Source organism: Neovison vison, chromosome 4, assembly GCF_020171115.1.
Source record: "Neovison vison isolate M4711 chromosome 4, ASM_NN_V1, whole genome shotgun sequence".
Taxonomy (NCBI): Eukaryota; Metazoa; Chordata; class Mammalia; order Carnivora; family Mustelidae; genus Neogale; species Neogale vison.
The window spans coordinates 58,647,214-58,719,302 of NC_058094.1; the positions used below are offsets into that span (position 1 = coordinate 58,647,214).

The window sequence follows — 72,089 nt, forward strand, 5'->3', positions numbered from 1 at the left end:
AGGTCAGACATTTCAAAGGATTACACTATTGCAACAAAGGAAAGATATAGTGAAGAGCTGTCTTAGAATAATATGTGCCAGACATACATTAACTCCTAACTCTGTTGTATCTAACCTACACAAGTCTCCAAAACAGATGCACATACGTTTCTTTTTGACATTACAGACAAAGAAACCTGTCCAGGTGCTTAATCTCTTCTACATTCTTCTTGTTTTTATTTTTGTGTTTACCTAACTCTATTAATTTTGGGTATTTCAGACTCCCACCTAATTTAGCAATCACAAACTGATACCCTCCATTTTTTGATCTTCCAAATTTTGGATTCCCCCAAAGCCTAGAAATTATGAAAGAAAAACTTGACGACTCTTCGACTTTTGGTTCTAAGTATATGACCTCCTGGTGTGACTGTAACAGCCCTGTTTCAGTTTGGCATCAACCGAATGAATGGAGGATTATTCTTTAAGTATAGTTAGATATTTAAAATAGTCTTTACTATTTACAACAGTATGATGAATATTTGTAGCAGATAGAGAGCTAGGAACTAAGTGAGAATATTATATAAGTTCAGTTCACAACTCAATGTAGAAACACATATTTGCTAAGCTATTCTTTTTGGTACAGCTACAACTTGTTGCCCATTTATATCAAGTACTTCATGGTGATATAGTTTATACATTTATGTCACCAAAGTCCTATTTAGATGGACTATGCTTTATCTTATAACAGGAGATAGAAAAAGAAAAGGAGCTCTTAAAGAACTCTGCCTAAAGACATGTATGGGAGGGGTAAGGACATAGTAGAACATCACACAGTGCATACGACATATGATCTCAGGTCATAGGCCCTAGGAATACTATTGGTCCAGTTTAATAAAAAAGATAGAAATAATGGTAGCAGAAACTGCAATTTTGATCAAAAGCGAAAACATAGGGTATTCAACATTATATTTGTGTTTCTCAGCTTGGACTACTAAATTGACAAAAACTGATTTTTTACACTGAAAACATAAAGATCTGAGACTAATTGGAAAAATTTTAAAATATGAGTAGTAAAGCACACCAAACATTAAAATATATTATAAAACAAATAATAAAACATATTCGTATTGGCTAATAGCCAGATAATCAGAAGACAGCAATAGATCAGAAGACAGAAGCAATAGATGTATCAAATATTTATAGAAATATAGTTCAAATATAGCACCATTTTAAATTTATATAGAAAAGATTAATCAAAAAACAGTGTTACAAAAAATGGATAGCCATTTGGAAAAATGTAGCTGAATTTCTTCTTCCCTCAGTCCTCACATCAAAATAAATTTTAGACTGATTCAGCATTTTAACTTAATAAATGAAAACTTTCATGTGCTTGAAGAAAACACTAAAGATATTTTTAATACGTGCTTAGAGTAAAATGACCCTTCTAAGCAGATGACACAAAATTCAAAAATCATTAAGGAAAAGATCTGATAAATATAGCAACATACAAATACAAAGTTTAAAAATGACTGACAAAAGTGGTTTAAAGTAATAAGGAAGTAGCATGTTATGAGTTCACATGCAAATATGTACAAATTCATAAATACATACAAAGACATGTATATCTAGGATTGTAAATGCATAAAAACTTAGTTGAATTTATAAAGGGAAACTGGAGGCCAGAGTAATATATTTTTCATCATATATCTTTCAAACTTCTATACACTTTTTCATTATCATCATGGGTTACATTAACTCTTCTGAACAAAATACAATTTATAAAAATAAACGTGTGACCTTCTGGTTCCAGCCATACTAAAATAGCTTGTTTTGGACTAATCCTCCAGCACAAAACATCTATAAAAGCTGGAAAATTTTATAAAGCATGGATTTGAAGGTTTTGGAAAGCATCCAATGTAGAAAGGGCTTGAAGAGCTAATCTCCTTGAGAAAAGGGAATGTATAAAATGTGAGATTCATATTCTTTCTGGCATTCCTTGTTCACTAAAGTCATTTTCCATTATCAGACAAAGGAAATAGAACATAGGCAGGAAGTGCAAGTCTTGCTGCACTGAGCAGAATGACGGCAGATTTTGAGGCTCCCATACTGCCTGCTATTTAAAGGACAAACACCAGAGGAGAAGGGACCCCCCACAGATAGAGTTCAAAAATTAGTATACAAATCTCCCCTAAATCATTGGCTGACTTCTAAACTCAGAGAGTAAGCCTTAGAAAAATCTTTTTAAGTCTTAGTAGAGACAGCGTGTGGGACACTGAAATGCTAAAGCAGAGATCACAGCAGCCACATGGTATTGGGAGAATAGCTGGAGTTCAAACCATGCCAAGGTGGGTGGCTTTGGTTAAGACCCAAAGCTTTAATCTGAGACCCCAGAAAGGCAATGGTATAATATTAAGGGCTATACCTTAGGAATAAAGACAAAAATAAAAGAGCTCTAACAATGACTAAAACCAAGTTTTAATAAGACGAAGGGGATCCACTAGTCCTCTGGCTGTTTTTCAAAAGAAAATTTAGCCCATTTGGAGGAAGACAACATCATTTTGAATTTCTACAATTTTGATCCAGTTCAAAGTATGAGGCATGCAAAAGGAAAATAAACAAATGACCAAAAATCAAAGAAAAATAAAGAAAAAGAGAAATCTTTAGGTGATTTCAATATTTTAGTTACTCGTTATTAGCTAGGTTGCCAAAAAATAAAGAGAAAGAGAAAATTTTAAGAGCAGCCAAAGAAAATCACACCTTGCTTACAAAGGAGAACCAAAAGAAAAAAAAATTAAAACTTACAACTTAAGGATCATCATTAGTATGGGAGGTTGAAGACAATGGAGTATCTTTAAAGTGATCAAATAGGGGGGACAAGATGGCGGGGTACTAGGAAGAGGCGTCTTTTCAGCTGGTGCCCCAAAGTGAGCTGATTGCCTGCCGGGGAACTCTGATCACCCATGAAATCAGCCTGAGATCAGAATTGTACACGTCTGGATCTCTGCGGGGGCGGAGGACGCCAGTGAGCAGGTGGAGCGGAGTGGGAACAGCGGACTGATATCGGAGGATGAACGGGGGGGGGGGGGGGTGGGGGGAGCCACCAGAGGCGACCGGTGCAGGAGTAGTGCCCCGATACGGGCGAGAGTGCCCTGCGTCTGGGGACCAGCATTGACTCGGAGACTGGTTGAAGGCACTCCAAGGGAGCGGGGGATCGCAGGGGCAGACTGTGGGAATCGGGGCGGCTAGGGACAGGGGCTTGAGTCCCCGGTCCCGGACGGCCTCCCCGGCGCGGAGGCAGAGAGAGTGCGGCGGAGAGGCCGGCTCCTGGTCCCTAAGCCGCCAGCGTGCCCCAGAGCGCGGGGTTCCGGCTCCTGTGAGGGGATGGGAGCCGGTCTGCAGAACGCGCGCTAGCCCTACCACAAAGCTTGAGATGCGCGTGCACGTTGCTCCAGCTCTCCTGGGTTTCTAAGGCCCTGGGGCGCTTCTTGACCCGGGCCATTGTTTCAAAGTCTAAGCCTCGCGCCCGCGAAACTCTTCCCCAGACAGAGGCGCGCAAAAGCCCAGCCTGCGGCTTACGGACCAGCGCCCCGTTCTCAGTGCCCCAGACGCGCGCCCGACCCACAGCCGCCTCTGAAAAGAGGTGCGCGCAGGCCGGGCACTCCCAGCCCCGGCCAGCGGCAAAATCTCAGTGTGCGATCGCTGCTTGGAGCCTCTCTGGCGGTCAGGAGCTCCCAGACAGCCTCCACTGCCTTGGCTTTGGGGACGAGCAAAAGATCCTGCGCCCCCAGGGTCTTTGGCTTGGAACCTGCACTGCCAGCATCCAAGGGGGAATTTATTCAGCTTCTGCACCCAGACTGAGGCTTCTGAGACGGAGATCAGGAAGTGTTCCAGGGTGCACCTTGACTGCACCAGAGTTGATACATCCAGCTACATCTGTTCAGTCTTCTCCCACCAAAATGACTGGGAGGAGGAATGCCCAACAGAAGAAAAATACAGAGGATGGACCTTCCGCAACAGAGCTAACGGCTATCAACATAGACAATATGTCGGAAAGAGAATTCAGGCTGACAATTGTCCAGGCAATAGCTAGGTTGGAGAAAGCCATGGATGACCAAACAGAATTGATTAGAGCCGAACTGAAGGCGACCAGACAGGATGTTCACAATGTTAGGGCGGAGCTTAAAGCTACCAGGGAGGAGGTCCACAATGCTCTCAATGAGTTCCAATCCAATCTAAACTCTCTCAAAGCTAGGGTAACTGAGACAGAAGATAGAATTAGTGATCTGGAAGACAAACAGATAGAGAGAAAGGATCAGGAGGAAGCCTGGAACAAACAGCTTAGATCCCACGAAAGCAGAATTAGGGAAATAAGTGATGCCATGAAGCGTTCCAACGTCAGAATTATTGGAATTCCTGAAGGGGAGGAGAAAGAAAGAAGTCTAGAAGATGTCGTGGAACAAGTCCTCCATGAAAACTTTCCGAATCTCGCGAATGAAACCAGCGTTCATGTACTAGAGGCTGAGCGGTCTCCACCCAAGATTATACATTCCAAAGAAACATCACGACACCTGATAGTCAAATTGAGAAATTATAATTGTAGGTATAATCTCTTGAAAGCTGCCAGGGCAGGGAGGCTCCTTGCTTACAGAGGGAAGCCCATCAGAATAACGTCGGACCTGTCCACAGAGACCTGGCTAGCCAGAAGAGGCTGGCAAGATATATTCAGGGCACTAAATGAGAAGAACATGCAGCCAAGAATACTTTATCCAGCAAGACTGACATTCAAAATGGATGGAGAGATAAAGAGTTTCCAAGACCGGCAAGACTTAAAAGACTATGCAACCACCAAGCCGATACTGCAGGAAATATTAAGGGGGGTTCTATAAAAGAGGAAAAATCCCAGGAATAGCATTGAGCAGAAATATAGAGACAGTCTACAGAAAGAAAGACTTCAAAGGTAACTCGATGTCAATAAAAACGTATCTATCAATAATCACTCTCAATGTGAATGGCCTCAATGCACCCATAAAACGGCACAGGGTTGCAGATTGGATAAAACGACAGGACCCATCCATATGCTGTCTACAAGAGACCCATTTTGAACCTAAAGATACACGCAGACTGAAAGTGAAGGGGTGGAGAAGCATCTTTCATGCCAATGGGACTCAAAAGAAGGCTGGGGTAGCGATTCTCATATCAGATAAATTAGACTTCAAACTAAAGACTGTAGTCAGAGATACAGAAGGACACTACATAATCCTTAAAGGGACTATCCACCAAGATGATCTAACAATTGTAAATATCTATGCTCCCAATATGGGAGCAGCCAATTACTTAAGAAAACTGTTAATCAAGATAAAGAGTCATATTGATATGAATACACTAATCGTAGGTGATCTTAACACGCCTCTTTCAGAATTAGACAGATCATCGAAGCAGAAAATCAATAAAGAAACAAGAGCATTGAACGACACATTGGACCAGATGGACCTCATAGATATATACAGAACATTCCACCCTAAAACAGCAGAATACTCATTCTTCTCAAGTGCACACGGAACCTTCTCCAGAATAGACCACATACTGGGTCACAAATCAGGACTCAGCCGATACCAAAAGACTGAGATTATTCCCTGCATATTCTCAGATCACAATGCTTTGAAACTGGAGCTCAATCACAAGGAAAAGTTCCGAAGGAACTCAAACACCTGGAAGCTAAAGACCACCTTGCTTAAGAATGCTTGGATCAACCAGGAGATCAAAGAAGAACTGAAACAATTCATGGAAACCAATGAGAATGAAGACACTTCGGTCCAAAACCTATGGGATACAGCAAAGGCGGTCCTAAGGGGAAAATATATAGCCATCCAAGCCTTGCTCAAAAAAATTGAAAAATCCAGAACACACCAGCTGTCTCTACACCTTAAAGAACTGGAGGATCAACAACAAATCAAACCAACTCCACACATAAGAAGGGAAATCATCAAGATTAGAGCTGAGATCAATGAGGGAGAAACCAGAGATACAGTAGAACGTATCAATGAAACTAGAAGCTGGTTTTTTGAAAGAATCAATAAGATCGATAAGCCACTGGCTACACTAATCCAAAAGAAAAGAGAGAAATCCCAAATTCATAAAATTATGAATGAAAGGGGAGAGATCACAACTAACACCAAGGAAGTAGAAACAATCATCAGAAGTTACTACGAACAGTTATATGCCAATAAGCTTAGCAACCTTGATGAAATGGATGCATTCCTGGAAAAATATAAACTACCAAAATTGAACCAGGAAGAAATCGACAACCTGAATAGACCGATATCTAATAACGAGATTGAAGCAGTGATCAAAAATCTCCCAAAAAACAAGAGCCCAGGACCTGACGGATTCCCTGGGGAATTCTACCAAACCTTCCAAGAAGAAATAACACCTATTCTCCTGAAGCTGTTTCAAAAAATTGAAGCAGAAGGGAAACTTCCAGACTCTTTCTATGAAGCCAGCATTACCCTGATCCCCAAACCAGGCAAGGACCATACCAAAAAGGAGAATTTCAGACCAATATCACTGATGAATATGGATGCTAAGATTCTCAACAAGATCCTAGCCAACAGGATCCAACAACACATTAAAAAGATTATCCACCATGATCAGGTGGGATTCATCCCTGGGCTACAAGGATGGTTCAACATTCGTAAATCAATCAATGTGATACAACAAATTAATAGGAGAAGAGAGAAGAACCACATGGTCCTCTCAATTGATGCAGAAAAAGCATTTGACAAAATCCAACATCCATTCCTGATTAAAACGCTTCAAAGTATAGGGATAGAGGGAACATTCCTGAACCTCATCAAATCTATCTATGAAAGACCCACAGCAAATATCATCCTCAATGGGAAAAAGCTTGCAGCCTTCCCGTTGAGATCAGGAACAAGACAAGGATGCCCACTTTCACCACTCTTGTTCAACATAGTATTAGAAGTCCTAGCAACAGCAATCAGACAACAGAGAGAAATAAAAGGTATCCAAATTGGTAATGAAGAAGTCAAACTCTCTCTCTTAGCAGATGACATGATTCTTTATATGGAAAACCCAAAAGACTCCACCCCCAAACTACTAGAACTCATACAGCAATTCAGCAGCGTGGCAGGATACAAAGTCAATGTGCAGAAATCAGTGGCTTTCTTATACACTAACAAGGAAAATACAGAAAGGGAAATTAGAGAATCGATTCCATTTACTATAGCACCAAGAACCATAAGATACCTGGGAATAAACCTAACTAAAGAGGTAAAGGATCTATACTTGAGGAACTATAGAACACTCATGAAAGAAATTGAAGAAGACACAAAAAGATGGAAGACCATTCCATGCTCTTGGATCGGAAGAATAAACATCGTTAAAATGTCTATACTGCCTAGAGCAATCTATACTTTTAATGCCATTCCGATCAAAATTCCACCGGCATTCTTCAAAGAGCTGGAGCAAATAATCCAAAAATTTGTATGGAATCAGAAGAGACCCCGAATCGCTAAGGAAACGTTGAAAAACAAAAATAAAGCTGGCGGCATCACCTTACCTGATTTCAAGCTTTATTACAAAGCTGTGATCACCAAGACAGCATGGTACTGGCATAAAAACAGACACATAGACCAGTGGAACAGAGTAGAGAGCCCTGATATGGACCCTCAACTCTATGGTCAATTAATCTTCGACAAAACAGGAAAAAATATACAGTGGAAAAAAGACAGTCTCTTCAATAAATGGTGCTGGGAAAACTGGACAGCTATATGTAGAAGAATGAAACTCGACCATTCTCTTACACCGTACACAAAGATCAACTCAAAATGGATAAAAGACCTCAACGTGAGACAGGAATCTATCAGAATCTTAGAGGAGAACATAGGCAGTAATCTCTTCGATATCAGCCACAGCAACTTCTTTCAAGATACATCTCCAAAGGCAAAGGAAACAAAAGCGAAAATAGACTTCTGGGACTTCATCAAAATCAAAAGCTTCTGCACAGCAAAGGAAACAGTCAAAAAAACAAAGAGGCAACCCACGGAATGGGAGAAGATATTTGCAAATGACAGTACAGACAAAAGGTTGATATCCAGGATCTATAATGAACTCCTCAAACTCAACCCACACGAAACAGACAAACACATCAAAAAATGGGCAGAAGATATGAACAGACACTTCTCCAATCAAGAAATACAAATGGCTATCAGACACATGAAAAAATGCTCATCATCATTAGCCCTCAGGGAGATTCAAATTAAAACCACATTGAGATATCACCTTACACCAGTTAGAATGGCCAAAATTAACAAAACAGGAAACAACATGTGTTGGAGAGGATGTGGAGAAAGGGGAACCCTCTTACACTGTTGGTGGGAATGCAAGTTGGTGCAGCCTCTTTGGAGAACAGTGTGGAGATTCCTCAAGAAATTAAAAATAGAGCTTCCCTACGACCCTGCAATTGCACTCCTGGGTATTTACCCCAAAGATACAGATGTCGTGAAAAGAAGGGCCATCTGTACCCCAATGTTTATAGCAGCAATGGCCACAGTCGCCAAACTATGGAAAGAACCAAGATGCCCTTCAACGGATGAATGGATAAGGAAGATGTGGTCCATATACACTATGGAGTATTATGCCTCCATCAGAAAGGACGAATATCCAACTTTTGTAGCAACATGGACGGGACTGGAAGAGATTATGCTGAGTGAAATCAGTCAAGCAGAGAGAGTCAATTATCATATGGTTTCACTCATTAGTGGAGCATAACCAATAGCATGGAGGACAAGGGGCGTTAGAGAGTAGTAGGGAATTTGGGTAAATTGGAAGGGGAGGTGAACCATGAGAGACTATGGACTCTGAAAAACAGTCTGAGGGGTTTGAAGTGGCGGGGGGGTGGGAGGTTGGGGTACCAGGTGGTGGGTATTATAGAGGGCACGGCTTGCATGGAGCACTGGGTGTGGTGAAAAAATAATGAATACTGTTTTTCTGAAAATAAATAAATTGGGAAAAAAAAAAAAAGAATCCATGTGAGTAAAATAAAATGGCACAAAACCTGGAAGTAAAAAAAAAAAAAAAAAAAAAAAATAAAGTGATCAAATAGAAAAAGACAATTCACCTAGAATTCTAACTAAAATATCCTTCAAAAATGAGCAAATACACAACCAGTAGGCTTCACTACAGGATATGATAAGATAGTTCCTCATACCGAATAAATATAACACTATATGGAAACATAGAACATCAGAAGTAATGACAAACACTGGAAAAGGTAAATGCAAATGAATACTGACTACTTTAGTGAACAACAATAATGTCTTCTAAAGCAGATCACAAACATAGAAGTAAAATTTAGCACAACGGAAGAACAAAAGGCAGGAATGGGGTAAACAGCGTGAAATTGTTTGAAGGTGCTTGCTCTGAGAAGTGACAAAAGCGCTGATTTAAAGGTAGACAGTAATACATAAAAAATGCAAATTACATTCTCTAGAAACTACTTAATGGAAAAGGCAAAAACTGGAACAATGAAAATCAACTTTAAAAAAACATTTAGAAAAGAGTCCAGAGCCAGCTTGGCACTCTCCTGCCCTACTATTCAACTGCAAACCCAACAGGAAGTTGCAAGCCCATGTTATTTTAGCTACTTCTTCATTACACCAGCAGGAGGAAAAGATTCTTCTCTCCTCCTACCACAACCCTACTAATGACAGACAGTCCCGGCTCTGCCCATGAAAACCCCCTTCTGCATGAACTCCCCGTTTACTCCAATGGACCTTTTGTTTATAACAGTCCTCACAATTTCCCCCTTTCTTCTACAAAAAAGTTCCGCTTCTTCGTTCTGAGGACTTGTCTATGGTTTTCCTGTAGCTGGCTTGACCCATATTGCAGATCTCTGCTATTCCCAAAATAAACCTTTTTTTCTGGTAAAATAACTGGCAGTTTTATTTATTTATTTTGTCTCTTTTAAACATTTATCTTTATCTTTAATATTGATCTTTATCTTTATATAATTTAAGATAAATATTATAATTTATCTTTATATAATAAAGATATTTATCTTTATCCCATTTATTTATTTAGAGAGAGCTGTGGGGAGGGACTGAAGGAGAGGGAGAGAAAGTCTCAAGCAGGCACTCTGCTGAGTGTAGAACCCTACTTGGGCTCTACCTCACACCCTGAGATCACAACCTGGGCCAAAAAACAAGAAACAGAATCAATCAACTGTACCACTCAGGCACCCCAACTGGCAGTTTTATTATTAAGATTAACAGACTAATTAAATTAAACCTAATTCATCCAAAAGTAGACAAGAAAAGAGGAGTAAATGGATAAAAAACAGATGAGCAAATGGAAAATATATACTAACCATAGGGGTAAGTATATATCAGAGCTGATCAAGGAAAAAATATATAACCACAGATGGAAAGAGTACACACAAACTTTATTGGACAATGAACACTTTTGACTTGTTTGCATGTTGGGGGGACAGCCCTCTCACAACATGAGACTGATGAGAAGCAAATGGGGGAGGAGAAGACAAGGGAATATAAACAAGGGGCCAGGAGAAAAGGGTCAGGGGAAAGCACGAGGGATTTACATGCCTAAGTGATGTCCCTTAGGAGCCCAGTGGGGCATTTGTCTGGTTACTGGAAGCCTCCTCTGGAGTAGATGACTTCTTCAGGGCATGTGTTTATGACAAAAAATCTTCACACTTCGTACTTATTCTGAAAAAAAAAGATGTTTACATAAAGACATTAGACTGTCTATATACCTAACATAAAAGATGCTGGCTATGGGAGGGGAAATAATTATTTAGAGCACAGAATCCAGAACCTTTTTTTTTTTTTTTAATTTTCCAATTTATTTATTTTCAGAAAAACAGTATTCATTATTTTTTCACCACACCCAGTGCTCCATGCAAGCCGTGCCCTCTATAATACCCACCACCTGGTACCCCAACCTCCCACCCCCCCGCCACTTCAAACCCCTCAGATTGTTTTTCAGAGTCCATAGTCTCTCATGGTTCATTGGAAGGGGAGATGAATCCAGAACCATATTTAACAGTTTGAATCCTGGTTCCAATATTTATTTTCTGGGTGATTTTGAGGAAGTTACTGAACTCCTCTTCTCATCCACAAAATGAACATGATAGTAACACTACTCTCCTCACAGGATTATTGTGGAATGTGTGAATTTAGGTAAAAACTAGTTATGACAATGCTGGCACAAATAAGCACTATGTGAAAAGGGTTATTATTAGTACTATTTTTAAAAAGCATTTGATAGGCTTCCAGTTCTTACAGAAATACTCTTGCCTGGTTGCTTTGTAATGTCTTTGGGGAGAATATATGTGGTAAAAGATGTATTTTACTTTTTAAAAAATAAGTTCTCATGCAACAACTAAATATGCTCCTAAACTGACACATTTAAATGCCTAATTAGGTTTATTTCTTATTAGTGTGGCACTCACCCTTACATGTACAGTACTGGATTGCATTGCTATGACTTTTAATATTTTCTGAAGTTTGTAAGCACGTATTCGAAGTATTTAGGCATCAGGACTCTAACATTTGGTCTGTGCTCTTACTCCTGGCTGTATCTCAGGGAAATATAGAAAATATGATTGGAAATATAAAGAATTTATTTGAAATTAGTCACAGCTCTATGTGACTTTGGCCAAGGTAGTGCATATTCCATTTTTTTCCATCAGCAAACTGAGAGAATAAATGGTAATTAGATGAATTCTAAGTAATTCATCTAACACAGCAACAATCTGTAACAAATGTAAATATTTACACACACATAAACTCAACAAACAAATTGGGCCAGAGGTATTCCAACTATAGTTTTCAATGAAACCTAAGATTTTTTTCTTTTGTTTTGTCGATTAAAACCATATCAAAGTTATAGGACAATTTCTAGCACATCTGTTCTGGATTATATTGAAAGATCCCCCCCGGGGCTCCAAGCACCCCGGAATGGACCCCGTTTTAGGAGGAGACCCCCGGACCCAAAAACCAAGCCGAGTCCGCTGATCAGATGCAAACAGCACGAGGTTTATTGAGTAGACACAGGTACCTGCGGGCGGTCAAGTCTTAGGAGGACTCTCGCGCGCCAGCCCTTTGTTCAGGGCCTTTTTATGGGGTACGGGGAAGCGAAAACATACGTACAGAAGCAGAAACATAGTTACAAAGTTTTCATTGGCTGGTTTGAATATAAGGCATACTCGGTGTTTGTAGATTGGCTTTGAAGGACCCCAGCGAGCGAAGAGAAAGGTGGGGAGGGGGAGTGAGGAGGGGGAGTTGGATCTTATTACTCAGCAGAGAAACATCCTGCCTACGTGACTAGGTCCACATACTTAGGCGACCCCCCCCCTTGCCTACGTGACTATCTGCGCGTAACAAGCCGTGCGCAGCAAGTGTACCTATCTCCCCCGCAACATGCCGTTGCCCCCCCCCTAACTCCAGGGCTGTGCTGGGATAAGGGAGGATTGTCCAAGTAGGGGGAAGGGAAGAGGGGTCTCTTCAATATTACCATAATTGTTTCCTTCCACTGAACATCTCAGCAGTACCAAAGCAATAAGCCAAGTAGGAGCAAAAATCTTATTATTAGGCAGTAACAACAGTCTCCAAATCTTTTCTTCCTCTACAGTAAAATACCTGAAGTCAAACACTTCTCGTGGAATTCTTCAAATTAAAATAGAGGTCATTTGTACTTAACAGCTATAAGTGAACACTCACCTCTCAACTTAGCCAAACACAGGATCTGGCTTATTTTTATTACTCAAAGTCCAGTCTGCACCCCATCTGGGTCTGAGCAGTGGAAGATAGAGCAGGCCATAGCAGGGACTTCAGGAGAATGCACCTAGCTGCCAAGGTCCAGAATGCCCCAAAACAGAGCTGCCTGTTCCCCCGCTGCCAGATCTCACAGCAGGTCCATAGTCTCCGTCCAGCGCACTATAGGGTGTCTGCTGAGGCACCCTGACTATAGAGACCTGACTCCCACAATGCCCTGTGCGCCCGCCCGGCACCTCGGGCTCACGTGGCCCTCCACACCAGACGTGAGGAAAGCAGCAGGAGGAACCATCAGCCCCACGAGGATGGCTGGCGAGGCTGGGGTGGCCCCTGTTAACCCAGGCCTAGAGTTCCAGGATGCCTAAAGGAAGAAGCTGGGACATTGAAATCTGCACCCGCGATTCGTGCTGACTTGGCATCCAGCTTCCTGAGATCTTCGAGAATCTGGGTGGCACAGAGCTAGGACAAGCCAAAGGCGCGGACATGTCCAGAACATCGGGAACTGCCAGGGTCCCTTCTCCACAACAGAAGTGCTAAAGCCGTGAAAACCAGATCTCGCGATACCTCAGAGCCAACCCTCCCGTGATCTCAGAAGCCAGGGCGGGTGGCTGGGGATAAAAGAAACGGAAGGCAGCTGTGAATTACAATTGCGGGACAGGCCTTACGTCAGCAGGACCTTATGGAGTATGATGTAATCACCTTTCCAGACTCAGAATCCACGAGAGAGAGGGCCTCCCCTAGTGCCTTTCAAAAATTCAAAGTGATCTAATTTAGGCCTGCAGTCTAACAAGTTAATGAAAGGATCACATTATTTGGCTAAACTATTTTTTCAGCTCCTGAAAATTATGGTGCCTGGGTTGAAATATCACCTCAGATAAGTGTTTTTTAAAAATGTAAACAATGATTCTTTGTGCAGTAAATTAGTTTGAGCCTCAAATCTGAAGTTTGGTATGTTTTCAGAAATGAGAACTGTTTGTTTTGCTCACTATATTCTTCGAGAGTTTACAGTTCATTTAAAAACATTTTAGAAATGCTAGAGAAGGCAGTATTTCGAAATATAATATTGAATAGAAAAGCATACATTATAATGAGCCAACTATCTAACAGATAAGGAGAGAAATCTTTTTGGAGAATTCTGCTTTGCTTGAAATACCCAGATCACTTTTATTAGATGCAGGACATTAAAGAAATAACACATGGTCTGGTAAACTTTAAAAGTTGAAATAATGTTAATATTAATACCATTTTATAAGCATTGACCTCTGGTTTAGATCCACATTTAGAATGTTTATCAATGATGGGGCGCCTGGGTGACTCAGTGGGTTAAGCCTCTGCCTTAGACGCAGGTCATGATCTCAGGCTCCTAGGATGGAGACCCGCACTGTGCTCAGGAGCGAGCCTGCTTCCCTCTCTCTATCTGCCTGTCTCTCTGCCTACTCGTGATCTCTCTGTCAAATAAATAAAATCTTTCAAAGAATGTTTATCAATGATCTATCTTCATTAGCTATAGTGTCTTCTGCTGTGATAATATGCAACAATATTCTTTTATGTCCTCAAGGGAAAAAAATTAAAGATTGTTGTAATATTCATTCAGCAATACTGACCAATCATTTATAGAATGTAAAAATCATTGAATCTCTCGGGTAAAGAGATAATGTCACAGTTCTCAAGGAGCTTATCACTAACTTTAAAGAACTAAATCTAATACAAGTCAAAAATCTAAAAATTGGTATGGTCAAATTAAAAGGACATATTAGAGAGCATTACTTAATTCTTACCAAGAGAATTGTAGGAAAATTCCTAGAGGATTTCACATTAAGTGCTGATAGATCAGTAGTGTAGCATAGCAAATACATAGTTTCCCCAAGGTAAGTAACAGAAATGACTATAATTATATTAATAATAAGAACTTATGTTTACCACAATCTATATGTGTGATGTGAAGTAGGTTATACATCTCAGTTCTTAGAGCAATCCCTATGAGTTGTTATTCATTCTGTTTTTCAGGTGAGGTAATCAAAGTGTAGAAAGTTAAAAACTTACTCAAGGCCACACCTTGTGTAGAAAGGATAGGTAAGCAATATGGAGCAAGACTGAGGAGGTTCACAAATGTTTTTATAAGATGATTTGGTTTTCTCAAATAATGGAAACTTACGAAAAAGTGTAATTGCAGTGAAAGATTTAAAGATAGATTAAAAAGGAACAGAAAGAAACAAAATGAGACTCCAACTGGAGACATTGTAATAGTACAGGAAATTGATGGTGAGTGTCTAAACTAGGGACAAATATGAGAGTCTTTATATTGATAAAAATAAAACTACTGGGGTGGGGGGAAAAATGGGAGCCAAAGATGAATCTGAGTAAAGTTTACATTTCAATCATGCTATGTAAGAAGGTATAATGTGTCTTTTGGGAAAAAAAAGTGTTCCCACAAATCTGCTTTAAATTTTGGTGTTTTTAATCTACAAATGCTTAAGTTTTGACTACCTATATTTTGAACCACTTAATTTCTGGCCAGTGCATGGTAAATGGTCATAGTATTATTTTCTTTACCATTTGGTCCCCAGCAATGGTCTATATGAGCCTCTCCTTTATTGTTTTTCTATTATCCAGCTCTCTTGATTTTCCAGATCTCTGGCTATGACTTATCTCCCCTTTTTCTGATCCTAAATACATAGTCATTTATTTTCTGAAATATATGAAGTATTTACTGTCTTGTCAATTTTTTATAACTACTTTTTTATATCTTTCAGATTCTATCCTCATTTAATTCAAATTTTCCCTTGATACAATGCTCCCAAATATATGATTGTCTCCTCTTTCATATACAAATAGCTACTCAAGTTGACTTTGCAGACTTCTGGTGTTAAGGATGTTATTTGTATTAATGTCAATAACCCAAATTTAAAAGACTTAAAATAATTTTGCTAATTTAAAATGATTTCTTGATCAAAATAAGGAAGAAAGGGACTAAAAATATTTTGAAACATGATTAATTTTAATATGTTTACAGGGAAAGAGTAAATCCACCAGCAAGAAAAAAAAAATACCATAATTAACATTTTACAGGTTTTTAGTCTCAAAGCACAATACATTTTTCATAGAAACAAATATATCACCATCATAGGTACCATAATATGGCAACATTTATAAACAAGGCCATTTACCATTAATAAAACCAGTGGCAATGGTGATACAATACATTAGTTTATCTTTGTTAACATTTTTACTATTATACTTCCTGGCCTGCAGGAGTATTTGCCAGGATACAAAAGAAAAATGTGTGACCTCACTTTGAACAATACATAGAAATTCTGGCTGCCTTTGCTTAACCCTATATTTACTATATTATCACTAGGAATGTTTTCATACCACTACTCTACCATGGAACAATAGTTCATTCCACTTACTATTAAAGCCATTCCCAAGGAATCAAATGTTTTAATAGGTTCATTTGGAGATTAAGTAATTATTTTATACAAAATAAGAAGTACAATATCAGGACACAATATTTGATATGCCTAAACTTAACAGAGGAGAAAAACTATACCAGTATTAAGTGGAAAACAATTTCAGATTATTTGGAGTAGGTAATGGCAGAGTATTGAACTGGGGAAAAATGTGATAATACGGTTCCTCTCATTTTTTAAGAATTGATTATATTTAAATGCACCAGATGATTTTCTGAAGTCCATTCACATTCACTGTTTAGATTCATTTTATTAGTGGCATATACAAAGCACCATATAAAATAACATGTGAAATGTAGAACAATCATGACTATGTAATTAACTATAGAAATAACTGCTAAGAAAATATAGCAATATTTAACACAGGATTTCTAAAACCATTGCATATTCATTACTTTCCCATAGTTAATAATGTCCCATGTTTAATTTTTACAGAATTTATCAAGATTTATAACGCATTTGGCACTTTTTGGGGGGCTGAAAATAGTTGATATCTTCTGTACAGTAATGTTACAATTTTATACAAACTTCAGAAATATGGCATGGAATAGTCTTTATGATCCTCTTCCGAGTGTTCCATTTCACACAACAGCAAATACTCTGAATGCCTTTCCTCCTGGAGGATTCTGTAAACTGCAAAAAAATACAGAAAGTATATTGATGTCATCTCCACATATAATCCTCCAAATAAATCATGTTTATTTATGACAGCCAAGAAAGCAGCTCTATGAATCCAGATGGCCAGCTTTCTTAGGCGACTATAGTTTATAGTTATTGGAAAGCTTGAGTGAGGATGACATAATTCTTTAAATCTTGGTTGTATGCTGGGCTGCAAGTTTACTAAAATTTAAGGTGCACAGTGGTAATAATAGTATTTTATATGTAATGTAACAGATTCCAGATCACGTTTTCCTGTGTTACCACCTTTGATTTTAATAAAGCAGAGTTAGGCAGCTGTTATTCCATTTTATTGGGGGAATATTAAGATCCAGGTTTACAACTGACCAATGTGGTTAAAAGTTAACTGCAAGTTAAGAAGACAGTGATACTTAAATAATACTCTAGAGTACTATTATTTTTGAGTACCTACTATGAATTTCCCAGACCTATAACAGATGCTAAATACCAAGTTGTCTTTTTATTAAAAATGGCACTCAGATGGTTATGTGGAAAACAATCTACCTTCCATAGCACCATCCTTGGGGCCATTTATAGAAACTTAATTGTATATGTGAAACCTCCACTGGCAATTTTAAAGAATCCGGTAAATGTCTAAAAGTTAGGAACTTTTCTTTATCTATACAATATACATGAGAGTTAATGTTTTTTTCCCCAAGTACAAATGATTTGAAAAAATCACTATAGGTTCTTTGTTCTTAACTTTAATACTTGATAAAGTAAGTCATACTAATTTTCCCAAACCACTAAAATATATACTACTGATGGACTGAATAGTATAAGACCAGAAGACATTCATTTATGTCATACAAGGTATCCAACTTCTAATCAAAAAGAATTTGTTTTTTGTGAAAAATCAGACCATTCTTTAGCAAATACTTTGTCCTATAAAAGGATTAGAGAAATATCCAGTGCCCTTCTCAGCTAGAAATAATTACATATAAAAACTAATCTAGAAAATCCAAGAGGATGAAAGAAATTTCCTTATTATAAAATCAATTAACAAAAGAGTGATTCTGACTCATAATCCGATATTCATGTTGATTTTTATAAGCCTGTAGGAGACAGACATCTCTGGTACTGCAGCGTCTCCCATTCCTGGATGACCAATTATTACACAGTGTGCAAAGGAAACACACTGGCACAGCCACAGAACTCCAAACCCATATTAAGGTGAACTGGTTGTAAAGCAAGCGTAAAGGGGTATGTGTGTGTATGTGTGTGTGTGTGTAGAAGAAGAGACTATAAATACATAAAATACAAAATATATATGTATGCATTTAAAAATTTACCTTTCTGAGAAGATTCCATTCTGAAAAGAAGCAGTGTAAGTCTTTCTTTTGTCCACAGGCATGACATCAACATAACCACCGTGATTTCGAACCACTCCAGCATGTACGGCTGCTCTGCAGATACTGGACAGCTGAAGGGACAAGGAAAAACCCATTGTTACTAGGAAATTCCTGCTGAACTTATCCAGTCTACTCTTGTACTGGACTGAAGTCGGTGACACCTGTTTCTATATGGACATTCAGCGGTTACAGGTTGGTGGTTTGTGCATAAAGGAATGTTTCAAAAGTCACAGTTAAAGCCAATTCTGAGTGAGTCTGAGGCAGATCTTAAGCGTAGCTAGGAAGGTGAATTCTCTTCACCATTAAATCTAACAGACACTTGCCTTTCCAAATAGCAGGCTTTGGCTATAGTGCAGCAATCAGATGCAAATTTACTCCTTTTATCTCTTGAAGGGCCCATTTGTCATTCTCAAATTTCAGCTTTTGGGAGTCCCTACTGGAGCCACTCTGACCAGATATTCATGGGCTTATTATCTGTACCTCTTTTATGTTCCATTTTGACTTATAAACAGATCATAGATCTGTATGTCTTTACAGTCCCTTTTCCAAAATACCGTGTGTATTAAATGGGGAGCTTTCTTCTATTAAGTAATGTAATCTACACACAGCAAATTTGCTCAAGAAGAAAAATATAAAGAACAATCATAGCTTCTTACCTATATTTGCAATTGTCTGTCACTTTGGTTTGAATGGTCTGACGTGAAGTGCTAGGAAAGTGCTATGATTACATTGTACCAGTTATATAGTCTGAACTGAACTGGATTTCTAGGGAAGAGAAAATTATTTTCAGGCCCAACACTTTAAAATAATTAACTATGGATTTCTAGAAGTTGGCTCTTTTCCTTTGTCCCCCTAAAGTCTTCTCCAGACTTTGACATTTGCTTTAATCCTAATGTTCTGCCAAAATTTGTCAGTAGCTACATACAGCCTGAGGAAATCCCATAAAATGAAACACTTGAACTGTTTCAGGATAAAACAATCCCCCTCATATCCGAGGGGTCTTTTCTGATCCCACTGGTGTGTTCCTTTTTTTATCTCTATGCACATGTGAGCGACTTAATGTGCTTTTTAAGTTCACATAAGCATGTGCATCTTACATGACCTTGCTTTATTACTGTGCTCTGAACTTTGTGGCATCAGTCAGAACTTATTAGATCAGAGAGCCTGAATGCCAAGCTGTTTAATCCTTTTCATGTTTTTGCTATGTCACAAAATACCATATATCCAAAGCCTCGTATCCTTACTCCAAAGAGGCATTTTATTCAGTTTAAAGTCCCTCATTGTATTAATTTTGTATCCAATATGGTTCATAACAGATGAAATTAAAAATAATTCTGAACATATTTCAGTATTTTTCTTGCTCTGTTAAAAGAGTATCATCAGCATTTTCCCCAAGGCAATAAAAGTGCTTAGATATAACATTCACTAAATCCAAGCACTTAATATGTTTTGAAACTATTGTTTTGCCCACAACTATGCAGTCAGTAGGCATTGCTATTTCAGTTCAAAGGTCAGAAGAGATTTTCTTTTTATACCCATGCTTCGTAAGAATTAATATATCATGAAAAGAAAAATAATTTATCTGTGAAAAGAGTGGAATATTTTTAATGGATGCAGAAATTAACTTCATTTGTAACAAATGAGAAAAGTTCAAAGCAATAGAATGTGCAAATTGTAGCTATATAAACAGAGAGAGAGAGACAGAGAGACAGGGAGGGAGGGAGGAAGAGAAGATGTCTTTCCATATCTTGTACTTAAAGAGACAATATATTTTGTAAGGGGTGGGAAGACTGGCAGTTAATGCTTAAGTCTCCAACTCTGCACTAACCTCATAATAGTAATCTTTTTATTTCCAACTTACTTTTAAAAGGATCTACATAATAATACATAATCACCTATATTCATTGCACTAAGGAAGATAAAATGATCTCTAAAATGATTTCTAATAAAACATTAACTCTAGAAAAATAGACAGCTGATGGATATAGAAGTGTATAGGGTATTTTGAAAGATTTTCACCAGGCATGACAAAAATTTTTAGAAAAGTTTTGGTGTTTCAACAGGTAACCTAAAAAGAATAACTTCTTTTGAAATCTTTGATGATTTTAGATAGGTTTATTCATTTACACTTATTAATTTATTTTTTCAACAAATATTTTTGTGCAAGATATTTGCTTAATTTCTGATGTCCTGTGTGCTCTAAGTTTGTTAAGGCAGGATGTAATACTGTCTTGTTCACAGGCTGGCTCACATCAAATTGTTGATTAAAAAGTGATGCATGAATTGCCTAGCTGTCACCCTCAAGGAACTTCAAAATAATAAAAGAGGTGGAGAAACAATCCTAACACTAACAGAATCAGCTAACTGCTAAAAGGGGAAAAATAAAGTTATAGGGGCCGAAAGAAGGGTCACATTACATATATATTAGGAGATCCCCCAACACACTCCATAGAGAAAGTGGTAATAATGTAGGATGTGAAGAATGACCATGATTTTAGCAGACAGAAAGATAAGAAGATAAGCACAAACATGAGGATCAGAAAGTTAGGATACCAGAAACACATTTAAGCTGTAGATAAGAATAGTGCAAAGCTGAAGCCTGGGAAGGACTCAGATGTGGAGAAAATCTCAGAGCTAATGCTGAACTTCAAAGAAACAAAAACAAAAACAAAAAAACCTGGACCTCAATGAACTTACCAATAGAAATAAGGTGATCAATACTATTTCAGACCTCTTTTCACGAGCCTATTTCCATAGTATTTTATTGAATATGTGTTTCAAAAGTGTATTATCTGAATTTGTTTTTGCATCTCTCTGGCTTAGAAACTGTAATGGTTTCTAAATGTCTGCCACATAAAATCTAAACTCATCAGCATGCATTCAGACTCTCCAAGGACATGTTTCAAGAGCCAGATCCCTCGATCCCTCATACCAAATTGGCTGCAGGCCCTTTGAAATTCAATGCTCACCTGTTCAGAGACAAACAAACCTATGTGTTATGCATCTTACCTGCTGTTCCCCTCCCCATCTTTGTAGATGCTGTTCATCCCACCTAGGTTGTGTCCCTAATCCAATTTATCAACCCACACTTGAAACGTGGCTCAAAGAGCACTTGTCCCTATGGAAGCCCTCCCAGTTAATAGTCCTTGTCCAACCCAGTAACGTTGTCCATTATAACATCCCCTCAAGTGGTTTCCTTTTGTATGTATTTTAATGTACTATCTGTTCTTGATTCTATGCTACTTTTCAAATGTTACTTTGCCAACAAAAGATATTGTTCATATACCTGATAATTTCTTAATTATCAAGTTTACACTATAAAATACTGAAGAACCAAAAGGAAGATTTAAAAAAGAAAGGTCAATTTTCCTTCAAATGACTCTGGACTATTTCCTATGTGTCTGATATACAACAAATGGGTAAGACATAAAAATTTAGTAAAAATAAATTATTATGCACTCATATGTGCATATGGATAGTCATTTTTCAGTGTTATTGCTGACTAGCTTCTCTGAGAATATGTATATCCACACAGAATCTGTTCCCTTATTCTATATATAAATGTACATGCATTAATGTGTGTACAAATATATACATGAATACTGAAAGTTGAATAAATTAAGATACTTACATCAGAATAAACTCGAGTTCCAATTACACGAGCATAATGCGGATTTGCCTGCATACAGTTACGAGGACAATAGACTCTGAAAAATATATATATAATACTAAGTAGCTGGTTACTTCAGTCATTCTCACTAATAAGACCACAGACAAGCACACACAACAGTTAACACCATTCTCGATCCTTCTCATTTTTTTTTCTTCTGAAATAGGTCCATTGTATAAGCCAGGCAGTAGATGCAGTTGCTTCTGCTTAATTTACTCACTTCCAGCTTTCGGCACAAATGTGTTCTTTTCTTTTTTAACTTCGCCAAGAAGCTTTCTGATTTCTGGATTAACCAGAAAGGAACATCAGGGTGCATCCCTGAGTATCTGGGAATTGGTACCCAATGTGTCTGTAGAATTTAGTAAACAGGTAACTTGAAAAACATGACTCATTGCCTCATACTTCTTATAGTTTGTTTCTTCTATGTTCACATCTTTGGTATCTCGTCTAATTTCATGGTTTTACTCATGATTATAAATTGTTGATTTCCAAATTTCTATCTCTAGTTAAGACTTCTTAATTCCAAACTTGTATGACCTATTGCTTATTCAATATCTCCACTTAACTCTTACAGTCATTTCAAACTTAAGTGGGTTTAAAACCAAATTCCTAAGCTCTTCCTCTGGCCCCCAAATCTGTTCTTTCTGTAGGCTTCCTACAATAAAGGGTAACTCCATTACTCCAGGTGCTCAGGCCAGAATCTCTTATTCTAGCCTTGATAACTCTCTTTATCTCACACCTTACATTCAGTCCCTCAGCAATTTCTCTTGTTCATATGTTACAATCAGAGAATTCCTCAACACCTCAGTTACTATAACCCTAGACTTCATGGTATCTAGCTATTGGTTCTTCTATGACCTCCCTGCTTCCAACCTAGCCCCATCCACTCTTTTGTTCCCCCCACTTATATAAAAGCATACAAGTCCAGTCATATCATTCATCTGCTCCAAATACTCCAGTGGCTTTCCATCTCTTTCAGAATAAATGACAAGATCCTTACAATGATCAACAAGCCCTACATTTCTTGCCCCCCCCCACCATTACCTATCTGACCTTATATCCTCCTCTTCTACTTTCTCCCCCAGCTCCAGTCATACTTGCCTCATAGTTATTTCTCAAACATACAAAAAACAGGCTCTTCCTCAGGGCCTTTGCACTTCTCTTTCTCTGTGCCAAGAATATTCTTTCTCCAGATTTCCTATTGCCTTCCTCATATCTGATTGGCTTAGCTCACTTAATAACACATCCAAAAGCCCTTTATTTAAACATCCCATTAGATTTAAAAATCCAATTATCACTGTTCAATCAATCACATGTTTAAAAACTCCACTTTGAGAGTTTAAGAAACTACCAAATGACACTTTTTTTTTGTTGTTTAAAGCAATGGACTCTTCAATTCACACACATGCACACATACACAAACACACTTGTGTACTAAAAGGAAATTAAAAACTAAAACTGGAAAAAATTCATTTTAGTAAATAGTAAATCAGAATCTCAACAAAATGACTACATGAAAATCAGTGTCTGATGAAAGAATCAATGATTTTCCTAAAAGTATTCTAAAAAAACATTTAATTGCTACCTTTACCAATTGAAGAAACTCCTTCTTAAAAAAGTTCTTAAGAGATAGCTGCATTTCTTATTTCTAAAATCTATATAACATTGTACACTTTAGAGTATACCTGTGAATTATAACTTCTAAAGTAGAACCATTTAAATATAAATAATAAATGAGTCCAAGTTTTTATAACTTTAAAGAGCTATTTTTATAAAAGATGCTATAGGGGATTTCTAGAGGAAGAAAGTTGTCCCCATTGGCTGAGATATTTTCCCCATGTGTTTGAGAACAAGTGGGCAGCCACTGCCCATGCTATGGCAGTAAAATCAACTCCTCTGCCTTTAGGATCACACTGAAAGCTCTATCTTGACTATATTTAGCACTTGGTTTGTGGAAGGCAAAGGTCAGTAGCTCCAGACTGAGTTAGTATCTACTTAGGCAAGTTCAGAAAGACTAACAGAGGTTTTTACTTGCTTGTGTTCTGATCTCTGGTTTTAACACCTTGTTAAGTACTACTGAGAATGTAGATAGTGACCCGGTTGGCATTCCTTTATATACAATTTAGTTATAAGCTCTGAATAAAAATGTTAACACATTTTAATGATACCTGCTTTTACATCTTGAACATTCAACAGGTTTCAAAGACTGTGTCATTTGTAGATATATGTAAATCAGGATATGATTTCTGCCCTCCACCTCTGTGGAGGTCAGGAAAAAAAAAAGGATTTCTAGTAACTCACACAAACACATGATATTTACAAGATTATGGAACTAAATCATAGAGACTGCTTATTTGGGGCTATTCTGCCTGCTACGGAATCTCTCAATGACACAATGGTACAGGTAAATATTGTTTCTTCATGCTCATCTTGAGCTAATTTACTTTCATTTATTTGTTCTCGGCATTTTCTCCAGAATAGATTTATGTCTCAACTTATTTAAGTCATATGATATTTTGAAAAAGGTGTGCCAACCACATGGTTCCTTCAAAGTTATAAAGTGTTATATAAATCATACCATTATAGCATAATTTGTGAAACTATTAAAAAATTATATGAGAAAAGAAAAGACAACACTTTGTTTCACTAGTCTCTAAAAGAAAATGGCAGGGTGGCGGGGGGGCTTTCCTGACTACCTAAGGTCAAAATTATGTATATCATTACTTCAACCAATTTCTTATGTTGGTAACAGTAAAAGGTAAAATTAAAATTTTTTTAAAGATTTTATTTATTTATTTAGAGAAAGAGAGAGAGAGAGAGTGCATGCACAAACGGGAGGGGGTAAAGGAAGAGAGAGAATCCCAAGCAGACTTCATGCTGAGTGCAAGGCTGAGTCTCAGGACCCTGAGATCATGACATGAGCTGAAATCAAGAGTTGGATGCTTAACCAAATGCCCACCCAGTGCCCTGGTTAAATTTAATTTTAAAAATTTCTCTTATGGGGGAATATTTCTCCTCCCTGGAGTAACCAAATAAATAGGAAACATTTATTAACATATCACTTTAGTGATTTTTATTTCTTTTGGAAAAACATTGCTAAATTATTCTGCAGATATTAAAATAACCATTTACTGAGTACTACCAGAGGGATGCTTTATGCTGGGATGCTCTACAGAAATTATCCTCACTATTTGGTCCTCATAAGCCTAGTCACATGACTGAGATAGAGCTTAGCATAATACAGTACACAGGGAGTATTTAATAGTATTCATAAATGGATAATTCTAAAATTTTTGTTTTTTCTATCATATGATAATGGCAAAATTTACCAGCTTCACCTACCTTAAGAAGTAGCTAATTCTTATATCATCACAGTCTTTTATTACCTTATGAACAACCCATCTCATTCTTTAAGTAAAACACCACTTAAGTTTCAAAAGGTTCAGTGACAAATCTTTTCCAAAACAAACTTTACCATAAAAAGTAAGCTCCCTCAATTTTTAGTAATTACAGTTTATCAATTACAATTCTATCTCTAAATCTTATTATTGGTTTTTAGAATTAACATGTGATTACTTTGTATTAATGAAGGAAATGTGGATAGACATAAGACTGGAAGTGAAGAGATATATTTCATTTTCCTATGTACGGTTATAACTTATGGCCATAATACTTCTAACAGTTTTCACCTTAGTGTGGTCAAAATAAATGAAGTACTTTTCATTATTGTATTGTAGATAAACTCCATTATAATTTTTAAAAAGATAGTATGCAAAAAATAATAAATAAAAGAAAGGCAGAAGATGGCCTTTTTGACTGTTTGACTTAGCAATCAAATAGGATAAATTAGATTTATACAATTTAGAAACTGAATGGCAATGCTTAAAAATATGTTACATCATTATAGTTTTTGTGGTAACAATTTGTTATAGGCTGTGTCTCTCCAAATTCATATGTTGAAGCCAGCTCCCAGTGTGACTGTATTTGAAGATGGGCCTTTATGGAGTTGATTAAGGTTAAATGAGATCATCAGGGTTAAGCCCTGATCCCAGGAAAGGAGAATCTTCTCTCTGTCTCTGCCTTTGCCCCTGTCTCTCTCTCTCCCCTTCCCTACCTTTCCTGCCTTGTGAGAACACAGAGAAAACGCAGCCATCTGCAACAAGGGGATAGGCTTCAGAAGAAACCAAACCTGCCCACACCTTGATCTTAATCTTCCATCTTCCAGAATTAGGTGAAAATAAATTTCGACTTCTAACACCATCCAGTCTGGGGTATGTTGTTATAGCACCTGAGCACACTAAGACCGAAGTCTTCATAGCACATGTGAACATGCAGAATACATCCAGCAGCTCTGGTATTATGGAAGAGCCAAAAGCACTCTGGGCTTTGGAGAAAGCACATGAGGAATGCCTAGAGTGCAGGTAGTTTTTCGTGACCCACCGCTCCCTTTGGCCTCACAACTCAAGACCATGTACCTTTCAAAGCTTGCAGACAGCAGAGTTCCAGGCAAGAACGGTTATCAGCGAGTAAAAGCCCCAGCAGTATATGTTCACTGGTCGAGAAGAATGAGAAGATTTAGAAAACATTACCTTGGGCAATGTGAAGCAGGCTTATGAAATGGACAGAGCTGTTCCACTGTTGTTTCACAAGTGACAGCCTGGACTGAAGAATTGAAACACAAAACAATAAGCAAATCTTTGGCAACAATAACATGCAACATAGTCATAAGAAAATAATATTTTAAAAAGGGCTAACCTGTTACTTTAGAGACTGTGAAGGAATTAGCAGACTGATATTTGCTGAAGATAAAAACATAAACATGTCAGTCATTTTTTAGATGCATCATCAACATAATTCCTGGTATTATTTAGGTCTATGAATACTTTGTTTCCTCTTAATTTGATTCTTATTTAAATATCCAAATAAATAGTAGTATAAGAATACATCCTCTATTTTATGCTAAATCCACATTACCTTCAAGTATGAACCAAATCAATATGAACCAAATTAATCATTCTTGATATTAGAAAATGGTCTCTTCTCATGATCAGTCTCAAAATATACAAATAACAGCATAAAACCACACAGATTTATATCTATATATTTGTTTCCTATTAAAATTAAAACTCTAGGGGCACCTGGGTGGCTCAGTGGGTTAAGCCCCTGCTTTGGCTCAGGTCATGATCCCAGGGTCCTGGGATCCAGCCCTGCATGGGGCTCTCGGCTCAGCAGGGAGCCTGCTTCCCTCTCTCTCTCTCTGCCTGCCTCTCTGCCTACTTGTGATCTCTCTCTGTCAAATAAATAAATGAAATCTTTTAAAAAATTGAAACTCTAAATATATTAATCCCATCACCATAGAACCAAACTATTTAATTTCTTACAATAGTAAATACAAGATAGTATTGTAAAAAGACTATTAAATCATAAGTATATTAGAGGAATGTGTGTTATTCATTTTTGTCCCCCCAAGTATATAATAAAATGTTCGTAATGAATGAATTCCTCCTTATTATATGCTTCATGCATCATTAAAAAGCAGGAATAAAAGAATAGGTATACCATTATATATCAAAATTTTAATTGGTTTATTTATACCCAAATTTTCAGAAAAAAAATCTATTACAAGATAAACTTATTTGTGATAGTATTTGAATGACACACCTTCACATTTTAAAAGAGTTTTTGTAATAAACATAATCAAAAACTAAGTTCAAACAGAATAGTAAATAGGATAAATGTTGTTTAATCCAACACCCAGTATTTGCTTTACTAAAGGTAATGACTTCTATTATTCATTTAAGGTAATTAATAAATATCTGCTGAATTACTAAGCTAATCAGTAAATGCTTCTATACAGCTTTTGCTTAAGAGAGTAATTGCTAATGACTGAAAACTACAGATAAAGCCTTTAAACAAAATTATATACAGAGAATGTTATTCTACCAAATTTGCAAAGGTTTTTAATAAATTCTTATCATTATGAATTCTCTACTGTGGAATTTCATGCAATTCTATAGTTACAAAGAAAAGAAACTATGTCATGTATCTTAAGAAGAGGCATTCCATATGAGGTTTAATGTTTGTTTTTTTACATAGAAGTAGGATACTAACAAAGTTATTTCAGATCAGATTTTTCTAATTTCTATAGAGTATATATCAAAATATATAGTCTTCTAAAATAATGCTTCATATATTTAATGTAAGAAACATTTCAAAATTTAATGCTTTTATGTTGAGTTAAATTACATTTAGATGGACAAAAGTACATAATATATTACATATTTAGAGAACTTTTCAAAATGCTCTTTTACATATTAATCGAATTTATCTTATTAACAAAGTTATTGTTGCATGAAATAAACCATTTTCCATAAGCAGAGCAGGCAGAATATGCAAATCAATTAGACTTCTCTGGGGTATTTTCTTTTATGGCTGAAAAAAATCTGTTGCTTTACATCAAGAAAAACTGTAAATTTGTACATTCTCAGTTTCACTGAGAATGAAACTCCAGAAAATGTGGAGCTTTAGCATGTTCTTTATGAGTAAAACTGCTCAATTTTGAATTTACATACTTCAGCTCCTTTTCGTCTTCAGAAATTACTGAGCTCAAATGAGCCTTGACGATTACCAACTTCCACATAAATCTTTCTATGCTGGGCTCTGAAAGAATTTGTCAATTCATTATTACAATTTAAAATCATCCCATCCAAAAGATCATTTGTGTACTTACCCGATTGTTTGAATACCATTTCTATTGGATTTGATGAAATAATGTTTTCTTCCTTGTCTAGTGATATCTACCCAACCGCCATCATTGTCTATTATACCATAATGAATTGCAGCTCTACAGATGCTGGATTGCTTGCAGAAAAAAGAAAGGAGAAAAGGACATTAAAATACCAAGAGTTCTCCATAGGATACATCTAATAACTATTTACATGACTTTAAGTTAAACATATTTGAGCAAAATATCTGTATTTATATAAATTGCTATTTTTGCATTTAAAAAAATCAAATATTTTGTAAAAAGATCCTATTCCCAAATCATGATATTTATAGTACTTACCATTTCATAGTGTACACTGCCAATAACTTTAGCTTTACTATCCAAACAGCCAGCCGGGCATTCATATCTAATGAAAGTAATTGAGAACAAAATTCAGTTTCTCTGAATGTCAGTGCAAAATGAAAAAAACCTCCTATTTTGTCAGGTAATTTTGAGAATAATAACAAATATTACCTATTGCAGGTTGTTCCTTTGCACTGATCTCTTAATCTTACGTCACAAGAAACAATTTGGGCTGAAAAAAGAAAAAATACCAAAATAATTTAGATAATGTAAAAGCTGCTGTATTTCATCACATATAGTCTAATGTCAAGCTTCTGTCATTCTCAAACTGTCCCAATTAATAAAATATGCATATGCATATTTTTGTAAACTTTAAAATTTTTTTAATTAAAAAATATTCATATGCATATTTTTGTAAACTTTAAAATTTGTGTAAATTATGCAGAGGTCTTACACATTTGCTGTGTGCTTATCACTTCATTTCTGTTACTATCATCTGCTCTTGTCTGAACATGGGTGTCACGGACTTGTGACTGCTGCCGTTCAATTTCATTTGTTTCTTCTTCTCGAGGAGGATAATACCTGTCTGATCCTTCTGTTAGAGAGAATAGATTTAAGAAATATGAGCCCACCTTAAATGTCCACAAATCATCAAATAATAACAAACCATTAGATGCCTGGGTAACATTTAAAACTAGAAAACTAAAAAAATCTGTAGATTTTTTGGCACAGGTGTTGTTGGCTTAAGGTGGTGATCTTATCTATTGCATTGGAGTAAATAAAATAAATGTATAAGGCTTTGAACTCTTGATTCATTTATGCTTCCATCTGGCTAACATTAAATAGAGTCATTTCTAAACTTGCTTTATATTTGAGCGTGATATCAGTGATTGCCTTTCATAACAGAACCATGAAGTCTACACTGTGATCTAATGATGTAAGGGCTTGTGTATTTGAATTTGTTTTCCAAAATGAAATCATATTTTTAAGAGAATCGCTTTTAAAATTTTCCAAAGGGTCACATTTAAAATTCTCCCAAAAAGAAATTCAGCTTAAAGGAGGCATGCCATGCCCTTCTAATTTACTACAATGTCAGTTTCCATAGAAATGTTTTTCTCTTTTAGAAGGAAATCCAATGTGCAGAAATTTAAACTTAACAATGGAGAATTTAATTTTTTTTCCAGGTTGACATATCAAGGGTTTAACGGAGGCATAATGTGTGTTATTTTCATGTATGTCCAAGAACTCAGAACCTAGAAAAGGAAGTATGAGTTCAGAGGAGAGTCAGTTTTAAATAAAATAGTGGTCACTGGTGGAGGGGCAAGTAGGTTGGAGGTTTAGAGATGGAGAAAATGGAAAACAGACTCACACACAATGAAAATTGCTTCTAGGAATGAAAAACAGCTCATATACCAGAGTGAAATAAATCGTGACTTCTTGTCTGGTCATTATAGTAATGGGCACTCAGTCATCAGGGAAAAGACACATCTCTTATGAGTACTTAAAAGGAGCTGCATTAATTCATATTTTCTAAAACACTTAACCTACATTAATCTTCATTCAGTCGTCATTAAGAAAAAAGTACAAGGGAATAGAAATGTTCACTTGGATGCCCAGAAAGAGTAGGATTTTCACAAAGCTTTATCATACAATTCTTCTCTTCATGTGCTGTAAGCAGGAGATCAAATTTATATGTATATTTTAGCACATCAGATGCATTTCAGAGCACTACTTTTATAACAGTCTTACAATACTATGAGAGCTTTTATTATTGGTTGTTTTGGCCTGAGAATTCATATATTCCGCAATATGGAGCACAGAATTAGTATATTTCTTTGAGCATCATTTAGTAAGTTTCATGGATAGGTATTTTGGCAAAAACTCTTTAAGTGTTAAAAATAAACTGTATTAGATTGCTAAATCCTTCAAAAATTAAGGCACTTATAAAAATAATTCTAGTCAATAATATATTAAGGTGGCTTTTTAAAAAAAAGATTTATCTATTTATTTATTAGACACGAAGATAGAAAGAGAGAGCACAAGTAGGCAGAGCAGCAGGCAGAGGGAGAGGAAGAAGCAAGGCTCTCCACTGAGCAGGGATCCCAAAGCAGGGCTCGACCCTGGGATTATGACCTGAGCTGAAAGCAGCTGCTTAACCAACTAAGCCACCTAGGCACCCCTACTAAGGTGACTTTTTAAAAATGTAAATGTGTACTTGTCACTCTGAGATAATTCCAAAGTAGAATTAGAAGTGGTTACCTGAAATACATATGAAACTTTCCTTTAAAAACATATTTGATACAACAGACTTATTAATATTATACTTTTAAAAATATTTATAATGGCTTCAAAATATTTTAAATAGAGTTCTGGGAATTTTTAATGTAGTAATTAAATATGCTTTTTGCCTTTTAAATACAAATTAATGTAGAAGTTGGATTAAGATATGAAACTGAATATTATGACACAATATCACATACCTTTGTAGCACAGATTTTCTCTACAGCCTCCTCCAAAACTAGGTGGGCAAGCAGAACAGGGCCGTCCATGTTTATAGGGCGCATGACCCCACCAGTTTCCCCTTAAAGAGATGATCCACTCTATTAAGAGTTAGTCTAATATAGCATAATTTATAAGACACTGTAAAATTTGCTATTTTCTAAGTAATTATTTTGGTGTATAGATTTAGAACATTTAATCTTTCATCGCAGAGTCCCTTCAGTTACTAAGTTTATATATGAACTGTTGCCTCATTCTTTTGAAAATATTTAAGTCATTTGTTATGTATACTGTTAAAAATTACAAAATTAAACTTCATAGAACACTAAGCTCTGTTATGGGATATTCATCCATATTCCATTTGTTTTAACGAAGAGAGTTTAGACTTAGATTTGTCCCTATGTAAAGTTGTAATATTTTCAACATAGTTATTCAGTGGTCTTTACACAGGTGAAAATACATTTCTCAATTATTCTATAGTTTTTCATCTCTAATAGATCTAAATTATTAAAACTACTTATGTAATATAGCATAATGAGTAAAACCAAAGACTTAAAAATATAATTCCTGTCTTCACAAAGATCATATTTTCAATATTCATATTCCTTTTAAGCACTGATTTTATTCATCGGGCAACCATAATTGTTGTCATATTAAATAACCGGAGTTACAACAATATCGTTAATTCAGTAATACCACTGAAAATGAGAAAAAAGATTGGGATATAAAGTTACTTCATATTGCTGGGAAAATTTACATATAAAAGTAATGTTTTGTCTACTTACTTTGGGGAGTAATTGCACACCAAGTAGACAGCTTTGGGCCATATCTGTCCCCAGATGTTCATGTTATGACACAAATTAATGGCACAGCCTATTCTGCTACTTGTTGCCCACACCACCTACATTAGAGAAACAAAAACAAAGGCTCAGAAAAGGTAGGCTGAGACAAAGTAAGACAACAACATATCGCAGAGAGAAGTGTATAAAACTGAACTTGAAAAATGAACCTTTATCATTCAGTATGAAATAAAGCAATGTCAAAAGGATACTTTTTCTGAGACTGTGGGAAGTGCTTGATTCAATTTAAAGAAGAGTGTTACAGGTAAATAACTCTGTCTAGCTCTTAAACATAACCATCTTCAAAATATACATTTACTAAATAGTTCAAAAGTTACACCCTCACAAACCCAAATCTGTGTTAGTGTGTCTACGAAGAGTCTTACCTAACAAAGGAATGAAATTTCTCATCTTAAACTGTACTGAAACAAAAATGTAGAGACTCAGATGTCTTAAACAATGTGTACTTTCATAGTATGACTGCTTATTAGGGAATTAAGTGCTGATTTGACTTTGTCATATGCAAAGGCAGAATAATTTGCTTTATATTCACTAAAAATCAGCTGTAGAGATTCTAGTAACTCAGATCTGTTGTGAGATTTATCTAGTTGAATTTACCCTTAGTGGTTTGATTTAGAGGTTTACAACTTATCCAATACCAACTGTGAACACTGAATAAAATATATATGATGTATAAGGTGTATATATACATATAATATATAAAATGTAGATATATAAATGCTGCACACATGTAAATATTGAGTATTGTGGTAAATAAAACTATATTTTATATAAAATATAAAATTAAAATAAAATAAAATGATCCCGGACTTTGAAGATGGTAAATTTCTCCATGGGCATTTCCTGGGGCCAGATTAAAAATGTTTCACATATAAAATAACTAAAATAATGTTTTTTTTTTAAATTGGTGTTTGGACTTTCCCTAGTAATTACTTTTATCATTTATAGAAATTGATAAGTCTATTCTACATAAATCAATATCTATGTTTTTAAATAATCACACCAAATTATACAAGACACACATTCAGTAGCTTAAATTCTGCCACAGTTACACAAACTCGACTTAGAAAAATGAGGTATAATATACCCAAAACATACCTGTGTATAATGAGTACACACAGGACCAGAACATCTGAATGGACAGTATGGGTTGCATTCATGTTCATAAGGGTAGCTGAAGTCTCTCACTTCATCATACCATGCTTGTACATGAAATGTTGGTGGCCTGTATCTATTTGAAAGACAATAACCACCAAGAGTAAGTAAAGCGGGAGAAAATGTAAAAACCGAATATTGAAAAATAGATCGATAAAGTTTAGCAGAGAGATATTCTTGCATAAGTTGTTAATGTTAAATATTATGCCCATTACATCACTAATAGGTCAATGATTTAAACAAAAAATAAGACTAAAATATTGCTGATATTTTGTTATGACATTTGTTTTTTGTTTTTTGCTGTTATTTGTGTGGGTGTGATCATTTGTTTTCCTTTTAGGCTCTAACACTTTGAAAATATTCAGTGCTGAATTAATAAGTATTTCAAGCAGTTACACTGTCAAAAACAAAAAAGTTACACTTTACCCTACCTTCCCCAGTGCGCTCCCAAGTTCTGTCCAATTGATGGAAGCAAACTTGCAGGTCCATGTTCCCACAAACAAGTTTCAGCCCAGGATTCTGCAGATCTTTCCAGCTCTACATCCCATGTCTATAGTTTAAAATGAAAACAACACACAGATACAAACAGATAATGTATTTGTTTGGTGTTTGGACATTTCTTCAGAATATAGTATGCTTCAGTTCACTTTCTTCCATTCTTACTGCTTTACAAAGTCAACATCTTAGTCTGGGTTCCCACCATCTCTCACCTACATTTTTGTACTCATCTTCTGATTAATCTCCTTGCCCCCATATCTTATCCCTCCAATCTGCCCCACAAGTGTTCAGAATTTCCTAAGTGAGTACAAATATGCTTAGGTGATTTCTCTGTCAAACACATCCAACAAATTCCCATACACATAAAGTCCAAGACCCCTGGACCCACTGTTCCTTATCATAAAACATGCTATTTCTTACTCTTGCTGGCATTGTTTCCTCTGTCTAAAGCATCATTTTTCCCAGCTATTTGCCACACAGAGCATATTCTTTTTTCACAGGCCAGCTTCCGATAATACATTTTAGACACACTTTTTCATTTCTCTCAGATATAGGCTATTCTCTCCTTTGAGTTGTTTGGAGGCAGTCATTTAATTCACACTGGTATCTTTGGCTCATTTTTGTGTTTTCTGTCTATCATATAGACAAGGTGATTAATAAATGCTTATTGAGTATACAAATGGTGAATGAATCTGATTCCTATAAAAATGCATATGCATTAAAAATACATATGCATTTTTATAGACAACACTCAATGAGGGTGATTAATTTGTAATTTTAACATAATTTACAAAGAAATTGTAATTTAAATTACAAAAATTTAAAAAGTACAAAATTTAAAATTTACAAACTTTAAAATTACAAAATTTAAAATTACAAAATTATTACTGAAATTGTTTTGTATGTCCTAGCTTTAGTGTTCAATTTGTTAAGTTGAAAAACAGGCAGTGTAGTAGGAAATGTGTTTGTAAAAACCCAGAGTTAGGCTGAGCCGGGTTCGGTCTCAGCACAATCACAGAACTCTGGGCATGTTTAGAGGATAGGAAAGAGTCCTGGAACTGAAACAAGAGCTCACAGCCTAAGGTGATAGCAATGAAGATGGAGAAGAGCACACAGACTGAAATCATGTTTCAGAATTTAAATTCCTAGAAGCTGACAGATAACTGAAGGTAGGTTGTGGCGTGCCGGGGGATGGGGGGCAGGGATGAAGATGATGAAGGGTACCAAATTGGAAGAAGGAAAATACAGAAAGAGAAATGGATTGTTCCCATGGAAATATGTTCAATGTTTCTCAATGCAATGTGTGCTAAGGAGACAGTGGAAATAGAAGACTGGGGTTCTGGGGAAAGAAATCTGGACTGGAATGCCTAGGTGGCTCAGTGGGTTAAGCCGCTGCCTTCAGCTCAGGTCATGATCTCAGGGTCCTGGGATCGAGTCCCACATCGGGCTCTCTGCTCAGCAGGGAGCCTGCTTCCTCCTCTCTCTCTGCCTGCCTCTCTGCCTACTTGAGATCTCTCTGTCAAATAAATAAATCAAATCTTTAAAAAAAAAAAAAAAAGAAATCTGGACTGAAGATAGGAGTTTTGAAGCTATTCACCCAGAGATGACTTTCTTTAGGAAGATGATACAGAAAGAGAAGAGGAATGAAAAGAAAATTCTGAGATTATCAACCTTAAATGGGAGAAAAAAACAATGAATTAGTAAAATAAACCAGGGAAAATGGGATCAGAAAGGTGAAGGGGAAACTGTAAGAGGATTAAATTATAAAGCAACAGGACAAGGATTCCATGCATAAAGAGCAGGCAACAAGATCAAATGCCACAGAGACTTCCAGGAAGACAAGAGCTGCTAAGTGTTAATTCATGATCAAGAACAATTTCAGATCAATGCTAGAGAGAAAATCAGGACACATAGGCACATACTCGACTGGAAGGAGAAAGTGAAGAAAGCAAGTGTGTGTTACTTTGTTAAGACTTCAGAAAGGAAAAAGAGAAATGTGCAAAAGCTAAAAAAAAAAAAAAAAAAAAAGTAACCTGCCAGGTTCTAGGGAGAATGTGTTTGCTTGCTTTGACTTTTAAAGGGTGGAAGAAACCTAGTCGTGACTGAAGGCCAAAGAAAGCACACTAGGAAAAAAGAAGCACCAAAAAATTTTAAAAATAATAATAAATAAATTAAATAATGGCTTGAAGCCATTGTGGTGATTTTAAAACAAAGGTGGAGTTGAATCCCTCCCCCTTCCCTTCAATTTGAGCTGGATAGTAACTCTCCCCCCTTTTTAAAAATTATTATAGTCAATTAGCCAGTATATAAGAACTACCTTCTAGAAGGACACTGTGAGACTTCTCAGGCTAAGAGGAAATACAGCTTCTATTCAGTCAATTCTTTCTCTTTTAAGACACACACTTTGGGGCACCTAGGCGGAATAGGCAGTTAAACATTCCACTTTTGGTCAGGGTGGTAATCTCTGGTCCTGCTCTCAGGGTTGTGAGATCCAGCCCCCGGCTCTAGGCTTAGCGTGGAGTCTCCTTGGATTTCTCTTTCCCTCTCCCTTTGCCCTACTATACAGACAGAGAGCGAGAGGAATTTCAGTTGTTTGGTTTTCCTAGCCCAGGTATGAGGCTGTCAGTTTGCAAGTGCAGGTCACTGCAAACAAACATGTGAGAGATCCAAGTATGAACCACACAACTAAGCCCTTAAAAAGAGACTAAGCCCTTAAAAAGAGACAATTATTAAATATCACTCTAAGTAGGAAGAAACAGGTTTCTAAGATTTTCTAACATTTTACAAGTCTACCTAAGCGGATAAAACTACAATAGGTCTTTTCAAAGACATGCTGAGAAAAATGTCTTTAAATAGAGAAGATAAACTTTTTCCAGAACGACTGGAAAATATAATTAATGTTGTAATTACCTAACAAGTGGAAAGAATATCTCAATATATAGGAATAATGTACTAACCCATTATACTTTTTTGCAAAATTGATACAGTTTTAATGGATTTCCAACATGAATGCATAAGACAAAATTGGTCTTTGACTATCATACTGTTAGGTAACCTAATCAAATGATAAATATCAGTCCATGATACAATCTGTGATTTAATATGGACTTTTTAAAATCTGTATTGCTTTCTGGCAAAGTAACAATATTATGAAAACACAGTAGTCTGAAAAGGCAATTATGTTGAAAGTCCAGTCTAGACTAGAGCTCTGGTCTACTTCCTACCATTAAAAACTGGAAATAGCATGATGCAATTATTTTTGAAAATTATCTTATCATTTGCAATAAATTTTGACAAAAGGAATTTCACAAACATTCTTGTTTTGAGACGTATATATATCTCCATACCTAACCTGAAATACCACCTTTATATCTCCAAACCTACCTCCGTCATGAGCAGTCAATGGCTATCAAAAATAATAATAGCATGATAATTTTCTTTTTTTTTAAGATTTTATTTATTTATTTGACATAGAGAGAGATCACAAGTAGGCAGAGAGGCTGGCAGAGAGAGAGAGAGAGAGAGAGAGGAGGAAGCAGGCTCCCTGCTGAGCAGAGAGCCCAATGCAGGACTCAATCCCAGGACCCTGAGATCATGACCGGAGCCAAAGGCAGAGGCAAAGGCAGAAACAGACTTAACTGAGCTACCCAGGCACCCAGCATGATAACTTCAATGGGAATGAAAACACCCTTTCCCTAGTGCTTTTGGACATATGTAAATAAGGTCATTAGTCATAAATTTTCCTCTCATTTTCTTACATAGACAGACTAAAAATTAGCTTGCATTTGCTCAAAGTACTTCAATGGGTAATTAAAATACATGATACACCCTGGAAGAGTTTTCTTTCTTATTTAAATTATGAACTTCCAAATTTGTCTCTTGATGATGTCAAGTTTGGTTTCTGTTTCCTTATCTGTAACAATAGGAGGATAGAATAAATCTCTTCAATTTCTTTCAGCTTTAAAAGCCTATTATTTTGCACTTACACTCTCTTATAGAATATTCTGTATTATTTATAGAATCCTGCAAGAACTTAGAAACTGTAAAATAATCTTTCTGATGACAATAAAGGGCATTTCTAACTGAGAAACAAAAGCTGTTTTGTGATTAAAAGATGGGCAGAAGACTTGAATACACCTTTTTCCAAAGAAGACAAACAGACGGCAGCAGTAACATGAAAAAATGTTCAACATCACTAATCATCAGGGAATGCATATTGAAACAACAATGAGATATCACTCACACCAATCAGAATGGTTAGCACACACACACACAAAAAAAAAAGAAATGAAAAGAAAAGAAATAACAAATGTTGGAGAGGACGTGGAAAAGGAGGAAACCTCCTGCACTGTTGGTGGGAATACAAATTGGTGCAACCACTGTGAAAAGCAATAATGAGTTTCCTCAAAAAAATAAAAACAGAAATACCATATAATCCAGTAATTCCACTACTGAGTATTTAGCCAAAGAAAACAAAAGCATGAATTCAAAAAGATAGATCTACCCCTATGTTCACTGCAGCATTATTTATAATATTCAAGGTATGGAAAAAATCCAAATGTCTATCAATAAATGAATAAAGAAGATATGTTTCAATGCTACAATGCAATATTACTCAGCCATATAAAAGAATGAGATCTTTTCATTTGCAATAACATGGATAATTATGCTAAGTGAAATAACCCAAACAAAGAAAAATACCATAAGATTTCATGTATATGTGGAACCTAAACAAACAGAAACAGACTGAAAGGCAGAGAACAAACTAGTAGTTACCAGAGGGAAAGAAGGTGGGGCAGAGGGGTGGGCAAAATAGCTGAAAGGATTAAGATACAAACTTCCAGTTATAAATAAGTAAGTTACAGAGATGAAAAGTACAGCATAGAGAATGCACTTAATAAAACCAAATAACATTGTGTTGTAAAACAGGGTAACTATACTTATATCCTAAGCACTGCCTAACATATAGAATTGTCAAATGGCTGTTATGCACCGGAAACTAATATAACATTGTATACCAACACAATTAAATTTAAAAAAGAATTAAAGCTGTACTGTGACTTACAAGATTGCAAAATCAAAAAGGTTTCAGATCTTCCAATTATGAGTCTAGAGAAGAGCTCAATTATTACCGAATCATTTTTATTAAAGGAAGTTTTAATATTGTCCAAAACAGATAAACTGAAACTTAATTGAATATGATAAGGGTATATTCTCCGTAAGAAGTTAAAACCAGGATCCTTTCAGCTTAATCCCAAAAACACAATGATAAAACATTTGAAATAAGACATAGACTTCTACATGTAATGTTTCTGCACCGCCAAAAGGAAAGGGAATTTTCAGCCAGCTAACACATTTTTGTAAAACTGATATAGTTTTATGGACTTCTAAAATTTAATGTACATGTAACATACAGGTAACTTTTCTGCACAGCTAAAAGGAAAAAGGATTTTTAGCCAGCTTATGAATGTATAAGTTGTTGAAGAAAACCAAAGACATAAAGAATTATGTCTTTCTAAATACCATGTATAAAAGATAATTCTTGCTGTGCCTTCACTTCTGGAAAGACAGGTTTATAAATTATCCATCATGTGTCAAAACTAAATCCTTCCCCAAATCACTGCTGTGTCCTCCTATTTGAATCAGAACGTGCAATCCAAAAGTCTGACAGGATAAGTTGCCAACATGATCCTCTCCGTAGCAATAAGCTGATCTTCAAAACAGAATCTGTTATTCTATGCAAGTCACACATTTGACAGTTCATGATATTTTAGATTTAAATTCCAAATATAATGCTTCATCATACATTTTTTAAGCCACCTTCTCGGCTCCCTGTTTGTGGTATTAGTCAGAATTACAATGAAGAAACTGACATCAGTGAAATAAATAATAAGCAAGTCGATCAATGCTGAAAGAATGTATGATGTTTTTTGTGATAAAGTCACCTGGTATAAAAAGCACTATGGAAATCTGCAGTAACACATTCCTTACAACTTGGAAATTACCTCAGGTGTTTAACTACTGTGCTTCACCTGTCCTGAAAAGACTTTGTAGTGACAGGGAAAATGTACAAGGCTCAGATTTCAAAGGGAACACCTGTGTTACTATGCACAGAGGCCAGGTACTGAGAAAGTAGCATTAGCTCTGGGCAATGCACTTCTGAGAGTGTCCTGGAAGTTACAGAGATATGAGACAGATGGGGCAGTATTCTACTTAAAACACTTTAAAACAAGGCCTTAAAACCTTAAAAAAGTAGCAACCTGCAATTTAGGTAATTGTCTCTTCATTTCCTTAAAACTGAAATATTTTTGGAAATGGAAATTTAATGTGTGGATAAACACACAAGATGATTTCAATAAACCCACAGTTTCAATATTCAATAGATATGTTGAATGCATGATGTGGGGAAGACTTTCCTTGTGAGACATCAGAGCCGCTAAATCAACACCATCCTTACATAGAAATGTCTACTGATTTATCTCATCTCACTGCCAACGACCTTCCAAGTCTGGTCATAACTGAGCTAGCTCACTTATATCCCACCCCTATTCAACAGGGACCCTCAATAGCAGACTTTCCGAAATTTTAAAGAGTTTGTGGGGTGCCTGGGTGGCTCAGTGGGTTAAAGCTTCTGTCTTCAGCTCAGGTCATGGTGTCAGGATCCTGGGATAGAGCCCCGCATCGGGCTCTCTGCTCAGCGGGAAGCCTGCTTCCTCCTTTCTCTCTGCCTTCCTCTCTGTCTACTTTGATCTCTGCCTATGAAATAAATAAATAAATAAAAATCTTAAGAAAAAAAATTTTAAAAGTTTGTAAATCACCAGATCTTTTTTAAAACAGATTCTGGGGGAACCTGGATGATTCAGTCAGTTAAGCAGCCTAAGACACAGGACCCAAGTTTTCTGCCTCAAACATACACATATGATGCAAACTCAAATTGACAGGTATTCGTAATGTACCTCTGCTAAACAGAAGGTAAGCCTCTAAAAAGCTGAACTTGGATTATATTTGGAAATGGGATACCTTTGTGTTAACTTAGTGATTAATCCAAGGTGATGATGCCTTCCTTACTTTTATTAGGAGTAGTTAATAATCTTCAAGACTGTGTTCTAGATGTTTGAGGAGACTTCAGTATTTAAGGAAATCCTTTAGCAACTTGAAAAGTACCATCAATCAGGAGTGCTTTGGTGGCTCAGTTGGCGAAGCATCTGCCTTTGGTTCAGGTCATGATCCCAGGGTCCCAGGATCAATTCCCATGTCAATTCCCTGCTCAGCAGGGAGTCTGTTTCTCCTCCATCTTTCGCTTTCTCTCTCTAAAATAAATAAAATCTATTTTTTAAAAAAGTACCACCTATTAGTTAGTTCTTTAGGTTTCCATTTATAACAGGCCAATTTATAAGTGTTAACACCTGTGTTTTAATTTATCTATAGTTCTTAAAGTTTAGATAGTCAACCCTAGAAAAATGCATGATAGGAAAGATAAGCTCTCATAATAAATCACTCTACAGTATCTACTTATGCATTAGTTTATATTTTATATTTCAATTATTTCAATATAACGGGTTTGGAAAGTAAATATTTCTTATTGTTATAAGATTTTATTTATTTATTTATTTGAGAAAGAGAAAATATGAAAGAGAGAGCTCATAGGTAAGGGGGAGGGGTAGAAGGAGAAGCAGACTCCCTGCTGAGCAGGGAGCCTGATGTGGAACTGAATCCCAGAGCCATGGGATCATGATATGAGCCAAAGGTGAACCCTTAACTGACTGAGCCACCCCGGCACCTCGAAAGTAAATGAAATATTAATTGCTTTTATTTATTGTACTTAGGGATGCTTTTCTAGTTTTCAGAAAGGAAGACATGGGTTAACAAATGAACAACTTCTTCTTAGGCAAATTAGTAAAAGAAAAAGTTCATGGACACATAGAAACCAAACCGTATAATTTAGCACCATAACTTCAATTTAAACCAAACTCTAACACCAGAAACATTTAAATGATTATGTTTACATAGTTTTAATGAAACTGCTATAGTAAGGGGCTCACTGTTCTGACAGTGAGAATTCTGTGTTAACTTTTCACTAAGAAGTCCTATTGCAGGGCACCTGGGTGGCTCAGTCAGTTAAGTGTCTGCCTTCAGCTAGAGTCATGATCCCAGGGTCCTGGGATCGAGTTCTGCAGCAGGCTCTCTGCTCAGCGGGGAGCCTGCTTCCCTCTCTCCCTCTGCCTGCTGCTCTGCTTACTTGTGCTATCTCTCTGTCGAATAAATAAATAAAATCTTAAAAAAAAAAAAAAGAAGTCCTATTGTAAGAATGATAAATTGCTTTGCTTCCCAGCAGTCAACAGGAGCAACGTAAACATGGTTTCCCAGCTTCCTTAGCTGTTAAGGAAACTAGAGCTAGTTTAATAACGATAGCAATCAGGTTTTCAGGTGTCCTTTAGGAATGTCTTTAGCTTCTTCTTCTTCAATAAACAAGCAATGACTAAGATGATGATTTTAAGAAATACGGTTTTCAAAAGTCCTTATCTGAAAATCTGAGAAAGAATACCATATTTAATATTTTTCATTTGTGTCCACAAAGCCATTCTTGGTCCCTAAGTGCTAGTATTTAGGTCTCAAAAGGCGCAATCCTACATACTAATTTATTTCAGGCTCTCTTGGGCCCTGGATTTTTGCTAATGGGAGACACAAACAGGAAGTCCAAGGGTGTGAGGTGAATTTAAGTCTGTAGCACCAACTCTATTCATCCCCTTTGAATCCTCTGCCTTACTGTGATAATGACAGTGCCCTATCACACAGCCCTACTTCCAGGCAATAGTCCTCACCAGGCTGTGCCTTCACCATTCAAGCCTGGGTGCACTCCATCCTTTATGGCTCACTTCAGCCCTGTCCAACGCTGCATGTAGACCACCAAATGTTCTTTGATTAAAAACTTAAAATATAAAGCAGCATGGCCTAATAAATAGATTATGTCCATATTCATATTTTGCTTCTGAGGTGGATAAGCTGCCAATATAGAAAATATGCTGCTATAAACTGGAGGTTAGTTGACTTAACCACACCTTATTGATTCTGTGAACTACTTAAAAGAAAAAAAGTAAGGTTCACCAGATCATCGTTATAGGTTCTTATCTTCGGTGAGTTTTAGCAACCCACTATTCCAAGTAACATATTTGGATTGGTCCCATAATTTAATTTTTGGAATTCCCATACAATTATCTGTATTTAGCATTCAGTTGGCAATATGAACCCCAAACATACTTTTGGTCTGTATCTGTACTTCATCGGTATTACACAGTAGCTGAATACTTTAAAACTCAAACCCCACAAACATGCCTTTAATCATGTCTGTCTCATCTCCAGAAGCTACCTAGTCAAATGTCTTCACAGGTCAAGCTGGTGCCATCACACAAAGTGGCTGGAAAAGAGTGATGTGACCTATGGCAAGTCAGAGCAGGAATCAACACTTTAAATCTCCATGTTTTTTGGAAACACCTTGACATACTATATAGTGAACCTCCTCTGTATCTATTGGATATTTAAACTTAAAGCATTATGAACCAAATGAACCAAAAACATCTCAAAACCTCCCATACCTTTGATTCTACATGGATCTATATGCAGTATGTCTGAAATTACCAGCTCATAATGTCTTTTCCTCACAACCTTCATTCCTGCCCTCTCAATCTCTGTTGATGGCTTTGCTTTATAATTTCACTGGGGGGGAAAATGGAAGCATCCCCATGAAAATTCTCTTCTCTTTTCTTCATTGAATACACCAAACTGTCTGCTTCTGCACCTACAGCCTCAGTATTTCCTATTACAATAAATGGAATGACATTGTAGTTATATTTTCTCCCTCCCATTGCCAAGTGCTTTCTCAACTTTTTTATTGACCTACAAACATACTCTGGAAAAAAAAAAATGTAAAAAAGCCCCTATTCCATGGAGCACTGGGTGTGGTGAAAAAATAATGAATACTGTTTTTCTGAAAATAAATAAATTGGAAAAAAAAATGCCCCTATTCCCCTTTAACAATAGCTAGTTTCCTTTCTCTGATTTCCCTCACAGAAACATCATCTTAAAGAGTTACCTGAGGTAACTCCTCCTTCTCTACTACCTCTCCTCCCGTTCTCTTCTTCCCACTTCAGAAAGACTTCCAGCAAGACCCCCTGCATTGAAATTAATCTTATCAAGGTCATCAACAACATCCATGTTAACAAAACCATTGTTGGCTTTTTATTCTTCATTTTACTCAGCCTCTCCGCAATACTGAAACACTGAGTTGTCCCTTGCTGAACTTTCTTCTGGCTTCTGAGATACCAGTCTATCCTGTCTTTTCCTCCAGTCTTGCTGACCATTTTTTCTCAGCTTTCTTTGTTAGTTACTTCTCTCTGTTCAACCCCTACATACTGTGGGACCCCAAGGCTCAATACAAGGCCTTCAACTCTTGTCCATAAAAATCTCGTTGGATGATTTTGTTTGGTCAGTTAAGATGCTTCCTAATAACATCTATATAATTCCCACATTCTTATCTCTAGTTCCACCTCCCCAGTGACCATCAAAACCCAAGGGAAGATGACATTTGGCATCACAATGAAGCTAGGCCAAAAAGAAATTTCTGATTTCATCCTCACCTATTCCTGTCTGCCTCTTAGAAAATGTTTCAGCTCTCCACCAATGTGCTTAAGCAAAACCTATGAACATCCCAGATTTCTCTTTATCCTTCACGCTTCACATTAAAGCTACTAACCAAACCATTGGCAATGCCATCAAATCATACCTTGAGCCACCCACCTCTCTCCATCTTTACCACTATCATCCTGGTCCCAGTCACCATCCTCTCACACCCAGAATATAGCAATGGCTTCCCAACTATCTCTCTGTTTTCAGCCTTAGCTCTCCTTCAGACCACTCTCCTTAATGTAGTCAGAATAATTTTTGAAATGGAAATGGGCCAGGGCAATCCCTTGCAAGAAATTTTCAAATGGATTTCCACTTCACTCAGGATAAAATCCAAATTTCTCTTCACCTATAACCCAAAAGGACTTCTGGCCCATGCTTCTAAGTCTACCTCATGTTCTAACACTTCCCTCATTACTGAATAAAGTTCAGTCACACTAGCCTTCTTTGTGACCCCTGAAAATCTCCACTTCATTTCTGACTTGGAGACTTGTGTCTCCAAGTATTCCTTGTGTCCAGTATTGTGTCCAGTATTCCTTCTGCCCAGATCTTTGTATTTCTGTTTAGCTGATTCCTTCTTATAACTTAGCTCTCAGGTCAAGAGCCACCAACTCAGAAAAGCCTCCCTAACTACTCAACAAGATTATATTCTTCTTTATCATCTCATTCTGCGTATTTTCATAATTTGTTAAACTTTTTATACAATGATGTACTCTCCAGCATCAAGAACATTGCCCGACACAAAAATACTCTAACAGGACTTGTTGAATTAAATGTTTTCTCAAACACAAGTTCATCAATAACACCATCCTATGGTGAGTGCCGTGAATTGTGTAGGACTGATGATTCACAGACCTTTAGTCCTGAAACAAATAATAACACTATATGTTTTTTTTTTTTAAAAAAAGTCCATCATAAATCGGTTTAATCAATATAAAAAAAAGTCCATCATAAATCGGTTTAATCAATATAAAAGTTTTTTTGTAACTTCCTAAAATTCTGAAGGCAACAGATATATAGGAAAATAAGGAAAGCGTTACTTAGACATACTGTAATACTTGAACTAGACAATTCATTACCACTTGAATTTGTACTTTCTCTTCCAATGAACTAAATATTATATATATATATATATATGTATATATAGTACATAATAGCATATAAGACATATAGGTCAGTTTTATAAATATTTGGCTTTAACTGAATTAGCAAAAATCATTAAAAATATGAGAATTTAAATTTTAAATCATGTATAATCATTAGTTGTATAAACTCCTAAAAAGACAATAAGAGGATACAGCTAAACAATAGCAAAGGATGTTCTTGAACTAAATATCATTCAATTATGATTATAAATCATTATAAATGGTTATTTTGTTTTTAATGAAGGCATTCAGTAAAGGTAAAAAAATAATTACTCAATAATTACATTTTCCTCTTGACTGTTATTATAAATGTGGGATATGTTCCCTAATTGAGTTAAGTCTTCTAAAACCACATTGAAAATTTTTGGTTAGAAAAGAGTTAATGCAGATACCACCTGGCCCATAGAAAATGAAACACATATATTTGATGAATGAGTGAATGAACACACATGCTCATTTTTTCATCCCATTCTGCCCATCTACCCTTGGACCACTAAGACTTCACCTAAACGGTCAGCTCTTCAATGTGGCCTCCATATTGTTAAACTCAAGACTCTTCATTTCATTTAATCTATTTATAAGTAACATCTAACATAGCCGACCACCATTTCTGCCTCTGTTCATTTAGCTTCTAGAACATAATGCTCCTAGGTTTTTCGCTGTTGTTATTGTTTTTTTCCCCCTAATTTTCAATTTTCGTTGCTGTTTCTCCCCACCTCTCTATCTCTACACCATAAAGTATGTTAAGGGCTCACTTCTCAAACATCTCTATCTATACTCATTTCCTCAATGATCTCTCTCTTCATGCTTTTAAATACCATAAATGCTGATAAATGTTAATTTGATGTTCCAGATTAGACTCTACCACAATTGTCTAATTGCATACTTGACAAATTCCCTTGGATATTTAGCTAAATCTTAAGTTTAATGTGTCCAAAATTGAGCCTCAGCTTTCTCTACCAAGAGTTGATCTACATTCTTCCCTATCTTAAAAATACCACAACTCCAATACTTCTAGTTCCTCAGGCAAAAACTACACAGCCATACACCATATCCAAAATCTGTTAACTCCAAAATAAAATAAAATCCTAATGCTATACCTCATGATAAAGAAACTGGTGTTTACTGGGCAAGAACTAGGCCACTATACTGTCCTGCTTCTCATGCCAAGGGTCTCATCTTCTGTTGTTAATGGAGGGAGTGAGACAGTGGACTGGCTTTTTGGAAGAGAGAAAACCATATGGAGAAACAGGAGGCATCCTTATTCTGGGAAGTGAGAAGGTAGAGGTTGATTCCACCTCCTCTAATCTCTTGGAATTTGGTTGGCAAATGGGTATCAGGTTATGAGGAATTTGAGAAACAAGAAAGAGGATCATAGGGGAAGGGAGGGATAAATGAAACAAGATGAAACCAGAGAGGGAGACAAAACATAAGAGACTCTTAATGTCACAAAACAAACTGAGGGTTGCTAGAGGGCAGGTGGGGGAGGGATAGGGTGGCTGAGGGATGGACACTGGGGAGGGTATGTGCTATGGTGAGTGCCGTGAATTGTGTAGGACTGATGATTCACAGACCTTTAGTCCTGAAACAAATAATAACACTATATGTTTTTTTTTTTTAAAAAGTAAAAAAAAAAAAAAAATGTGTTTCAAGTAACTGGGTGACTTCTGGGATCTCTGTAACCATTTAAGAAGTCACTACAAGTTGAAAGACACAGGGTCTTCACCATTGGTATTAAACTAGAATAGAAACACCATCCATTTTCAAAAAACTGCAGCCAGGAATTGATTTCATCCTGCATCAAATGCAGAAACTCCCAGCCTAGTGGCTGCCTGGCTCACTGAAGCAAGTTGAATCTTGCAATAGGCTTCCTTGAAATTTTCAAAATTGATGTTACGATTACAAAGGGGTTTTAGTGTGTATTCACACTTTTGCCACTTCTCACCACCTTCATGGCTACTAGTCTTCAGTGTTAGATGGATTAGTGCAATAGCTTTGCCTCCCTGCTCACACTTTTGCCCCGCCTCGTACCACCTAACTTCTGTTCTCAACAAACCCAGGTGATTCTGTATAAGTACAAAATCATACTATTCCTCTGTTCACACAGTTCAAATGGTTTCTTACCACTCAGACTGAAAGTGAGTTTTCTTTTTTTTCAAGATTTTCTTTATTTATTTGTCAGAGGGATAGAAAGCACAAACAGTGGGAGAAGCAGGCAGAGAGAGGGGGAGAAGCAGGCTCCCCATAGAGCAGGGAGCCTGATGTGGGGATCGACCCCAGGACCCGGAGATCATGACCTGAGCTGAAGGCAGACGCTTAACTGACTGAGCCACCCAGGTGGCCCTGAAAGTGAGTTTCTACAATGATCTAAATCTGTCCTTCTCAGTTAAATTTCTGATCTCACTTTCTACCTTACTCCCCACCCTCCCTCTGTATACGGGCCCTTTGCTGAGTATGGTGATTCAGGATCTTCACACCTATTCCAGACAAAGAATGTTTGTTGTGTTTACTTCTGGGTCCTAGTGGTACCTACCATGTAGTAAACCTCTAATACCTGCTGAATGAAGGAGCAAATAACAATAACAACTTCAAAATCTTGTGGAATTTTCTGGCTTTGAGTGCTCCTTTCTCCTCCTTAAACTACTTCTCTCCTCTTTCCTTTCTAAGACCCTAGATTTGCTGTTTACATTTAAGGAGATATCTTTAATCTCGCCAAACTTCAGGGTAATAACTAGATTATATAAAACTGGACTGTTATGTCGCTTTCTTCCCATGGGTATTGCGATTTACAATGCAACTTCTGAAAAAAATACATTAATTGTAAGTTCCATTGTCTTTAAAAAACAATAACCATTTATTTAAATTATGATTTTGAGATTTTTTTAATTGTGTTGACCAAGATACCGAGAACCATATAAAACTTCATTATATCTAAACAATACTATTAAGATAAAATGCTTTAGGAAAATTAAAGAAGCTATCTTAAATACAGAATAAAAAGCCTTAATAACTTAAATAATAATATTTTTTGAATCAAGAAATATTTCATGTACCTTTAAGTGAATGAATATTATATTGTATATCAATAAAAGATGAAAATGTTTAATTTTTGAAAATTACCAAGTAGGCACCAACATACACAGGGAAAACAATTGCTTTTGGAATCAAGACTTGTGACAAAACCCTAGTTGATGTGAATTCCTGCCACTTTTAACAAGATAAAAAATGCAACATGGAGCTTTGGGTAAATGAGTTATGATGTCATCATTTCATCACCTGCATTTATTCTGGATATATGTAAAAGGTGGCAAATAATGTCAGAAAATATAGATTAATGAGAGTAAACAGAGCAACTCATAAGACAAAGATCACTCAGGTCTGGATTTAGGCTAGACAGAAACAGGGCAGAACCCAGACTAGCTTCACCCTGCTTAGCAAACTAGGTTGTCTCACGTTGTTTCTAGGATTATCTGCTATAATGAAGTACAGGAAAAAACAAGACCAATAACACCTTGACTTCCCATGTTAAATGTGACCTTAGAAAAAATCTAAGTGAGAAAATGGAACCAAGTTATTACAACATGCAACATAGACCAAAAGTACCACTGGTTGTTTGGCTCAGGGTCTCCAGTTTTTTACCAAAAGCAGAGGTATCCAGATGTATTTTGTTCTACATTTGGAAAAGTGCTATGCCAAGGTTCTGCCCATAGTTTTGCCTCTATGTGAGGTGAGAACAAGCAGCCACAGCTATCAACCCGTCCAGCAGACTGTCTGTCAACAGTTCCTTAAAAGACATGGAAATAGCTGTAATACCAGAAAATGGCTTATACAATTGACCCCTGTGTTCTTTTTTTAGGTAAAGTAGTCTGGCTGCTAAAGTGCATTCTAGACTTAGGTACACTTTGCATCATAGTGAACCACCTGGGATCAGTCACTCTATAGTGTTTTAGAGGCTCTATGTTAAAAATGTGTAGCAAGAGGTAAATATCCATTAACTCATTTTAGTATATGAATTCCAGACCATTTGAATATATTTATTACTGTCTCAGTAGCTCCACATTACTGGATAATTTTTGATGTACTACCTATATTTTAAATATTGAATTATTTGAAACATTCATTCCTTCATCTCTAGCATTTCCAATTTCTGTGTCAGTATCTCCGGTATTACTGATATCCTACCTTCCAGAACTTTTATTATTTTAACTCCTCTCTCTTACCTGTGCTGTCCTCACATTTATCTCATATATAATCTCCTCTATTTTCCACCCATCCTTTCATTCAACAGATTTGTTGAACCACCAACAATATTCAATCAACAAATATTTACTGAGCACCTCTATGCATCAGGCACAGGGTTATAAACATTAATAAGGTAGAATGTTTACCCATCCAGAAATTTAGTCTTGGAAGGGAAAACAGATATGTAACTATTTAATTGCACCAAAACTGTTATACTTTCAATAGGTTTGGATAAAATACTTAAAGAACACAGAAGTAGTAGGACAGAATGATGGGTGCACCAGAGAAAATTTTGCAGAAAGACAACATTTAAGCTTAGTCTTGAATAAGAGATTATGTGGAGGAGACAAGAAGCACAGACATTCAGGGCAGAGACGAAACTGACGAGCAAAGAGACACGAGGAACCACAACTACCTTTAAGAACAGTGAAAACAGTTTGATGTGAACACAGATCGGGATATACACAACGGAGTTGAGGGCCATAGGCAGAATTGACAAGATGTGTCTCCTTAATTATACATTAATCAAAGTGGGCTTCAACTTGAGAGCATCCAGAAGTTAACAGAAGTTTTGAACAGCTGAGTAACCACCACAGATTTGTTTGAAGAAAAAGACAGATTTAGTAACAATGAGGAAGGTGTACTAAAGTAAAAAAACAAAGTAGGAACAGACTGGTATAGTCTGTTGGGTGAGAAGCTGTGGTACCAATCTTGAGGTGAGATAACAAGATAAGGTTAGGATGAATTGGAAGAGATGAACTCAAAAGACATTTCCGAGACAGAATCTACAGCATTCGGCACGTAACTGTGTATTTATGTTTGCGTGCATGTTATGTGAAAGCGGGAAGAAAGAATGACAGCATGGCAAGAGCTGGGCAGATGGGACCAGTTTTCTATTCTGTGGGGTATTTTGTTTTGTTTTGCTTTGCTTACAGAAAACTGAGCTGATGCTGATGAGATCCACTAAGAATCCAGGAAAAGAAGTAGGATCACAGGCAAGGGTAGAGGGAAACGGATAAGGCATTCATTTTCTTTTCAGACATCTTAAGGCTGAAATAACTGTGGAGTAATATCACATGGAGATGACCCAGTAGTCATTTGGAAATATGAAAATGAAGCCCAAAGAGATGACAGTTACATGGAGATACAGACTAGGTATGGATGATATACCATCAATACACAGAGGGTATTTACAGTCAAAGGAGTAGAGAATATCTTATAGCAAGGGAAAAGTCCAAAAGGAAAAACCTAAGAAGCAAAGTCTTACAAGATGAGCTGGAAAAAGAACGCATTGATGAAATGACCAGAAAAATAAAACAACAAAACAATAAGATGAAAAGCCCGTGGAAAGGAAAGGCCTGAAAAAAGAGCGTATGTGCAACAATATCAAATGTCTTATCTCCTTTCGGCTTGTGGTTTTATTCTTTACCCAATTTTACCACTGAGAAAAGCAGTGCCCTGAAGGGATGCTGACTGTCAGAGGTCACATACCAGTAAGCGGCACAGGCAAATGTGAACCTGCTGCTATGGAGGGCCAAAGCTAGTGTTTTTTCCTTTAAAACTCCATTGCCTCTTCCAGCAACAGTTTCCTTTGGAAATGTTAGAGTTCTAGTTTCTCAGCTTATCCAGAAGTAAAAGTGGGTAACCTTTCTCTTTAATGTGCTTGTCTGAAGTAAAAACTTGTAGGACTTTTTCATTTATGAGCTTTCAAAAAGAAAGCCAACTAGGGGGCCTTTCCAAGCATCACTGGTTTCAATAACGAATAACTCATTTCTCCCCTTCCTGATTCTGCCCCAGGTCTGTGCTTTCCTTAACCTACTCTTCTAGAAGATTCCATGGAAACACCACCTGCCTGTCTCTCTTCCTTTAGGTGAGATATGTCCTCCAATTCAGGATCCTGACCACCTTCCAGGAACACCATAAATCCCACCTTTCCCACCGATTAACTCTCACCATTAAGAATATTCCATTATTCTGTGCTCCCTTGGCATTATTCACACACCTCAGCACAGAATTTTATGCCCTTGTTTACTCTAACATTTTTGAATGTGTCTATTCTTTCTTCTCAGTCAACCTATAAGCTCTTCAAGGGAATATACGGCATTCCAGAGTCAATTTTTAACTCTATTAGTTAAATGAGGATAAGATAGGGATAGAGGGGTGCCTGGGTGGCTTGTGGGTTAAAGCCTCTGCCTTCGGCTCTGGTCATGATCCCAGGGTCCTGGGACCAAACCCCACATAGGGCTCCCTGCTCAGCAGGGAGGCTGCTTCCCTCTATCTCTGCCTGCTGCTCTGCCTACTGTGGTCTCTGTCTGTCAAATAAATAAATAAAATCTTAAAAAAAAAAAAAAAAGAGTAGGGATAGGAATGTGATGTTGGTAAATGTGGATGTGGTTAGGTTGCCATAGGTTCAAGTACAAGTACACTAACATGAACTCCAAGCGTAAATAAGGTTACTGGCTGTTCACATTTTTAATGTGATGTGACATCTAGCACACAAGCTGACAAAGTGGTGGCACTCTAGGTTATGGCTGACTTTACAGGAAATAACTCTTGAAGCCAAATTTTAATTTTGCTTTCTCAGAATAAGTACACTTTCAAATAATTATGTGAATAAATAACATTTTCACAAGGTTGATCAATATCTGTACTTCTATTACTATGCAATACATAAGGCAACTATATTTCACATAAAATAGTATTGTTCTTTTAGGCTTTCCCCTTAAATGTGTATTCTAGAAAATGTGTTCCAGTACAGCTGGGCAATGAAGTTCTTTGCGGCCGATTAATGGCCAAGACACAGTTCCAGTGCTAATAGTATCTAAGGGCAACACAACATAAACCCTGGCTGGTTTCTAAATCTACATGTCAAGGATAGAATGAAACCGGTGAAACTAGAAACTCATATAAACACCCCAGACTAGACATCATACAATAGGCAGTTATTTTCTTTGGAAGTCAGACATGAAAACAAATCACAAAACTGTTCTTGCATTATTTCCATATTACTTAAAACACACACAAATATTCTCTGGTTTCTTTTTGTGGGTTCAAACTCCCAAGTTCTTCCTTATTTTAAATAAAGCAATGGAATGCCTATCCACATGCAATAAGCATAAAGTGGCCTACTTGGAAAGGCTCCATAATTGGCTCTTGCTGTTCTAAAGCTCACAAATGAAGAAGTCATAGAATATTTTACTTTGGACAAACGCTTTAAAATATGCAAAAAGCTGAAATATGAGACATTACAGATGTCATGGCCCGCACAGAATTTTTAAAAGAGCTAACGATTTCCTCAGGTATTTTATTTAAACACTATGGGGAGACATAAAATTAACTCTCAGTCATAGTCACATTTACTGATCACATTTACTGAGACCTTACAACATACCTGATGAGCTAAATTTTATAGGTTATCTCATTCAATCCCCACAACAACCCTCTGCAGTGAGTACACATGCTAGACATGAGGGAACAGAAGTAGAAAGAAATTAATTTGCTCGAAGTCACACAGCTTGTGGGTATCGATGCCGGAATTTAAACCCAGACCACCTGATTGCCAGGCCCTGATTCTTAACCTCTGATGAGTTCTACTGAGTGCTACCTACTTTCTTCAGGGTAATTTTTTTTTTTTTCCTAATGAAAGTTAAAATAATATGCTATATTTTGTAATGGGTAATGTGAACTTAGAACTTCCATATATCATTTAAGTTGCCTGGAGAATACTCATCAGCACTAATGTAAATGAAGAAAGAAGAAAACTAGAATGCATTAAAATTAATTATACCCTACAATGTATCCAAAGGAGAAATGTAATTCCCAATTTTCACTGTATAAGCATTGCTATCACCAATAATTACTTACCAGTTTTGCTAATACATTCCTAATTTTAGTATAATAGATATTTGAAAATGTTTTACATATTTGAGATATAAAGTAATACATTCATTAATAAGTAATATCCCAATAGCCTTTAAAAAGTAAGTCTGTGGGTTGCCTGCGTGGCTCAGTCAATTAAGCATCCCACTCTTGATTTCCACTCTGGTCATAATCTCAGAGTCGTGAGATCAAGCCCCGTGTACAGCTCCACTCTGGGCAAGGAGCCCACTTAAGATTCTCTCACTCCCTCTCCGTTGGCCCCTTTCCACCTTTCTAAAAATAATAATAATAATAATAATAATAATGTAAGTCTGTTTCCCAAACTTGCTGTTTTACTCTAAAAATAAATACAACGTTAATATGGATAAACCACATTTAAAAAAAAATATTTGTCCAGGCTTGTTTTCACATGTCAAAGTGCACAAATAAACCCACACACAAAAAAAGTAATTGCCAAAGCACTGCTTCCCATAAAGAATCACAGAAACATACCCTTTACAATGGGTCATTTACATATTGGTAAGAAGCAAGGACCCATTGGAAAGTTATCAATAATCCAGAAAATTGCTTTAAGTTATTGGTCCCTGATTTTTCAGATCCACCATTCATAAGGTCCATCGGTTAAGAATTAGGAAGCAATTGTTCTACTAAGTCACTTAAAAGCAAATGCGTGAGCTGTTCAGCATTTTCAGTATAGGAGTCTTCCTGGTAAGTGTAGAATTTAGAGATTTTAGTAAGAACATTGCATCTGAAGATATTTACTTCTACTCTGAAATTCAAAGAGCTCTTAGAATAAAGGGAACACTAATAAAAGAATATGCAGATGAAGATAGTCCCCAAGAAAGTCTGCCTTTTTTTTTTTTTCCTAATTTCATACAGGACAAATGGTAATGATTAAATAATAGCATGAGGGAATTTAACCAGGAAGACCAAAAGCATTAATAAACATTTTTTGTACATACCATTTGAAAAATGTCCTTACCATATACTGCATATTAGACGCTGTTGGATACACCTGACTTCGTAATTTATTATGAAGGTCCAAGATACTCTGCATGTCATTGTCCGTGATGGCCCTTTTCCCTCTCTGCTTGGCCATCCACCACTCACCATCCTCATCCATGTACTTTTCCAAAAGTTTCTCCAATAAAGTAGCATTAGGAACTACCATGGCTGGAATTGCTCTAGCCATGAATAGCACTGTGGTTACTCTGAGCCACTCCTGCGCGGTACACTTCATAATGAATGATCTCAGGATTTCCCCGGGAAAATCTCCAAGACAGGTTCTTCCTCTCCTTTTGGCTATAACGACATGCGGTGTGATTAAGGTGAAAATCGAGGCAGATATTAATTTTCTAATAACAAAAGTAAAATAAGTTATAAAGGAAGTGCGCCAGTTTGATCTGTTTATATAATGTCAACGAAAGGACATGCATTTTTCAGAATAACTACCTCCAATCCTTTTTTCTCTAGCGGATTTTTCACAATGCATTATTTGCACAAAATAAACAATTATATGTACCAAGATAACATGCATGAGGCGAAAATAAATGGAAAAATTAGCCCGAAGAGTCCAACCCTGAAATCAGTTTCTGAATTGAAAGGCTTTATTTAAATGGCTATATACCGCATGCAGCCTGGAAAGGGTATTATCTATCTACAGTGTTTTCTACCAATCTAGGGGTCCACGTTTCTGTGTCTTAAGGTATCATTTTATATCAGTGTCCCATCTCCGGTTCTCAGACAGTCAGACACATGTTTGCAACATGCAGAAACTGAGGTGAATGTTTTAAAGTACAACATGTCATTCATATATGTATCCACGCGTACATCTAGAAGGCCCATGAAACTAATGCCAAAGAATGGTCTGGGAGGAATCTCTTCTTACCAGGCGCAGGGCAAGAAGAATTCAATCATTTCCTGGAAAGTGTGTGTCCAACCTGTGGCCGGCACCCGATAAAGCTAATAGTTCACCAGCAACTTCAGCCTTTCCTCCCACACGCCGCAGGCGCGCTCTTTGCTTAACCCAAACGGAAAGCGCGCGACAGGAGGAGGGGAAGGTGAAACCCACAGTCTCTTGGAAGCACACGCGCCCGCAGATCTCCATCGCTGCAGCTTTGCAAGCAGCCCCGTCACTCTCCGTGTCCGCTCACTCTCTACAAGTTGTTTTTCTTTTTCTTTTTTTTTTCCCTTCTTTTCTTAAAGACGGGTTTTAGAAGAAAAAGGTAGATAGGAAAATGTGGGAGCCTGACGACTCGGCGATGCGTTTTAGAAATGCCCTTACCTCTCCAGCGTGAAGTTCCGTAGGAGCACGGAGCGGAGCACCACGTCCGGCCTCCCACAGCCGCCCCAGCCTGTGCACGCGACCGCACACACAAGAGTCGCGTCGGGAAGGACCGGGGCGCGGCGCGTCCTGGAGCGACGAGGGCGCTGATAAGAGGGTGGCCGCGAGCCTGGGCCTCCGCGGCTCCGTCAGGACCTGCAGCAGGCAACGCGCTCCAAAGTTAGAGCCTGAAATTCGGGCCGAAAGGGAGCCACCCGCCTAAGCCACGGTGGGCTCCAGAGCTCCCCCGAGCGCTCTCCGCAGGAGCAAGGGGCGGGGACAGGAGCCGGGCTGGGAGGCCAAGGCTGGCGGCGACTTCGCGCTCCCGGTCGGAGAGGCCGCTGTGCGCAGAGCCAGGAGCCGAGCGCTTCCGCCGGTCCCCCGAGCTCCCGGGCATTTATTGCGGTCCCAGCGCGCGCACGTGACGTGAGCGCCCCTCCTCGCCCACCCCCACCTCTACCCGGTCTGGCCCGCTGCCTGCTGCGAAGCAGGGAGCAGCCGCCCTGCTTCTCCCCCGGCCCAGCGAAGCCTGGGCGCTTGGCCTTTGTGGGCGTGCTTTGGGCTTCAGAGGCCCAGCGTGCGGATCAGGACCCCGTAGGAGGCGTATGCAAGGACGGCCCCAACTCCTCCCGCCCCTCACAGCTCCTCTGCTTCCAGAGGTCTTCTTCCTGGTTGCTTCCTGAGGTGCTCCAATGACTTTAACAACCCTTACAGAAAAGGAGGCGCCCCAGAGACCATGCAGTAGGAGTGGGGTTGGGTTAACACCTCAGATCCTGGAGATGCAGAATGTTATGGGGAAGGGGGGTTGGGGGTGGGCGGAGGGCGGGATGGGGGAGGAAAGTCTTTTTCTTTTATTTTCTCCAGGAGATCACTTCTGTTTCCAGGACCCAGTGTCTAGAATTGAGTTGTTGTTCTTTTTGGCTCCTTTAAACCTTTACAATGACCAGATGGACAAGGGGTTTCATTGAATGATGGAATGATCTGTCATTTGGGATTGTCTGACAGTTGAGAGTCTCACTTCATCTATAAAATATGTGGCATTCGCTTCCCAAGGTGACCAGAGCAGTTTGTTTGTTTGTTTGTTTGTTTATTTCATTTATAATTATGTAGATATTTTTGGAGTTGATATATAAAGGGCCCCTTACATTAATTCATCAGTGCTATATTAACAGGAATTCAAAACCCAGCCCTAGACTTAATAGTGAAATAAGTGCCAGTTTCTCTGTTGTCCATGTTATAACTTGGAGTACGAAAATAACGAAAATAACTAGTTTTTTTAAAATTTTTTTAAATTAGTAAGCATTATTTAATTCATTTACCTTTGCTTCCCTTCTGCAGTGAGCCATGATTTTAATTCTTTATTTCTAAATGCTATATATATGATCAAATGAAGTAAAACATTTTGATAGTAACTCCCAGATCATCCCACTGTTACTTGTCTTTTTCCACAATACAATTACACTTTATGAAACCTAAAAACTGACATTTAAGCCTCAAGTCAACTTGAGACCTTGATTCCTCTCACAATAAAAAAAAAGGAAGCATCACCTATCAGAAGGGCACAGAAAGTAAAAAATTTTGGTGCACATAGGACTTTCATAGGTGTATTTTTTGCAACTTCATAGCAGTTTAAGCACAAAAAGACTGTTGCCTTGTACTTTTCAAACAGTTATTTATAACTCTTCTGCACAGGGTTCAGAAAATTGGCTTTTCCTCCTGGAAACTACAATTTTGAGGTAGCATTGAAAAGCATGCTGAGTATCAAATAAAAAAAAATCTTAAAAGTAATAACAGTACTTGAAACATTTTCAAAGTGAAATTGAACTGAGAAGAAGGGAAGTAAGATGATAAGGACCCAAAGTTAAATGCACTGACTCTTGAATGTTTATATCATAAGCCTTTCCACACAATATACAATCAAACACCTAAAGGCTTACATTAAAGAAAATAAGATTTGGTTTTAAGGTTTTATTTCCAAACCCTCCAGACCAATAAACAAATAAATAAATAAATAAAATTATCCCTTGGCTCAGCATTTACATTGGCTTCCAATTTGGTACTTCAAGTCATATTTTTATGTAAAAGAATGATTCAAACATTCATTATATTAACTATCAACATTTTGATAACACAGCTTATCATATCTGATTTAATATATATGCCTGAAATGTTCTGAAGAGAAGTGACAGTATTCTTGAATACTCAAAGATGATATTCTTCACATTGTTATTTGTGGTTGAAAAATTTATGTAGACAAAGCGAACATCTTCACACTGAATTCATGTAAAAATGGCACTTTGGTTTGTGGCTAAGGATGTTACTTATAAAGCCATGGTTGTTTTTAGCATTACTACTTTCTTGTGGCAGACGCTGTTGATTGCCTAACCTACAACCAGGCCTCCACCCCTTTCTTCCAAGACTGCAGTTTACTGAGGGTGGTCATACTCTCACATCCTGTCCAGCTGGCATCTTTAGGAGATGAATGTTGATTAACTAAAGCCAGTCATCACAATTTAACCCATCACAAGGCTGAATGGACGGACGGATAGTGTTGTCGTCTCTTTGCCATTGGCCAGTCATTGAACACCTGCCTACAAGAGAGATAATAAATGCATTGTTTAAGCCACATTGACTTGGGTGCTCAGTTACTTGCTGCTCAAAGTGTTCTAAGAGACATATTGAGCAAAGAAGATACCTTCCTCTGGCAATGTCATTTTGTCCATGCTGCTATCATTTTCTGCTAATGTGCATACTTAGATGCTATCTTTAAATACATTCCTATGCATTTTTCTGTCCCTGCCCTTGCAAAAGTAGGTATGGGCATACCTCAGAGATATAGTGGTTTCATTTCCAGACCATTGTGATAAAGCAAGTAGCATAATAAGCAAGTCAAATGAGGGTTTTGTTTGTTTGTTTGTTTCTCAGTGCATATACAAGCTATGTTTATACTATACTGTAGTCTATTAAGTGTGCAATAGCTATGTCTAAAAAACAATGTATATCTTAACTTAAAAATATTTTTAAAACATGTTAAGGGTCATTTGAGCTTTTAGTGAGTCATAATCTTTTTGCTGGTGGAGGGACTTACCTCATTGTTGTTGGCTGCTGACACATCCAGGGGTGGTTAATGAAGGTTGGCGCGGCTGTGGTAATTTTTAAAACAACAATGAAGTGTGCCACATTGATTGACTCTTTCATTCACAAATGATTTCTCTGTAGCTTGTGATGCTGTTTGAGAGCATTTACCCACAGCAGAACTTCTTTCAAAATTGAGTAAATCCTCTCAAACCCTGCTTCTGCCTTAACAATGAAGTTTATGTGATATTCTAAATCCTTTACTGTCATTTAAAATATCTTCACAGCATCTTCACCAGGAGTAGATTCCATCTCAAGAACCACTTTCTTTGCTCATCCTTAAGAAGCAACTCCTCATCCATTCCCGTTTTATTGTGATGTTGCAGCAATTCAATCACATCTTCAGGCTCCACTACTCATTCTGGTTCTCATGCTGTTTCTACCACCTTTGCAATGACTTCCTCCACTGAAGTCCTGAACCCCTCAAAGTCATCAATGAGGATTGGAATCAACTTCTTCCAAACTCCTATTGATGTTGATATTTTGACCTTTTCTTATGAAGGTCACATGTTCTTGAGGGCATCTAGAATGGCTAAATCTTTCCAGAGGTTTTCAATTTACTTTGCCCAAATCCTTCAGAGAAATCATTATCTATGGCAGCTATAACCTTATGAAATTTATTTTTTAAATAACAAGATTTGTAAGCCAAAATTACTCTTTAATCTGTAAGTGGCAGAATGAATGTTGTGTTAGCGGGCATGAAAACAATATTAATCTCATTGTACATCTCCATCAGAGTTCTTGGGTTACCAGAAGCTTGTCAATGAGCAATAATTTTTGTAAGGAAGCTTTTTCTCTCAGCAATAGTCATAACAGTGGGCTAAAAGTATTCAGTGAACCATGTTATAAACAAATGTGCTATCATACAGGCATTGTTTCCTTTATAGAGCACAAGCAAAGGAGATTTAGCATTATTCTTAAGAGCCCTAGGATTTTCAGAATGGGAAATGAGCAGAGGCTTTGACTTAAAGTCATCAGTTGCTTTAGCCCCTAACTAGAAAGTGAGGCTGTATATGAAGCTTTAAAACCAGGCATTGACTTCTCCTCTCTAGCTATGAAAGTCCTAGATGGCATCATTTTTCTGTTAGAAGGCTGTTCTGTCTACATTGAAAATCTGTTGTTTCCTGTAGCCACACTCATTAACTGTCTTAGCCAGATGTTCTGGAGAACTTGGGGCAGCTTCTATATCAGCACCTTGGACGTTATGTATATGGAGATGGCTTCTTCCATAAAACTCATAAACCAATTTATTCTAGCTTCAAATTTTTTTCTGTGGCTTCCTCACCTCTCTGAGCCTTCAGAACTTAGGAAAGTCAGGGCCGTGCTCTGCAGGAGGCTTATGCTTAACAGAGTGTTGTGGCTTATCTGACTCCCTATTCAGAACATTAACAGTCTATGTATCAGCAACAAGGCTGTTTTGCTTTCTTATCATTTGTGTATTCACTGAAATGGCACTTCTAATTTCCTTTAAGACCTCTTCTTTTACATTCACAAGTTGGCTAATTGGCGCAAGAGGCCTAGCTTTAGATCCATCTCTGTTTTCAGCATACCTACCTCACTAAGCTTAATTATTTGTTTTTTTTTTTTAATTTAAAATAAGAGGTGGTGATTATTCTTTCACTTAAACACTTAGAAACAATTATAGCATTATTAATTAGCTTAATTTTAACATTGTTGTCTTTCAGGAATTAAGGAGGCCCCAAAAAAAGGGAAAGAGACCAAGCAATGGCCGGTCAGTGAGCAGAGTACACACAACATTTATTGAGTTCATAGATTTGCAGGAACGTGGTTCATAGCACCCTAAAAGAATTACAGTAGTACCATGAAAGATCACTGATCACAAATCATCATAACCAACACCACAACAAAGAAAAAGTTTGAAATATTTTGGGAATTACCAAAATGTGACACAGAGACAAGAAGTGAGCAAATGCTTCTGAAAAAATGGCATGATAGCCTTGCTTGACACAGGGTTGCTGCAAACTTCAGTTTGTAAAAATTGCATTATCTGTAAAGTGCAATGAAACAAAACACAATAAAATGAGGTTTGCCTGTATATATGTATCTGTATATATTCCCCTGTAGGCATATCCACTGTATGGTTTCATGACCCTCAAACCTGGACCTCAAGCTGAGGAACTGGCTATTTTGGTAGCATACCATTGATAAATCCTGCACTAGGGGATATAGAGATATAGATATAAAGAGATATAGAGATACAGATATAAAGAGAATTCCTGTCTTGTTTTAAGAGGTGGACTCAGTATAGTGCAATATTTTGAAGTGTGGAATTTTAAATTAAGATGCTGGAGTTAGCTCCATGAACTGTTACTAGTTGTGGGATCTTGATTATGTTTCTTGGCTACTATGAGCCCCTAACCTTCCTCTTTAAAAGGAAATAATAATAGTAGCTATCTTAACCCTTGTCACTTTGTGTACTAAGATGAGTTAATGGGGTAACTGGGTGGCACAGTTGATTAAGCATCAGACTGTTGGTTTTGGCTGGGGTCATGATCTTGGGTCATAAGATCCACCCGGCATTGGGTTCCACACTCAGTACAGAGTCTGCTTGAGACTATCTCTCCCTCTGCACCGTGCACTCTCTCTCTAAAATAAATAGGTGGATCTTTGAAAAGAGAGAAAGAGAGAGCGTTAATGCATGGGAACACTTAAAACAGTAACAAAAAAAAGTTCTCAACAAGAGTTGAATGTTATTATAAGAACTAGAGACTTTATATAGGATACTTTATAAACTCAATGGGACTTAATCAAAGTACTATGCAGTTTAGAAGTTTAACCTTTAAATCAAAGACAAATAACTGGCTATAGACATAATGAAAACAATCTATAATATTTCTGGCAACGTGCAGTCAATTTTCTTCTCATTGTTCTTATGGTATTTAATTCATCTTACCATAGGAAACAGTCTACACTCTTACTCAAAGCAGCCCTTTGTCTCTGCTCAACATCTGAAATATATATGTAAATGTATATGTTTTTCATGTATATGTATGCCAGATTTTAATGAATGCCATATATTGTCTTTCTACTCTAACTGTACACATGCAATCAGTTATCAAACCTTGATTATTGAACTGTAATATATATACATTAAAATGCAGAAATATTAAATGTGCAGCTTGATGAAATTTTACAAAGTTAACACACCTGTGTGAAAACCACTCAGATCCAGATAGAGAATATAATCATCCTCAAAGCCCATTTTGTGCCTCTTTCCTGATATGTCCTCCCTAAAGATAACTAATATTCTTAATTTTTATCTACAATTAGCTTTGCCTATTTTTAATTTATGCATAAATGGAATCAGACAACAGATTCTTCCATTATCTGACTTCTTTTGCATCTTATTTCTTTCAGATTCAGTATGTCTTCAAGAGTCATCCATGTTGTTGTATATGGCAATAATTTGTTCTTTTTCTTTGGTGAAATTACCACAATTTATTTATCCATTCTGTTGTTCAATATTAGAGTTGTTTCCAGTTTAGGAGTGTAAAAATAATCCTGCTAGGAACATTCCTCTACATGTCTTTTGTATGCACACATATTTACACTTTTTTTTTTGCTATATAGCTAAGAGTAGAACTACTGAGTCCTAATGTATACTTATGTACAATTTCAGTAGATAATACTGAATTGTATACCTTTTTCTTATTGATTTGCAGGAATCTTTTGTGTCGGTGGTGTCGTTTTTAGATACAAAATATTCATTTCTTATTTCTCTCCTTTCATTGACTTTTCTCTCTTGTAATCATGTCTCTTGATGAACACAATGTCTTAATTTTAATGAAGTTCATTTTATCAATTCTTTTTCTTTTGGTAGATGATGTGTGTGACCTGTTGGAGAAATATTTGCCTATCCCAAAGTCATGAAGAAAGTTCTCTCATGTTATCTTCCGCCTCTGTTATTTTATACTTTACAATCAGGTCTTTGATCCACCCAGAATGGATTTTTGAGTTATGCTATGTCAAAGGAATAACTGATTTTTTTAAAGAAAGATTGCGATGATTATATTGAAATCTGCATTTCTTGTAGCCGTCGCTATAAAACTATGAATTTGTTCTGGGGAAAAAAAGGGAAGTTTCAGAATGGAAAGAGAGAAAAATGTCATTGTTCTTGAAATCTAGAGTCACTATGATGCTTTGATCAGATTATTTAAAACATTAATGCTGAGATTCATATTGATGCCATAACCTGCAAACTCTTTAACCTGTTTCCTGAAGTCTAGGAAAGTAATTATTTTAAGCTTATTATTAGATTTTTGGAGAACCTATTTTGTCATCTATTTGATATCTGACCCATCTACATTCACTAAGTGCAGTGATTCATTTTAAAGATATTTTCTTTTACCACCCAGAGCCATCCTACATTATCTGAAAAAAACAAAAGTTCAATAATTTCCATAAATATTTCTGAACCTTTGTTGATCCTGTTCTCACTGCTTGGAGTCTCCTCTGTTTATTCTTCTTTGAGTACCCAATCTCTAATCATTCTTCTCCACAAAGATTTTAACTGATCCAGCCAACCGTTATCTCTATTATTTCATTTTTCTCTCTTATCAATGTCTATTGTGTAAATGATAACTGTTGATGTACTTATCTTATCTCCAACAATGCTAAGAGCTCCTAGAGAAGGGAGATCATGTTTATGTGACTTTGTATTACTTACACTTTATGTTAAATAAACAAATGAATTTGGATTTTTGGAATTTCCAGTGTTTCTCAGAATGGTACACATATATTCCTGGATATACAAGCCTGTTATCAGGAGAACTAGAATTCACAAAACAAAGTACATTATACTAGAGATGATTTTCACTTGGAGCTCTTTTTTCTGAGGGAAAACACAGTGAAACCAATGTTCATGTCATAAATGAATTATAAAGCAGGTGGGCAATTCAGATTGATTTTAAAATGAAAACCAAGCATGGCATTAACTTAAAAAAAAAAGAATGCACGTTTAAGCCATGCATTCTTTTCAATATATCATTTCTAAACATTCATAGGAAAATGATGTTTGCTAAGGTAAAGAGAAGCAAGTCAAATATTTATTAAAAATTATATTTCAGAATGATACATTACTTAACTGATGTCCTACTATGTATGTTTCACCTATTGATGGATTGCTTCTATTTCCATAGGTCTCTTTACAGTTTATATGAAGACCTGGCACCTGTGTATTGTTAGCATTTGCAACATTGTAAATTACAGCAGGAGCCAGAGATGTGAAACTGAAAGAGCTATTCATTGATATAAAACTGTCCACCCTGGTTGAAATACTATATTTTCATTTCTTTAAATTAGAATATCCATAACAGCTAAAAACCTTTAAAAATAAAGAAGTGTCTCTGAAATGCATTTAGCCTCAGAAATCATGCTGCAGCTTCATTTTTGTATTTTAAGCTTTTATTTTAATTCCTGTAGTTAACATACAATGTTATATTGGTTTTAGGTGTACAACATAGTGATTCAACACGTCCTTCCAACACCCACTGCTCATCACAACAAGTGAACTCCTTAATCCCCATCACCTATTTTGCCCATCCCGCCACCCACCACCCTTCTCAAAACCATCATTTTTTTTTTCTCTATAGTTTAGAGTCTGTTTCCTCCCTCTCTCTCTCTTTTTTTTCTCTCTTTACTCATTTGTTTTGTCTCTGGAATTCCACATTTGAGTGATATCATTTGATATTTCTCTTTCTCTGACTTATTTCACTTAGCATAATACTCTCTAGCTCCATCCATGTCATTGCCAATGACAAGATTTAATTCTTTTTATGGTTGAGTAATATTCTGGCGTATACACACACACACACACACACATTATATCTTCTTTATCCATTCTTCAGTCAATAGACACTTGGGTTGTTTCCATAGTTTGGCCATTGTAGAACTACCCTAAGATAAAACAAGTACACTATTAAGTAGTTACCCAAAGAATACAAAAACAGTAATTGAAAGGGATTCAGTTTCATCTCTTAATAATCATTTTATTTCTAGATCTACAGAAGTGCTTCACTATGTGTCTGGGCTAGAGGCTGTATTTCAGGTTCATCAGGAAGGGATGCTGAAAGATGAGCATTTATAAAAAGAAAAGTATTCACACTTTCATCTACAGAATTAATGTTGAAGACGGGTTTTTCATCCTAACATAAGAAGAATGAAAATGTTCTCCACTATCATTAGCTAACAAAAACCTGCAGTCCACTTTTAATGGTAATTTTAAAGAATCACATTGAACAAAACTGAAACAATTAAAATATCTAGTGTTCTTGGCAAAAAAATTATATATATGTGCGCCTGCGTGGCTCAGTTGGTTAAGCGACTGCCTTCAGCTCAGGTCATGATCCCAGAGTCCTGGGATCGAGTCCCCCATCTGGCTCCCTGCTCCATGGGGAGTCTGCTTCTCCCTCTGACCTTCTCCCCGCTCATGCTTTCTCTCACTAATAAATAAATAAAATCTTTTTAAAAAATTATATATATGATTAGAAATACAAAAATTACATATATAAAGTGTGTATACATGTATGTATGAATATATAGCATCTGAATGTTAAATACATTATTTTGCTAGATAATGGGAGAAATGAAGAAAATTTAATTTTAAGTAGATAAGTTGTAAGGGGAAACACTAGAAATATGGAAGAAAATGTGCAACTTTTCATCTGCTATGTATTACCTCTGACTGTTCTCCTGAGTATAAACCCAAGAATTAACATAGATTTTACAAATGCTTCGATCTTAAACAATTGAAATAACAACAAACTAAAGGCTTTGATAAATAATAACTTTATAAAAAATAAACAGAGCACATGGGCAAACAAAAAGTATGTTAAAATAAACAGCTTTCAAGAAAGCTATGAATGTGAAACATTCATAACCTCAATATTGTGTAACTGCATTTACACAAAGTGACTTTTGCTTCTGCTCCTGTCTGGCTTCATGCTGTGCCCTTAACTTAGGTACCCATTCTTAGTTCTCACTGCCTCCTAAATATTACTGCATTCATGCCCTTTGCCCAAATTCTTCCCCAAATTATAACATTACTCTCAATTGCTGCATGAATATCTCTGCCCCTTTCAAGGTTTTGTTTCCAATCTTGATTATTCCAAGAAATCAACCTAATTGTCCTCATAGAAAAGTTATCTTACTCTAAAATCTCTGTATATCTGAAAACATCAAAGGAAAGTCTGTGTTAATAGTAAAAATATGCTTTTTAGACCTAAAAAGGCCAACTTTTTTAAGTGGAAGTGTTCATTACACTGGTGATCCAGATATTAGAATCTTAAAATATAAACTTTTTATTTAAAAGAAATACTTAGAAATTTGAAGACAGAATAAACTCAAACTAAGCAAAATGAAATTTGTTATGTACTTAGGTGAAAAGTCACATTTAGGTATAAAATTACTTTTTAAGGAAGCATCCTTCTTTTTTTTCTTTTTTTTTAAAAGCATTCATTGAAAACCTAGCATATTTTAGCTGGTGTTAGATTGAATTATTTGCCTACAGATATTTTTCTTGCCATTGATTTTGGTTTGGTCCATATTGCTTTGCTCAGCAGAATGCAGGTGGAAGCTAAGACCGTTGGAGGCTTGATCATTTCTACCCACCCTTTTGGAGCTTCTACCTTCTGTCTTGAGAAGGGCATCCCCAAGCAGCTGTTGCTTTTTTAGTTCCTAAACTTTGGAGTCCAGCCTAGTCCAAGTGAGGTCAGCCAAGACCAGAGCCAACCTGTCAGATTTATTTAGAAGTAAATATTTCTAAAGCTCCTTGGGTTTTGTTGTGTGCTGCACAGCAAAAAAAACCTGATGAATAAATACTTTTATAGTTAGTGTATCCACATTATAACAATTCTGTGAAATATACATTGTTGAGGTTCAGAAAGATTAAGCTATTTGCACCGAATGATGATAAATCTTTTCTTCAAGACAAATGTGCTCACTACAACCGCCCTCTTGCTGTCACCACTTCTGCCCCAACCCCTCTGCTCCTTTCTTTTTCAAGTACAAGTAAAGAAACTTTTGAAAATGCAAAAAAAGAAAAAAAATCAGTAGTAGGGAACAGGAGATAAAGAGTAGCAAACTAATAGAGAATATCTGTGCCAAACATTTTGTTTTGAAGTTTGTAAATCTTGTGCATGGCTAAATACCCTCATGTGTGACATTTAACACATGAGAATGTTTTTGTGAACCTTGGCAAAATGCTGACTGACATATCGTAACAAAATCACACTATGTATAAGTAGTGCTGTAGATGTGATCTAAAGGATCAGAGTAACAGGAAGATGGTGAGTGAAAGGACATATCATGAAACTCCACAATTTTCAAGGCTTTTAGATTGTTTCTCTTTAACAGAACTGTATTACTCCCCTAAAGAATTTCTTGATTTAAAAATTTAGGGGCACCTAGGTGGCTCAATAGGTTAAAGCCTCTGCCTTCAGCTTGGGTCATGTTCCCGGGGTCCTGGGATCTAGCTCCATGTCAGGCTCTCTCCTGTGGGGGGAGCCTGCTTCCCCCATTCTATCCGCCTGCCTCTCTGCCTACTTGCGATCTCTGTCTGTCAAAAAAATGGGTAAAATCTTAAAAAAAATTTTAGGCAAATTTTTGCTTTAGTCAATCCCAGGATAATGTTATATTTTAAGAAACAATGGTGTTACATTTAAAATATATATATATATATATATATATATATATATATATTTTTTTTTTTACATTGTAGAAAAACAGTCTTGGGAGACTGGTTCAATCCTGAGAGAACTGTTGAGTTTAGAAGGGTCTAATGGTGCAAAGAAGTATATTCAATTAACTGAAGAAATGAACAACAGGAAGTGTATAGGCTTGAATCCAAGGCAAGACATATTTCTTGATATTGGAAAAGAAAAAATGAAGTACAAAGGCTCTCTGCCCTTAACAATATTATATAAAGGAAGTTATGTTCTGAAAAGTCAGGTCATGCTGGTGCCAAGCAGGAAGAGGTAGGTGTGCGTGTTTGGAGATGTGAAGAATGGCTGACAGGCCGACTGAAGGAGGAATCAGAAGAATTCAAGACACGTTTCTCGTTTTGCCAAAGCAGCAAACTATCCAAGTTTACTCAAGATTTAATACTTTAAATGTGAGGTGAAACTTTAATTATACATTTGGAATATTTGAAAATTAAGATTGCCTGTAGTTATAAAAAGAATATCTGGAAAAAGAATATGTAAGAAAAACCATTACTTCTGCAAATCCCATAAGACAAATTCAACTTCTATTTCAAATTAACAGCTTCTCTGTTAGTAACAATTCGGCTCACAGACCATCTATTAACAAGATGAAGCACTTCTCCCACATGTTGAACAAATTGCCTTCTTTTTATCAAACCAGGTTTCCTGTTCCACTTTTGGCTTTTCAGAATTTGTTTAAAGTCTGCCCTTGGCTTACTTTGTTGGACCAAGGGATAGGAATAGAATTAAAAGAATGCAAACACAAAGAAAATGAATTCCAAGTTATACAATATACTCTTTCTTTCACTGTTTCCCTTTTTTACTATTCTATCTGTTATTCCCCCTTCCCTCTTTTAAAAGACAATTAATTTTTGTATCATTTTATTTTACTTTTAATATTAATGTATTTATAATTTAAACATGCATTTAACTAAGAATCATTTCTGCCTTTTAAAGCTATTTAATTTGATAAATAATTCCTTGCTATTGCTCTTCAGTCTGTGGCATAATCCTGGCTTCCCTTACTACTGTGGCCATCTAAGAGAGATTATAATACCTTTAAACAGAAGTAGCTCTGTCTTGGCACTTCATGAATACTCAGTAATTATGACTTACTGATTCATAAGTCTACATGACTTTGGTTGCTTTCCATTGGCAATCAACGCCATGAAAATATCTACAGAGGGCTTCAATAAACCCCTGGAAATGTATTTTATTTGTTACTTTAGTTTTTACTTACTCACCTATTATATAACAACATGATAAATACCTTCACATACAAAAATGAATAACTTCAAATTATTATAGGTGTAATGATATATAAAAAAGCATAAAGAATTGTTTCTGAGTTATAAAGAATTATAAAGAATTTTTATATAAAGAAGCTTAAAAGAATTTTCTTTATAACTTTTTTATTACTTTCTTTATAACTTCTTTATTACTTTTGAAAAGTAAGCTCGAGTAAAAAAGATAGCCATTCACCATTGTTTATGCACATGCATTTACTCTGCCAACTCATTTGCAAAGCATTGCTAATTTTTAAAAATTAAAACTTCACTGCCTTAGTTTTATATTGGGAAAATGCCATAATTTGCTTTGACTTGGTCTGTTTTCAGATGTAAGAATCATGTCTTTCATGACTATGAGAAAAAAGTGAAATGATCTAGTCTTCAGATTTAACCATAGAAAATACTATCTCAGAAGACACAAGTGTCCCAGATATCAATTTCACTTTTATGTGCATTTAATTAATTATGACAAACTCAAAGGCTATCATGTCTGCCAAGAGCAACTAAAAACATTGATTCCATATTCTGAGATAACATTCCCACCTATTTTGCCAGCTTTTCCAAGACTATTTTCTTTTTGATTCATAGCTATTTCCAGATTTCCAGTCTAAGAAACAACCTTTGTTTCTGGAATCAAGTCCTACAGAATCATAATTTAACCAATAAAATTGAATAAATTAAAAAGGATAGAGGACTCAGTACATGAACATTTTCTATAGCCCTTCTTATTTTTTATAGACAAGGTATATCTTTTCTAAATTGAAGAATACATTTCTAATAAAATCCAATTAATCAGTTTTGTATTTATTCTGTCTAAAATAGAGCTGTAGTCAATGTACCTTCTCCTTGATTGAGCTTCTAGTGGAATTATTCCTTTGCTTTGTAGAAAACTTGAGTACTAGTCCTCAAAGCTGTAATTGAAGACGTTTTCAGGCATACCTTGACAGTGAGATGGCCTTTTGCCTACTATCAGGAAGACACCTCACCTGCCACAGGTGCTCATACTATAAACGGAAGTGAGAGAAGTATCACTGGGGAAATGAAGTTTTGATGAGCTTAATGTGTAAACTGTCTGATTATAAAACTAGTCCATTGGGTTCCACTCCATTACTTTATCTGGGTGGCAGGTTTTCAGAGATATTGTAATTGTTTTTTTACTAAGCCCAGTTTATGGAGATGAAAGTTCCATAAATGTATGAGGATCTCAATTCCTTCCATATAGCAAAGTCATATTCTTTTTAACTTCTGATCTCAAAGCAAGTAAAATACATCTACAAACATGTCAACTCTCCTAAGAACAAACCTTGAAGAAATGGAATGATTCTAGCTACAAATTCAGTTGCTTTTGGAAATTTGTGTTTTTGGGAAAAGTAGAAAACAATTCCAGTCATGATCCAGAAGAGGTAACTTTAACGAGCCCTTCTCTTCTCTGGTCAGGACAGTTATAAAAAGAGTACGTATTGGAAAAAAGCAAGGCTTGTTACCACAAGTTGAAGCAGCACGATTGGCAAAGTTTGATAGAATTTGTTTGACACTTTCAGTAGATTTTCTAGGATTCTGTCTCTGCAAGTTCATACTCCCCCCCCCCCCCAGGAATCAATTCTATAAGTGAACACCATGATCAGTGATTTGGAAGCTCAGCTGGATTCTTGTCATGTGTCTTTCCCAAGGATTTTAATAACCATTAAAGTTGTCAGCAAGTCAAGAATTCAGCACCAAATTGGCAAGGAGCCACTTAGTGTTTAGATAGCATCCCATGATGATTTCTGCACAATGGAAGTGAGGTTGCTAAAGATCTCTAAGAAAGACCTGAAGGAAAAATAGCCAAGGCTAGCCATATGTTTGGCTGCAGAACTTCTTATTAATTACAGTCTATTAACAAAATACTTTCTACCTGCCATTAACTATGCTCACTTGTTCAGGTATTAACTATTTGAACCAATGAGTCAGAACACTGTAAGCCAAAGCAATTTGGAAACTTGATATATAACAGGCATTAAATATAAAGAAGTGGGACTGGATCACTCAATATGTGATCCTGTGATTGTGGAAAGGAAATTCTGTAGTGATTTCACATCACAAATAAAAACAATATCAGTTTTATTAGAGACATTTGTGGGGGAGCTTGAAGCTTATAGAATATATATAGGTAGAATCATTTTTTAATACTAGGTGAGGAAAAAAATTTTTATAAGATAGAGAAATCACAATATCCAAAAGAAAAGCTGACCTACTTAGCTATAATAAAAATTAATAGCTTTTGAATAATAAAAGAACCATTAAAAGAGTTAAAAGACAAATCACAGATTAAAAGTAGGTAATTCTAGCTTATATAACTGATAGATTTGTAATCAGAGCAAGCAAAGAAACTCAAAAATTATTAAGAAAATCACAAATGACCCAATCAGAGAAAATGACCTAAGAATAGAAGAATAAAATTGAATAGTTAACACATTTATGAACTGTATCACCCCAGTATTAATGAGGGAAATGCAAATTAAAATAATCAATACAATTTTAAATATTCCCATTGGCAATATCAACATTTGACCAGGCTGCAGAGAAAGAGAGACTCATACTAACATAAGATTTATTATACTTACTATATACCAGAGTCTCTGCTAAGCACAT

General features: G+C 36.6%; 1 protein-coding gene across 3 annotated transcripts; it reads right to left on the reverse strand.

The window, feature by feature from the left end:
- Positions 1 to 15,773: 15,773 nt before the first annotated feature.
- On the reverse strand, positions 15,774 to 56,364 carry CRISPLD1 (cysteine rich secretory protein LCCL domain containing 1). 3 transcript variants are annotated; one of them, XM_044245431.1, is made up of 15 exons: positions 56,276 to 56,364; positions 54,974 to 55,293; positions 33,979 to 34,097; positions 33,491 to 33,623; positions 32,318 to 32,433; positions 31,514 to 31,614; positions 29,488 to 29,628; positions 29,205 to 29,265; positions 29,031 to 29,097; positions 28,695 to 28,825; positions 26,720 to 26,763; positions 26,554 to 26,626; positions 21,926 to 22,001; positions 18,235 to 18,365; positions 15,774 to 16,897 (listed from the first exon to the last, which is right to left on the reverse strand). In XM_044245431.1, the coding sequence occupies exons 2-15, from the start codon at positions 55,229 to 55,231 to the stop codon at positions 16,846 to 16,848; spliced, it is 1,503 nt and encodes a 500-aa protein (XP_044101366.1). In that variant the 5' UTR covers positions 55,232 to 55,293; positions 56,276 to 56,364; the 3' UTR covers positions 15,774 to 16,845. The 3 variants fall into 3 exon arrangements, with proteins under 3 accessions (XP_044101366.1, XP_044101367.1, XP_044101368.1); XM_044245432.1 differs by lacking the exon at positions 56,276 to 56,364 and adding an exon at positions 55,880 to 56,018; XM_044245433.1 differs by lacking the exons at positions 32,318 to 32,433; positions 33,979 to 34,097; positions 54,974 to 55,293; positions 56,276 to 56,364 and having other exon boundaries at positions 33,491 to 33,558.
- Positions 56,365 to 72,089: the final 15,725 nt, after the last annotated feature.

Coding starts and splice junctions, on each gene's coding strand:
- CRISPLD1 (XM_044245431.1), bottom strand. CDS start 55,231: ATGAAGTGTACCGCGCAGGAGTGGCTCAGAGTAACCACAGTGCTATTC. Junction 31,615..32,317: donor GTGTGCAATTACTCCCCAAA/GTAAGTAGACAA, acceptor CATCTCTTTAAG/GGGAAACTGGTGGGGTCATG. Junction 16,898..18,234: donor AATGGAATCTTCTCAGAAAG/GTAAATTTTTAA, acceptor ATTTTTTTGCAG/TTTACAGAATCCTCCAGGAG.